The sequence below is a fragment of the Mya arenaria genome, chromosome 2, assembly GCF_026914265.1.
Source record: "Mya arenaria isolate MELC-2E11 chromosome 2, ASM2691426v1".
NCBI classification, from domain to species: Eukaryota; Metazoa; Mollusca; class Bivalvia; order Myida; family Myidae; genus Mya; species Mya arenaria.
The window spans coordinates 66,129,904-66,201,992 of NC_069123.1; the positions used below are offsets into that span (position 1 = coordinate 66,129,904).

The 72,089-nt window shown below is 38.0% G+C and overlaps 5 protein-coding genes and 1 long non-coding RNA gene across 12 annotated transcripts in view; 3 read left to right on the plus strand and 3 right to left on the minus strand.

Annotated features, from left to right (window-relative positions):
- LOC128221428 (uncharacterized) overlaps positions 1-160 on the plus strand; it is a 935-nt gene extending 775 nt beyond the window's left edge. Inside the window, exon 3 of the long non-coding RNA XR_008258986.1 lies at positions 26-160. This is a non-coding gene — a long non-coding RNA (uncharacterized LOC128221428). The remainder of the gene's footprint in view (positions 1-25) is intronic.
- A 6,477-nt stretch (positions 161-6,637) lies between these two features.
- Positions 6,638-8,643, plus strand: LOC128225087 (girdin-like). The gene is made up of 2 exons (XM_052935109.1): positions 6,638-6,753; positions 7,007-8,643. Exons 1-2 carry the CDS (start codon positions 6,744-6,746, stop codon positions 8,497-8,499), a joined length of 1,503 nt encoding a protein of 500 aa, XP_052791069.1. The 5' UTR covers positions 6,638-6,743; the 3' UTR covers positions 8,500-8,643.
- A 2,219-nt stretch (positions 8,644-10,862) lies between these two features.
- On the minus strand, positions 10,863-15,417 carry LOC128222306 (uncharacterized). Of its 2 annotated transcripts, none has more exons than XM_052931282.1 (2): positions 15,300-15,417; positions 10,863-13,497 (listed from the first exon to the last, which is right to left on the minus strand). In XM_052931282.1, exons 1-2 carry the CDS (start codon positions 15,380-15,382, stop codon positions 12,510-12,512), a joined length of 1,071 nt encoding a protein of 356 aa, XP_052787242.1. In that variant the 5' UTR covers positions 15,383-15,417; the 3' UTR covers positions 10,863-12,509. The 2 variants fall into 2 exon arrangements, with proteins under 2 accessions (XP_052787242.1, XP_052787252.1); XM_052931292.1 differs by lacking the exon at positions 10,863-13,497 and adding an exon at positions 13,912-15,137 and having other exon boundaries at positions 15,300-15,399.
- Positions 15,418-15,527: 110 nt separating this feature from the next.
- Positions 15,528-18,265, plus strand: LOC128208112 (nipped-B-like protein B). 2 transcript variants are annotated; one of them, XM_052911460.1, is made up of 2 exons: positions 15,528-15,583; positions 15,962-18,265. In XM_052911460.1, exon 2 carries the CDS (start codon positions 15,994-15,996, stop codon positions 17,980-17,982), a length of 1,989 nt encoding a protein of 662 aa, XP_052767420.1. In that variant the 5' UTR covers positions 15,528-15,583; positions 15,962-15,993; the 3' UTR covers positions 17,983-18,265. The 2 variants fall into 2 exon arrangements, with proteins under 2 accessions (XP_052767420.1, XP_052767427.1); XM_052911467.1 differs by lacking the exon at positions 15,528-15,583 and adding an exon at positions 15,644-15,662.
- Positions 18,266-18,325: 60 nt separating this feature from the next.
- Positions 18,326-42,544, minus strand: LOC128208085 (phospholipid-transporting ATPase ABCA3-like). 4 transcript variants are annotated; one of them, XM_052911439.1, is made up of 20 exons: positions 42,490-42,544; positions 37,444-37,835; positions 36,863-37,171; positions 36,146-36,405; positions 33,492-33,726; positions 33,146-33,319; positions 32,044-32,225; positions 29,634-29,771; positions 26,374-26,503; positions 24,949-25,103; positions 24,529-24,684; positions 24,029-24,239; positions 23,615-23,864; positions 23,006-23,118; positions 21,768-22,865; positions 21,415-21,639; positions 20,628-21,151; positions 20,271-20,452; positions 19,975-20,145; positions 18,326-19,743 (listed from the first exon to the last, which is right to left on the minus strand). In XM_052911439.1, the coding sequence occupies exons 2-20, from the start codon at positions 37,739-37,741 to the stop codon at positions 19,302-19,304; spliced, it is 5,253 nt and encodes a 1,750-aa protein (XP_052767399.1). In that variant the 5' UTR covers positions 37,742-37,835; positions 42,490-42,544; the 3' UTR covers positions 18,326-19,301. The 4 variants fall into 4 exon arrangements, with proteins under 4 accessions (XP_052767399.1, XP_052767401.1, XP_052767391.1 ...); XM_052911441.1 differs by having other exon boundaries at positions 42,479-42,509; XM_052911431.1 differs by lacking the exon at positions 42,490-42,544 and adding an exon at positions 38,839-39,003.
- Positions 42,545-54,762: 12,218 nt separating this feature from the next.
- LOC128216951 (protein Tob1-like) overlaps positions 54,763-72,089 on the minus strand; it is a 23,089-nt gene continuing 5,762 nt past the window's right edge. For both annotated transcript variants that reach the window (XM_052923718.1, XM_052923709.1), the window contains exon 2: positions 54,763-61,331. In XM_052923718.1, coding sequence (XP_052779678.1) covers positions 59,601-61,034 — 1,434 coding nt within the window. In that variant the 5' untranslated portion in view covers positions 61,035-61,331 and the 3' untranslated portion in view covers positions 54,763-59,600. The remainder of the gene's footprint in view (positions 61,332-72,089) is intronic.

Below are 72,089 nucleotides of genomic sequence, written 5' to 3' on the forward strand. Positions count from 1 at the left end.
GTTAATAGACGCCCTTTTGTTTCAGGCTTCGGGAGGTGGACTGCAGGATATCTGATCTGACAAATCACTAATGTGTTCTACCATGTTCTCGTACAACGTTTTTGTTCTTGTTTTTTTTTGTTCCATTGTTATTATGAAAATAAAGTGATCTCTATTACAACACATTGTCCATTGATGTATACTTCATTGACGTTCTAATCAGAACGACTGACCTTTATTTTTATGGAGGAAATTTATTGTTTAAGTTATCGAAACTTTTATTTTTAGTTTTTTTTATAAGTTGAATAAAAAACGTTGAATAAAAAACGCATCTTGATTTGTGACTAAATTTGTGTTTAATGCAGTTCAGCATCATTATTCACTAAAGTTTATCGTACAATATGCAGCCACCCTTCATTATATGCAGTTCATTATCAATATACACTTAAGGTTTTCGTACAATATTGGTACCTTTTAGTTTTTGTTAATGCAGTTCAATAACAGTTTGCATTGATCATATATGGATACTCTTTATATGATGCAAATTAACATCAATGTATACTGAGGATTATCAATGTCAGCATATGCTTAAAATCCCAGTACCGCTTAGGATAAAGTTATTTGAGAAATAATAAAAGTGCATATATAACTGTGATAAATTCTCAGATGGGAAATACCAAGGAATTCCCTACCTCGACCACTGACTCACTTCATGCTAATAAGGTAGATAAGTAGGTGGCGCATATTGCTTTGCGAACAGTACATGTGCCGTTTCCGCACTCTTTTTGCGGCTTTAAGCTGTTGGAATAACTAAAAAAATACTGAAAATTTTCAAATCAAATTTTACGTGATGAATTAAGCTCCTGTTTCTAAAAAACAGATATGATGCAAGCATTTTCAAATGAAAAATTATCAATGTTATTAAGTGAAAAATGTATTAAGCAACATATTTCGGCATTTAAAAAGTCACGTGATATGCAAATTCGGTAATGACGTTGGGCGCGCTAGATTTATTTTATACTTTCGGTTTTGTTGCATGTTGTTATTGCGATAATTACATGTTTTATCATCCTGTCAAAATATTAAGGGAAGTCATTTGGAAATACCTACAAAAATAAATGCACATCATACTGGAAAAATAAGCTCATCATAAAATAGTTCAATACTAGTTATTACACTTAAGCCCGTCGAACAATATATGGGAACCAAATGTTTGATGCAGTTTAATATCAGTACACACTTATGCGTATTTTGCATTATATGGGTACCACGAAATGGCATAAATATAGCTTACATCGTCCCATCCACAATTTAGTGAAGACAAATTTCGCCACTTTGGTTACCGATCAAGCCCCCGAGTTTTATCACACAAGAACACACATCGCGAAATTTGTGTACCATGCTATGAAACTTAAGCAGATAAATTAAAAACTTTAGCTGCATCTTAGAAATAATCATCTGTACAGTCAACATATTTGGTTTAAATATATTTTGTGTTTTCATTGATACTTTATATACAGTACGTATAGACTAATTTACTAAGCATATTAGCACATAATATATAATTTACACATGTATCTGTCACAATTTACAGTATCATTATCATAATTAAGTATTGTATTCATTTAACATATTTGAATATATGTACATATGTGTTTGTCTTTGCCATAAAATGGTTGTTTTGTAAATGGCAAAAGGCAAATTATGTCGATTCCCAATAAACTTTGAAACTTTGAAATAACAGATTATCATAGGTTTCCTCAAATTTCTGAACTTCATTTCAATCAATGAGGTGGTTTAAACAACTAAGAGATTTGAACAAGAATATTTGTAAATAAACATCATTTTAATGACGAACATATCTGTACTGTATTAATTTGATATTTAACTTTGGTCTTATGTTACATTACTGTGTGCGCATATGAGAAATTATTCATTTTACATGTTTTATATGTAATATGAAAACATTGTTCACAACGCATGCGAGAAAAACAATAGGTTCCCGTACTAAATAGAACCTACATCCATTTGTTTTATTTTACATAACTGCTTTTGTTCCGAAGAATTCAATATAGAGCATTCAATCATGAATGAGGAGCAACTGTAAACTTTTCAGAAAGGGTTTGTTTATTGACTGATGGTTTTAAATTTTAAAAGTATAGAAGTATAGAAAACCATTAACTACGAATGGATTAGCCACTACCAACTGTTTGTTTGAGGCGTATCAATAGTAGAAGGCTAACTCAGATCAGAAATGAGTGTGAGAACGCAACAAAAAACATTTCTCGCATCATGGAATTGATATATACATTATAGTAAGATATATTATATTCAAATCGGAATCATTTTAAAAGCGAATGCACAATGTCTATTAATGAAAGCGATTTATTAAAATTGGAAAATCAGGTTACAGAAATGCAGGACTCTGTCCATGGTAGTGTTACGGGTAATGAAGAAACTGTTCTAAACGGAATAACTGATAAAGAAGCAGAAGATAAGTTTATTGAGTGGTATGAAAATGTGTGTGATGAACGAACCAGGATTTTATCTGAACAGGAGGAGTATAAAGAGCGAATCAAAGAATTCCAAGAAAATGAACACGGTTATCAAAGGCGAATTCGTGACCTTGAATCTAGCAATAGTGAACTGCTTAAAGCATTTGAAGAGGTTCAATCCGAAATTAAAGTACTTAGGAAAAAATTTGAGCCGAGCAGTGAAAACGGAGACAAAATTTTCTCTGAGTCATATCAATCACTGTTGAACGAAAACGCTAAATTGAAAGACGCGGCGAAAGCCGACGAATCAAGAATATCCATTCTCGGAAATGAAGTTTCATTGTTGAGGAACTATGTGAAAACGTTTGAAGAAATTCAAGAGAAAACTGAAATAAAGACCAAGGTTGTGACAAAGTCAAGACGCGGGCTAGTTGTAATAACAGAGTGTGAGCGCCTCAATATGGTAGAAAGTGAAAACAGGCAGCTCAAGTTCTGCAACGAAGAGCTTGAATTAGAAAGTCAGAAAATGAAAAGAAATATTGAATGCTTAGAAAAGAAATTAGAAACTGAAACCGCTGTTAAAAAGCCAGTACTTGCAAAGTCAAAACGTAAAATAGTTGTAAACAAAAACCACGTTCCAACATTTTTACCAAAGTTGTCTCCGAGGTTTTCGATGACATCAAGCACAACCTACGACGAAGACAGCGTATCTGCTCTTTCGACATCGGGACGAGCTTCCTGGCCTGGTTTGACATTTGGACTTACCTATGGGGATATACATTCCAGACAGTCTATGCATCGATATATGTCGAGTGATAACTCAACTAAAACTTCATCAAACTATGACAGTTTAAGGAAATATTTAGTCTGAAGAAAAGTATGCCTCATAACATCAGTGGACGTTGACCTAGTGTATTGTTGTTTCGAATGGTTAGTCAACAGGTTACCACTTGTTCTCTTTGGATTACAACACCGCTTTCTGATCAGTGCATGGTTTTACAATTCGTCTAAATACTTAGAAATCACAAATGCTCTACTTTGCACTATTGAAGATGTATATTATCACGGTCACTATTTTGATGTCCAGATGCAGGAGTATATTTTGTATCAAATATGTAAACATTTTGAAAGTAAGGTTTTTGAAATGATCAAGGGTAAAACGTAGTGTTTTATTGAGTTATTTTCATCTAAAAAAAACGTGTCTAATGAACGTTTTGGTCCACTGTCAACGCCCAATGTATGTTCCTTTAACACGAGATGGTCAATTGTAGGGGGTCACTATAAAGCCCGCTCTATCATTTTATTTGGTCAAACAATTGAACGTGCAAAATTGCGTATAGAGTGAACGATAAATTAAACATTGGTAAATTTCTAAAGCTCAAACAGGGATTGGATACTTACGAACAATATTCGACAGCAAGTGTAGGACATGTTTCCTACTGCCGAGATGCGCAGGTAACTAAATAAATAAAGTATTTGTAAAATCTTCAAAGATGCAGTTGTCAAATAAGTGAATATATACATGTCACCAGTGAGTGTGTATTTAAGTATATTTAAATAAAAAGTTGCCAACATTAAGTGATACCACTAGTAGTGATATCCGTTATGGAAAATCCCACATTATGGTTTGGATATATACCTCGTCATCATATTTAAAGGTTTCAAAAAGAAGAAATAGTTGAAGCACAGCGAAAGATACTGAGGTTATATACGATTGATTTAGCGCAAGTGTATAATCACAATCATAAGGGGTAAAGTGACTGTTTTATACCATTCAATAAATAGCGAACAATTTGAGTACAACGCGCTGTGCACTAACCGTACTGTAGTTATAGATCGGTAACGCCCATTCTACTTGCTACATTTCCGTTATGAGAGATAATGTGTTGACGAGAAAAACAAAAACACTTTCAAATATAGTACAAGAACAACAAAAAAGAAATTATTGTAAACTGATAACGTGGTCCTCAAATGTAATACCAATGCACATCAATATTCCAATGTGTCTTCTTGTTGTGTACATATGTATGCAGTATCCTAATTGTCAATTGCCATTATTTTGCGAGCTCCTGCATAATAGGAGTACCCCTGTTGGTCTCCAAAGAAACCGTTTAGTCACAATCTAAATCATCACCATTTGTCATCATTTATATAATAACATGGCAAGAGTGAATACCGACGGACCGAGTGAACTTACATCGGTTGTAACCAAACATACCTAACAATTATTACGAACGGTTCATGCAGGCAAATCCCGTCAGTAATGCTTTTTACTGTATGTGATCCGGCTGTTTCGTCCTTGCAGGTCATATGCGCTGTCCATCGGTACTCTGATATAACAACATAACAACTGAGACCAAAAAACAACATCTCAATTGCATTTATACAAACGACACTGAAAGACGCTAAAGAATCAACATATTCCATCCCATTAAGTTTGTTATATGCATAAAAGAATACTTTAATTGAATATTACGATACGCATATATTCAATTAAAGTATTCTTGCCACAAGTATGTGATGTGTATGACAAAGAAGAAATTCGTTCAATATTCTTGTTCAAACAGACATTGGTTCACTTAATTTGAAGTCGACATAACGTTATTCGGTAACATTTTGATTATCAATCCACTTATTAACGATTTGTCCCATCCCGGGGCAAAACGGGGACTCAAGACTTCGGTTAGTTCCAGACGTTTTGAATCTTTTCGACAGAGCCGCTGAATCCGTCACACGGGATCTAAGCATGACCGGGTGCTCTACCTCCGAACAGAGACAACCATCCCAGCAATGGGTCTTAACCTCTTGGGTCTTAATATGGTTGACAGTTGTGCCAACAAAAATTGTGTCACACACAATCGACCGGTAATCCATGAGCACGCGTCCGGTATCAGCATACGTAAAAAAACAAGTACATATTGTTGGGTTTATTTTATTTCTCTGCATTTACATCTGATCAGCATCCGCGAAAGTCACTCATTTTGATTCGGACCAAAAGCAGACAGGTTTTGGCTTGAAAAACATAGAAACAGTTGCCCAATTTGTGTTTGCAAGAAAAAACATTTTCATGTTGCAAACTATTCGGAAATCTGTCTTTGATCATTTTTCACTGTACAAGTTCGATTTTCTTCAATAATTTATAGATATAGACTATTATTTCCCTTTTGAAATGCGGATGCGGACAGTGTGCACACGGAATACCGGTCTCGCGGTGTTTCTGAAGCCGCATAGAAATGTTCCTGGCATTAATCAAAATTTGGAGAAAAAAATCCAGTAACAAAAAAACTCTCGTTGCCATGACAACCGATAGAAAAACATACTTGAAACTCTCCTCGCCCGATTTCAAAATAATTTCACAGCTATTATCATTGTTTACTCTTCACCATTATTGATTAGTTGAAGATATGGTCGCAAGAACGCGTGGCTCGTGATACATAGATTTATATTCGAACAGCCTTTAATTGTTTGACCCTACTGTTCAAATTAAAAACAATTAATCTCACAGGTATGTTCCTGTCAATGTTCTCTACACAATGTGCTTAATGATTCCCAATCAAATCTCTGTTTTTCATGGCAACGGAAAGTCAGACCTTAAAATCATCTGCTGTGAAACTATTAGTCGGATTTCAAAATCGTTTCTCAGAAGTGATCGATGCGTAACCCTCAACAAAGATTTCTAAAAGTGAGTTGATTCATTCAACAAAATGTCGCATGGGCTCGTGACCTAATTTAGCATTGATGTATATATGAAAATGGTTGGTTTTCACTCGGAAAATCATTCGAAAATCTTATCTGAATTGATCAAAAAATTAATGCATACAATTATTAATAGCAATCATTCATTCATTCATTATTTTTTCATTTTTTTTGCATTTAATCAGTCAATAATTTTTATTTATTTTTTACCATTTATTTACTAAATAAATCGGTCAGTTAGATATCAAGACTTTTATTTTGGCCAAAGCTAAATGTTTGGCGACTTTTGTGTTAAAGCGATTTAATTTCAGTTTACTTTTAACATTGACATTATTAGAAAATCAACAAGGCATAACGATTTCATTTCAAAAGCATTGTTGAAATGTTTAAAGTTACCGCATTGATTTGTTAAATCTGAATGTAAAAGTTCCATTGTATATTAAAACAAAGGTTTAAAAGACCCTTATGTCAAAACGAAACACGAGCAGTTTCCGATTGCCAGCAATGCCATTACCTTAATACTTCGGAATACTTAGCAATAGCATTCATAATTGTTTTGCAGGATCGAACTATATGTTAAAAGGTGAGCGTTTTCTGTTTGCATTTGCATTCACTATTATCATGGATGTATTGCATTGGTATTATTGATGCCAAGATTCTCTTAAATATGTTTACATATAATTTAAAATAAAAACAAAACTTTTCCTGAAATTCCGCCATGACGCATTAGCTGTTTTATTTACTATAATGAGAATGTTTTCCAGATATGTTCTGTTTGCACTAAAAAGGCCATAAATAACTTAAAGTAACTAAATACATTATGTGTATGTTTACAGAAACTATGAGCTACGAGAAAACAAAAGTCAAGGATCTATATCAGGGCAGCAGTTTCGACAAAGCAGCTTACAATGCATATGAAGCCGTTAAAGCAGAGAGAGATTCATTAAAGGAATCTGAGACACTTTACAAGCGAAAAGTCCTCGCTGTAGAGGAAGACGCTGAAAATTTGTTAAAGTCATACCAAGGCATCTATGCCGAAAACAAGGTCTTGCGAAGCAAAATAGAGCATGGACCAGACGCGTCAAGAATCAAAACGTTTCGGGGCGAGATAAAGCGTTTGGAAGAAAAGGTTACAAGCGTCCGCAGCGAGAATGCAATGCTTACCGACGAGATTGCGAGACTCCAAAAGCAGTTAAGCCAGAATTTAGAAGAAAAGAAAAGAATCGAAGATGCATTCAAAATGGAAAGAGGTTTGCATGAAGATAAAACAAGTAATATAGAAAAGGAAAAGAATGCATTGGAAGAAAGAAATGAAAAGCTTGAAAGGAGTTGTAAGGAGTACGAATTTAGAATTAAACATTACGAGGAAGAGTCTGATGGTTTACTTCACAGATACAAGGAGCTTAAACGAGACAACTTGAAAATGGAAACAAAATTCAAAAAGCAAAAGGACCTTATTGAGGAAGAAGTAAGAGACCTAAAGGAAACTTCAAAAGATATGGCGAAGGAAATAATACAGCTCAAATCAAAACTTGCACGTCTTCAATCCGAATACCAATCTGTTAAGCTTGATTATGAAGCAGCACGAAAACAAATTGAATACCAGAATAAAGAGCTTGAGGTACATAAAACGCAGTCGTCTGTTCTCAAAAGGAATGCAAAGATGACGAATAGGGAGTTCGACACAATCAAAGAAGAATTGAAAACCTATGAAGAAATGTTGGAAGACGAACGTAAATTCGGCTTTGAAACAGTATTCGTCGAAGTAAAGGATCAGAAGAGGAAAGAACGAAAACTTTTGAAAAGAATTGGCGATTTAGAACTACAGAGGGAAGAATTGCAGCGTGAAAACCAATCGTTGGAACAAGGAACGAACGAATGCCGAAGAAGAATGGAATCATCTATATCTGAGTATCAGGCATTGGCCTTCGCTAATTCAAACCTCAAAAGGAGGGTTGAAGTGCTTGAAAATTCTAATTTGGAATTAGACAGACGTAGCAAGTTCATGTTTGATGCCAATAAAAAGGGATTAGTGGTAACTATGGGCAATGAAACCCTGAAGAATGTACAGAAAGAGAAGAGTAATTTATTGGCAAAAGTACGATTCTTGGAAACTGAAAACCGGCGGCTCAGTCGAAGAATTAAAGAGTTGGAGAACGAAAATGATTTCGAGGAAACTACTACAGTGTATTCCTTCAGAACGTCAAAAGGGAAAAGAGACAATATCATTCACGCAGACATGCCTTCCTTAAATGGAGCTGACTTTGTTAAGTCATCATATCGAAAAACAATGAAAGCTTCTTCAAAATCGTTTCCTTCTTCATATTAGGTAGAATATATCAGCAGAAAACGTTCATTATCTTTATCACAATCATTATCATAAGCAGCAACAGCAGTAACAGCAGCAGCAACAATAGAATCATCACCGCCGCCACCACCATCATCATCAGCAGCAGCATCAGCATCAGCATCATCATTATCGTTGTCGTCATCTTCGTTTATTTTCTATATAAAATAAATCCATTTATCACATTCAATTTCTATGTTTGTTGATTTAGTTTTATAGCAGTTTAGCGGCGAATATAAGGCTCATTTTCTTTTCCTTATAATGACCATTTAGAACTAAAAAGAACATGAAATATTAAAAGGTAAAAATGTTACGATCGGTAAATCTAGCTTTTTTCCACTCATTGACATGTAAAACACGACATGATCCTTACTAAACATTAACACAATGAACAGTGAAAACTCAAAGGAAAGTCGAAGTAGCCATACCATCATCAAATATCCTGTTAACAGACACAATGCGAATGCTTAGTTGACAAACGAGACACACAACGTACAAAACAACACGGTCAGAACCACACACAAATCAGTAAATGTACATTCCTGTCATTTCAATATGACAATGGTATCTTAAAGATATAATCACTGTACAAAAAGTTACATTTACATTTTATCTATGTGTAGTACTGCGTGGTGCTATCTGATTACGTGTGTGTAACCAAACATAGTTAGATCAAGCAGTTCTATGGGAAATTAATGGAAGGTCTGTGTTTCAATTTGAATTGAACGCGTTGCTTGCAATATATTTGTTAAACTGATAAATACAACAACATCTTTCGAAATAAACTGTATTATTACATAACTTACGCCGCAGGAGTGTTATATAATGTGTTTCTATGCAATTGCAACATAGCATTACATGGAATTCAACAATATGTGTACAGGCTACGCCTCCTCGTCACGGTGAACCTTCATGGAAGCTTTTTTGAAAATCTTATAATGCATGTTCAAGATACAGCTCGAACAAGGAACATTTCGACATTTGACCTCTAAACGTGCCCTTGATCTGGGTTGTGCAGACCTGGATATTATGCGTGACATGCCACCTCGTCAAGGTGAACCTTCATAGAAAGATTTTATGAAAATCTTATAATACATAGTCAATAAACAATCCAGACGAGAATCATTTCAACCTTTGACCTTCAACCTTAACCGTGATCTTTGAGGTACTGACCTGGGTCTTGTGCGCGACACGCCACCTCATCAGATTTATGACAAGTTTTTTGAAAATACCATAAGATATGGCGAAGATACAGCCCTGACAAGAATCAGTTTAACATTTGACTGTAAAACTTGACCTTGACCTTTAAGGTACAGTTTTGGTTCTTGCGACATACCATCTTATCATGATAAAACTTTGAGGTGGGTTTTTTTTGAAAATCATATTGTGCATGGTCAAGATACAGCCCGGACAAAGTTGACTGCGGACGGTCGGATCCACGCACGCACATAAACGTAACCGAAATTTTGACAACCTTGTCTCGCTCACCACAAGCGGCCGCGACAAAAATAATGCCAGGCTTGACTTCGTTTACGTTGATTTATGCACATTGCCAAAGACTTATCTTTTCACAGATGACCAGTGCAAAGTGTTTTATTCAGCCTAATATCGGTTGAAAAGGTTCAGAAGAAAAAAGGTTGCCCAAAACTGACTAAAACTTTTGCGTTAACCAACATGAAACGGTATCCTTTTGACTTTGAGCCTGACGAACTTTAATGTGTTCTACAGGGTGCTTTTATGACAGATACATCCAAGCAACAGGATGTCATATATTTGTTTGTATGGGCATTTAGGCAGCATTTCTTTCTTTGCTACCAAATTAGAAATCAACCTCTGTACCATCTAATACATTTTGTTTATATATTTGCTTTGGCCTATTCACAAACATACTTGGTCTCATTTTGCATTTTTACTGAAAAGGGATGTGGCATGCCATGTAAGCGCATTGAATAACTCATCAATACCGTTTAATATTGCACAAGATGATTTATACAGTTTACAATGCTATGATGTTTCGTTGGTTCGGCTTTTATGCATGTATACACGGCGATGGCATTCCGGCTAAAGTTAGCGTTTCTGTCTGCAACATGTGTCAAAAGCCAATCGAACGTCGCCATTTTTAGATGCTTACCCGCGTGATTCTCCAATTAGTTCAATATTTGATCATCACGCGAGAAAATCTAACCAGGCATTTACCCAAAATGACCCACTTTTAAAATTATCTGATTTTGTTATTTAGAAACCAAGTCTGACAAATATGTCTCACAATGGCAAACCATCAAGATAATACTTCATAATAGGAGATAAACGTGCTCAGTTGAACTAGAAATCGACAGTCACTTTTATTGAATTTTATTTTCAAAATTCTCTTTCAAGTAAATGAAAAAAAACAATACCAGGCAAACATAACATGTCCACAGTGTTTACATAACATCAACATAAAACATTGTAACAATGCTGCCATGTTTTCCTATATAATTGTTGATATGTGAATTGCCAGTCACTATCTCTTAATCTATGCAATTTATATTTTTCAAATGAGTTTTGTTTTCCTTTGTGTACGGACTGAAGCTGAGGTTAGAACATTTATTTGACTGGAGCAGTGTGGGGTACTTGTCGTGCAATAATAATAAGATGTAATATAGTAAAAGCAAACTAACGCACGCGGTATAAGCATACCAACACATACATTTTTTCTTTGCAACATTACACATATGTTACTACAGCAACAAAAATGCTTTATTTAGATAACATAGACTTAATAATTGGCGCCATTCAACAGGAAGTAAACAAAAGTTGCTGTCACTGTGGCAAGTTTGAACTCACTACCAAAACGCTCACAGTTATTGATATAGGATTTCAAAATAGTTTTTTTAACATCGATCAATAACTATTGTTTGAATGTTTGAGTTGTATTTGTTTGTATGTTTCTACTGCGCACAGTTTCATTTGTTTGGCATTGTTCATTGAGGCATGCTGTGTTCAACGCAAATTTGACCACTCTTGAGTTAACTTAAGGAATGGTTTTGTAAATTACCTCAGGAGGTTGTCAACTGTCGAATCACCTTCAATTATTAAATCTTTCAAAAGGGTGGTGGTGTAAATTTATTAATACTCGCACTCGGGCAAGGATTAGAGTGTTTGTGATTTATTTTCCAGGTAAAGACTTTTGAGTTTTCAGTTAAATAGGCAATCTCATACTGTAACATAAACTAGAGGGGCATGACACTGTGTAGGAAACATATAACACATACGTTTGAAGAGTAAGAAATTACTTGAATGTGATTATACAGCTTGGTAGTGGCTGGCCTAGACGCCTTATGATTGGAAGCGGGTTTAAAATAACACGGTTATGGCAGTAACCATTAGTATTGTATTTACGTCCTTAAATGATGAGCACATGCTAGAGATCAATGACCTCTTTACCCCATTGTTAAAGGGAATAGACACCAGATGATACAATTGCAAAAAAAAATGTCAATTTTTTCACAAAATATCTATGTGTACATCGCATTGAATCTTACTAAGGTATCCCATCGCTACATATGTGTCTTTCGCAGTATTTGAGTATTTTTTCCAATTCAATATTTACTGGGTTTGTCTACCAGGTACATCCCAGTTAATTAAAAGAGAAGCGTCGGTATATGTACCTGTACTAATCATGTTACAGTCACAAGCTTAAAAGTATATGCACACTATAGATTGGGAAACCATTATGCGCTATTTTTAAAAAGTTAAACACTCGTTAAATAATGTAAAATGATGTATTATCGGCCTCATGTTGTCGTTTTGATAGCTCTAGACTTGTTTTGTGGAAATAAGGTATTTGCCGATTTTAGGGTCATCTGGTGTCTAGCCCCTTTAAGTTTTGCACATATGCTACTGACAACGAGGTTCCTAGTGTGTATACATACATATATTGTTATTCAATTCATTTATTCTTGACAGCAGCTACGAACTATTAAAACAATGCATGCTATATAGATCCCGTATTACCAGTGATTAATATCTGTATCCGGAAGACCATTCCTATAGTCGAAATAGTATCCATGATCATGATATCTATTGACTTCAGTGTCCACTTCCTTAGAATCTCCGTGTTTTGTTTTAGAAATGTGGCTTTCTTTTTTGCAATCTATTTTAGCTTTTCCTTGATCTAAGAACTTTCGACGTGTTTTTGTCCCAGGCTTGCTTTCAGCCAAAGAAACACTGTTTTGCTTTCTTGGAGCTCTTGTTGCAGCTTGAACTAATAGTTTTAGCTCTGCTTTCAGCCCTTTATTTTCGTCTTTAAGATCTTTTATTTGCTTGTTCAGCGCGTCGAGAACTTTATCTTTACTTGTTATCTTCTTGTACTTTTCAAGTCTTGTTTTCGTTGCCTGAATATCATGTTCAAGTTTCGCTATTTTCTTTTTAGCGTCTACTACTTCTTGTTCAAACCGAATAATGCGCTTTTTATAGCCAGCCTCGGCCTCTCGTAAAGTTTTGCGATCATCAAATATCCTCCTGTATGATTCTGCAAAGGGTTCACCGCCTGTATCCAATTTATTTCGTAGTTTTGCGTTTTCTTCATATAGTCCTCCAAATTCACCCAACACCTTTCGTGTTTCCAGCTCAAGTTCTTTAATCTGATTGGTGTGCGCAACATTTATTTCCCTAAGTCTAGTAAGGTCCTCAATCATTCCTTTGTATTCAGGAATCGGTATAATCTTTACTTCAGGGTTGTCACCAACAGACGCGTTACTCGACATTGCTGCGTATTTCTGTTCCAACTGAAGCTTCTGTGCTGCATCTATGGGCTTCATTCCTGCATTGAGGACTTTTTCGGTTTTCGCCATCCAAGATTCTTCTTCATCATTCGTTTCGGTACTGGCGGTTTCACTTGACTTTAATTTTGATTGCGCATATTTGCTGTGTGGATGTGTTCTGATCCCAGCCTGTGGTTTCTTTATTCGGGTATGTGGTACTTTTGTGCCGCTCATTCTGAATCGAGATAAAATGGACAAAGTATGATTTAAACAGAAAATGCACATGTACGTCAATTGGCTATGTACAAAACAGGTATACCTTCACATTTATAATATATTCATCGAAATCAATACTTACTTTTAAACATGTGTCCCTTTTATCTTAGATCTGTTGAATTTTAACCGTTTTTTAATATTATAAACGGCTTTACAAGGGTTAATCATTTTGTATTTGCCATCCTCATTATGAAGCGTAACCTGTTGGCAAATAACAGGATAAACCCATGTAATGTCGTTATATTTTTCTATTAATACGTTCTTGAACCGGCACACCTTTACCTAAATATATACAGTATACAATTTAATAATTTGAAAAACACGAGTAAACTTTCAAAAAAACGGTATTTAATTAAAACAGCAAGAACGAACATCAGTTTGTTGTTTTATTCATTTATGATTGGAAAAGTAAATAACGCACAGAACTGTCATATATCAACCACTTGTACTGTGCAATACAGGTGTACACACGTTGGTAACAGATGATGGTAAATATAATGTTGGTCACAAATGAAAGTAAATATAACAATACTAATACCAACATGTTCCAATGAAGCACTAGTCCAAAGAATAGTTAAAATTTTAATATGGAGGTTTGCTAACGTCACCAACAAATCCCCTGTCATCTGTTCACTACCAGTCATAAAGGTCTGCATCTGGTAGGTAATATTCATATTCAAAGTGACGGACAGGGGTTTTATTTCTCCTTGAAATTCCATCCACACTGCCATGACCAGACGGTTTTGTTTTCATTGGTTGTCGGGTAAACGTTGCTTTCTTTTGAGTATAAGAAACTTTTGAAGGTTCATCTCTGCGTGGAGATTGGCGACTCTGATCTTGTGTCTTCTTTGAAAGTGTGTTGAGCGGCTTGTCCCCCTTAAGCTCAGATACATCATCCTTCAATTTCTGATTCTCTATTTTTAAGTCTTGTATTTGTGTATTTAAAATATCAATTATCTTTTCGTGTCCAGGTTTGTCCTTATATTTTAAAAGTTTTGCTTTTATTAATTTCAGATCACTTTCAAGCGTTTCAATTTCTTTATAATATTCTATCAGTTCTTGTTCAAATCTGCGGATTCTCTTCTTATACCCTATTTCGGAGTCCCGCAAAATCTTTCGATCGCCAAAGACACGCGAGTACGGCTCTGCAATAGGCTCATTTCCAGTGTCCAGCTTTTTCCTCAACAGTGCATTCTCCTCGTACAACGCTCCAAATTCTTGCATAACCTTGTTCGACTCTTGTTCAAGTTCATTGATTCGATTACTCTGAACAAAGTTTAGTTCATTCAGCTTCATAAGCTCGTCTTTAATTCCATCATATTCAGACTTAGGAAGAATCTTTATTTGTAAGCTGTCATTATTTACAATCATCGGTCTCGACTTTCGTTGAAGTTTAGGCACATTGGAAATATTTACCGACTCCGGTTTTTCGCTTAATACGGTTTTAACTAAATTCTTGACACTCTTGGTGTTCTTGGTCTTTTCTCTCTGGGATGTTGCGTCTGCGATCTTTGTGAAAGGCGGTTGTTTCTTCTTTGGCCTATTTGCAACGAAAATATTCGGTTTTCCAGGAGTAGTTGTAGCTGCGCTACTCATGCTCTGTATATAATTGTTAGATATTTCAATATTTTCCCGTCAAAGCATGTTCTCAAATATTTAATGTACTGATTTACAAATAATTTAAAGTTGTGAAATATTTTTATATACGCGCTTATCATCAAATATATCATGTTGAAGTGATAAAGTAAGAAACAACCTTACCTTAATACTCGAGATAAGATGCCTTCGATCTGTGAATTTAAACGGCTTGAATTGAAATGGAACACCACATTTTTAATAAACATTTTCAAATGAAAGCTTATTCATTGACTCGGTTAAGCGGGTAATCTTAACTACTAGTAATCAACGAATTCGTCTTTTTCTCATTGCTATTGTCTTTTAAGAAAGAAGTCAAAAGGCGTGTAAACATTAACGATACACTGACTAAATTTCGATTATGCGCCGATACTCAATTCCCACATGAAGGAAATAGGTGGGATATAGAGGTATGTACCTAAAACGTTCTTAAAAATATTAATTGAAAATGAGTTCTGTAATAGGCGTGTGTCAAAAACGTTTAAACTGGTAAATTTACCACTACACCATTATAAATTTAAATGTTATCGAAATAAAGCGATTCATGGTATTTTGTATGCAAATATGTTCACATGTTCATTGATGAGTTTTTCCATAGGCATGATACTTTAACCCTTTTAAACCAACATTTCATTTCAAGAATGTTATACATCCAATGTAATATTAAATGCCTTAGTGTTCACATGCAATTAAACGATTGAATTCATTTATACAACATATCTGATAACAGATAAACCCATAAATAATATACAATTTACATAATCCATAATTGATGCGTTTATTTCCAGACTAATGCATTGGCATCATATTACGAAAGAAAATGAGTTTCTTTAAATCTTCGGGTAAATCTAAGCAACAGAAGGAGCAGATTGACATCCTGGTGCAGGAGACGGAAGATTTAAAAAAGAGCGAGGATCTGTTAAAACAGAAAGCACAGGAGGCGGAAGAAAACTCCATGGAGCTTACACAGACCGTCCAAAGGCTGAAAATAGAAAACACAGAACTGAAAAACAAATTAGACACAGAAGAGCCATATGAAAAGATTTTCAATGAAAGACAGGATCTCATTGAACAAAACAGCGAAAAGATGCTAAAAATAAAACAGCTAGATGCAGAGCAAAAACAGTTGAAAAATGATTTAGAAACATCCAGACAAGAAATTACAACAATTTTCAAAGAAAAGGAAGATGCCGTGAAACAAATGGCAGAAGAGAAAACTAAACTAGAGGAATTAACTTCAGACAGAGAAGAACTTGAAAACCGAATAGAAGAACTTGAAAATAAAAATAGGGAGTTCGAAGATGAAATTATAAAAGTGAAACAGGAAATGAGATCACTTGGTGGTGAGAAGGAAGAAATCGAACGCTTGGCAGCAGCGGAGAAAACTAGTCATTCAAAACAAAGCATGGCATATATTGAAGAACTGAGAAAAGAACTTTCAGAAAGTAAAGCGAAAATCGAATCAATGCTGCTTGAAAGTGAAGCCTTAAAGTCAGAGAATGAAGCTCTTTTTCGAGCAAATGAATCAAAAAAGGAGGAAATAACAGAGATACAAAAGGACGTAAGCGGTATTAAAACTGAGCTTAATCTAGAAAAACTTCGATATCAGAAACTGAAAAAGGAATGGGACGATGAAAAGAAAAAAACGGAATTTGTATTAGTTAGTAAACGAAGTAAACAGAAGAAGACATTGGAAACGTTCAAGGAAGAAAACGACTCAGAAGATGAGCATGTTGTAAGCGTAGTTGAAGCCGCAAAGGCTGAAAGAGAAGAACTAAAAGGAAAAGAAAGAGAACTAAAAAGGCGAGTAAGTCAACTGCAAACAGACAAAGAAGAGCTGTTTCGTTCTGGGACAACACTTTTTGCCGAAAATAAAAGCATAAAAGCTAAGTATGAAAACGTTATGAGTGAACGTACCACACTTTTGCAGGTAGAGGCTGCATTAAAACGTAAAGTTCGGGCACAAGAAGAAGAAATAAAAGACTTAAAGAAAACTGTGGATGATCTTTACTATCAAAATGTTGCTATTAGGAGTAACGAGGAGAAAGACAAGAAAGGCGCCTATGTTGTAGTTATGGGAAATGAAATGATTAAGGAGTTAGAACGAGAGAAAAGTGCGCTTCATAGAAGAGTGAAGTATTTAGAACGAGAAAACAACGAGATAGAAGGTCGTGTTATTGAGCTTGAACGCAGATCAAAGGAATTGGTAGATTACTCACGAACACATGACAGAGAATCATCGTTTGCCGAAATACGTCATAGAAAAGATTCTGGAAATGATTCGACAAGAGGTAGGCACAAATATAAGGACCATCGAAACATTGAACGGAATAGAGATCGCGAAAGAGATGGTTATTCAGACCGTGAAAAATACAGCGACAGAGAAAGATATTCAGGGAAAGACAAACGAGATGACAGGGATCGGGATCGGTATTCCGAACGTGATCGAGACCACAGTTCAGGCCGAGATAGGCAATCGAAAAAAGACAAAGACCGCGATTTAGAAGACCGAATAAGCAGACTTTTGGACAAGAGACCGCCTTCAACCAAAGTCTATCACGAGTACAGAGAAAGAAGACCGTCCGTGATAGCCCCATCGAAGAGCCCCGACTTTTACAAGAGTAATGCACCACCATTCAACTATCCCGGGTCCCGGCAACTAAGCATTGGGCCAGTGAGTATAAGGTCACATCAGAGTCATGGGTCACGAATATCTCTCCCCCAGATCGACAGCAGATCACAGTCACCAAGAGCGCACTCACCGAGGGAACATCACGCCAGGAAAGTGTCGCCTGTGAGGCGTTTATGATTTATGTTCTAGGAAATCTTCATGGAACGCCCTTTACAAATGACAAGTTTACTTTTTTACGACATCATTTATTTCTTTATTGATGCATTGAATCTTTGTATATATATTTCACACCTGACACTATTTCTGTCATGCATTTCAGCGGTGTATGCCATTCTTGTTTCCGTTGTTTTATGTTACGCTGTCATTTTTATACGAAAATGTTTGCTTTTTGATTTTTAAAATTCCGCGAATTAAATTTGGTCAGTTTATGAAAATTAGTGTAATATTTCGGATTACGTCTACATTCGAACTAAAAAGTGTGACCAAATTTGGTAAAGATTGGAGAAAAGGTACAGACAGCTAGATAGATACTTTTTATTCGTCCATAAATGAAGAGATTTTTGTAGATATAAATAAATAAACACAATATATACAACATCGTTTGAATCCTGAAAGGTGTATCACTGAGTTCCATGTTTTTAAGACAATGTGATCATTAAAAATATAAATATCATAAAACATCACGTTAAAACGTTAAGTGTGATATATCTCACATGATATAATATAAGACTAGCTTAAAATAAAATAGAATTATTTTGTACACCTTAATAAAACATTTTAGTATTAAAATAGCATGGTATGAAAGTAAAAAAAAACAGAATAAAATCTATCCATTAAAATTAATTTCAAAATTATTGAATAACAGAAAAAAATAGAAATGGTATGGACAACATAAAGACAGGTGTTTTGTTCTGTATTCCAGGCCCCCAAGTCCTCTAACAACCTTAAGTCCCTTATAACAGTGCCACGCTCAGCACATAACATTTTGTCTTTATGCAAATTGTGTAATAATCTTCTTTTAGAGATATTTGAAGATCTTAAATGACGTTTTTTATATAATCACAATAAGCCAGTCTTTGTTTTTGCCATGCAGATGTAAGTAACTTGCTAATTAAGATACAAACTCGTAGAAATTACGATTGTTCGACAAGTTGGTGCCAGGTTTATCGATCAATAAGCGTAACAAGTTTATAAACTGACATACAGGTACACACATACTGTTTAAATGATCAAAATCAAATACCTAAATAGATATTATACGATTTTTATCAAAAGCAATTCATCGAAAAAAGTGATTTCTTTATATTAACAAAACGACGAGATTCGAGACATTAAAATACAATTTGCAGGGAGTTCTCATATTAGTGCCTCATCTAAATGACAATGTTAAACTTGTGACTATTAGGGTCCTTTTTTCAAAATACGAGTATTTATTTATTCACATTAGAATTGGCCGGTACTAGAATTCATATCCAAGATCAGGATCTACACGTGTTTTAACATATTCTACTGCAAAAACAAAATCTTTTACAACAACCATCTTGTAACTCAACGGGTGGTTGTTGTGTTCGAGCAAAGTTGATAAAGACTTGTTCTAGGGTAGTCTGGCTGACAGAATAGTCCTCTATATTGTACGTAGTTTTGGCCCTCTCCATTGTTCCGAATATGTGCGCTAGGGTCATGGACGTGTCTGTTATATGGTAATGAACCATTCCATGGTCTACATCTTTCAACACGCAGTTAGGAAAGTGGTCCTCGATAAACGTTTGCAGCGCAGTTGTTTCCGGAATATGACCACCCTCAGTGGACCCGACAGTAGCAAACAATATGTAGCCTTCGCTGAATTTATTCTTCAGATGTTGTGGGCTCCCAAGGCATTTGAAATGGCCATTGACCATAACCGCTAGCCGTGTGCATAACGCCTCGCACTCCTCCATGCTATAATATAAACAAAATATGTAAAAATATTCACATTTATGCTCATTTTATGTCATCTACATAACATCGTCTAGAACCTGTTTAATTACGCATGTTCCTATATGTTCTACTTAACAGAAACTTTAATTGCCTAGTCTGGTGATAATTTTCGTGGAACTTAAAGTATTGCAAGTTGTTTTTTTAAATATTCGAAATAGTAATTAACCTAGTACAACCATACTTATATTATACCTATGTGAAGTAAGAACAAGTGTTCTGCCTGAAGCACGAATGTTACACAGTGTGTCCCACAGATGGCGACGGGCATTAGGATCCATACCAGTTGTAGGCTCGTCCAGAAATATAACCGGTGGATTGCCGATCAGGGCAATAGCCGTGCTCAGTTTCCTTTTGTTGCCCCCGCTGATAATAGAGCCGTATTATTTTAGACATACTATTAGTTTATAAAAATCTATTAATTGTCACGGTATATAAAACAGAAACAGACAGTTACATGATGTGGTATACAATTGAAACAAAACCATTACCTGTATGTCTGAACATGCTTATCTGCATACTCTTCTAAAAGCAATGCCGAAAGGAGATCGTTAACCATCGGCGGTATTTCGGCGATTCCACGGAGCCGTGCAAACATGAACAAAGTCTCTCGACCAGTCATCTGATCGATGAGGGCGTCAAACTGGGGGCAGTAGCCAACGTACTTTCTCACCTGAAAATCATAGGGCATGAGATCTGCACTGAAGCAATTTCAATATTGCATTATCCTGTGGACTGTGTCATGCAATAAGACAAGTTGATGTTGCTGTGTAATTGTGTTTTATAAGTCTTATTTGGCAGGAGATGCAAACTATATGAGAGCAAATAAACTGAACTCGGCGACTTACTTCGGCAATCTGTGAACTGACACTCTTTCCATTCAAAAATGCTGTTCCAGATGTGATACTTTCATCTCCAGTAAGCATTTTGAATGTGCTTGTTTTTCCTGCACCGTTCACACCAAGCAATCCAAAGCATTCGCCTTGTGGAATTCCAAGACTTATACGGTTTACAGCAATGTTCCTGTCATAACATTTTGAAAGTTCTGATAGAAGGATTTTATCCGTTTGAAGGAGTGATGTGGGGTGGTTATTTGCAATTCTACTTCGTTCGCGCGCAACATCATCATCCTCTTGTACTCGACCAGTACGCTCTAGTTCAATAATTTCAATTTCTTGAGAAGCTGCAAGAGATTTTCGTATAATCTGTACGAGGCTGTGAAATATTTCCGATTCTAGACACAACAACACTGTTGTGTAAAAGACGAATTGCATTGAGAGGAAAAAGAGCATTCTCCCTATTCCGTTGGGTTCCCAGCCAAGAGGATTAGAGTTGTAATATAGACAACCATCTTCGCCACAGTTACCTGTGCCTGAAACAGAAAATGAAACAACATTTGCAACCATTCGCAGTAATATTTGAAATACGTATACTCACCTTTAACATATGATGCAGTCCAAATACATTATACCGCAACAACGACTTGTCGCATCATTTACACATTTCACTGTCAAGTTACCAACAAAACAAGAGTAAAATGTGTTGTTTGATAGATTTAAAATGAAGTTGAAAAGGTTGTTCATGTAAAAAGAAAGCATAACTTAGTTGCGCTGATTGGCTCTCTGTATTACTTACTCTGACAGCAAGGATTCGGAAGTTCGTTGCAAAATTCTTTCAAGACAGGACAGACTTTATTATAAATTAGTCCGACCTTGTAGTTACTGTAATAGTCCTCTAGTCCTTGTCCAAGACAGAAATTAGGAAGAAGAACCAAAAAGATCCACTCGAGAACTTTGGACAGGTCTTGGAGACCAAGTTGTGGTATACTGAGAATGGCAACCGCAAGTATTGTCGCAACCCCTGAAAAAATAAAAAAAATAAATAGTTTGTGTTCAGCGTGTTATTAACTAATTCTCATTAAAAAAATAACTTCCAATATTTAAAAGCCGACATTTCTTCATAATATTTATAAAAACGTGATGATTTACCTGTCAACATGTTGAACATGGTCAGCCAGACGTATCCGGAGGCAGGCACAGTGAACAAAAACGAGCACAGGTACATGAATGGAAGCATTGCTAATCCATATAAAAGAAAAAGTAGAGCTATGTCTGCTAAGTTGTCATGGGCAACGTATGCATCCACATTGAAAGCCCTGATGGTGATAAGAAGACAAATGGCCATCATGAGATAGTTTATAATATCCCAACAAAAAGTTGCTGACCAAAACACAAATACATTAACACCGCTGCTCAATTGCAAATGTTTTGCCTTCGTTGAACGTTCTTTGATTAGAAATAGCGCAAAGCTGCTTGCCAAGAACGCCATTCCAAACACGATATTGAATGCGACGGTAAATCCTGTAGTTTCAGATTGCGTTTCATCTCTAACCTTGTCATCCGTCGTTCTAGGTAGCGGATGATTTGTCACTGATAGTGATAAAGAAGAGTCATTGAATAAATATTGTAGCAATGATTCTGCAACCATTCCCAGGGATATGGCAGGCGTGTGGAACGCATGATTGTTAAAATAAGCGGTTATGTTCAATTTCGTATCAGAAGACCCGTCAATGCTGTTTATGCTCGCTCCTACCAAGTATCTTAAATTGTAAATTCCTAGACCATTTCTCGCAGTTTTCAACAGGTATTTTGTGATGTCTGAATCATTTGAAAAATGTTTTTGGTTATTAACAAACTCCACAGACGTTGTATGGCTGTCATTAAACTGTCCTGAGTAAAATTGCCCGAGCTCGTTGTTAAGTGAATACTTCGTATCCATTACAGAATACACCACAACATTATCTCCTAAAGAGTCTATTGTGAGAGAAAGGGGTGGTGAATCGTGTGGTCCTGGGAATGTTTTGATAACTACTAGACCGATGATAGCGAAAGACAGTGGCACTGACAGTTGCGTTCCCGTCACAATAAGGTTTCTGGCTGTATGTATGGCCCGTTTTAAAAACATGGCGTAGAATTGTTGAAGTAAAAGATGAAGGCCGGTGTTTCTTTGAACACTTTGTGTGAAACTTGGAGTGCGGTGAAAAGGGTTGATCCGGTCTGGGTTTGTCAATAGAGGAGTTCTCTCATCTGAAATGCATATTAACAAACGTAACTAATTATTTTTAGGTAAAGGAAATGAAAGGTTATCTGCTGTTATAGTTTTTAGTTAGCAAAACTTTGTACTCTAGTTTTCATTTGTACAATTAGAGAATTACAACTAAGCTTACTGATCGGTTCGGATTGTCTTTCGAGAAAAGAAAAATTGGTCAGGTCTTGTTTATGAGTACGGTTGAGTAGAGGCACATTTTCTTCGTCGACAGAGATATGGCTGTTGCAGACCCTGTAATGGAAGTTGCTACAGTTATTACCTGCTGATTCATTGTTAATTATCAAGTGAGATGGAGTGCTGATCTGGGAATGCCGCCGCGGCTTCATCGGATCTGTGTGTAAGCTGCTTTTCCCTACTCTAAAAATAGAACCATCATGCAATATGCGAAATTAATACGACTAGTGATATGTTGTTATGCTCCTTTCCATTGATTCCATCTACAAGTTTTTCACAAGGACAGCCTTTATTAAGTATTATATACAATTGAAACTACCCTGACAGTCACCAAGCAGTGGCCGTCACCTTGCGTAAGCTTCAGTTTCACTCCCATCTAAAAACCATCTATAATGCCCAACTATCCGCGACCAGTATATTTCACCTACTACTTCATTTTTACTGACTCCATTAGGCAAACAAGCTAAGAACTATTATTCATCCGTTGACAAATATTGTCGTATATTCCCGAAACACGTTTGTATTAATCTTTGAATATCGCTATTCAAATCACCTCAGAAACACCTCTTCCATTGTAGTAACAGCGATTCCATAACTCTGTATCCCCAATCCAGAAAGGTTGCGATCAAATTCAAGAAACATCTTTTCAAACTCAGACGACCGCTGACTTGGCAAAATGTACGACAATTCAGCAGCGACGTTGTTTTCTAACTCTGCCTCCGGAACGTAATGTTTTATTCTCTGTGTTATTATACCCACATCGCAATGTTCTGCTTTAACGATGGTCATATGATAACCGGCACCTGCAAAATACAATTGATACATTTTAACGCCTGCTTATTTAAATCATCAAAAGAAAATATCTCGACATGTACTAATGTGTGTGTGTCTGAAAAACAACAATAAGTTGAACTAGAACTACGAACACATACCTTTATCTAACAAAAATGTGTGTAAAATCACATACCATATTTGTTCTTTAGGAAGGTCGAAGATCCACAGCATTTGACGACGCCGTCCGCCATGATGGATATCCGGTCGCCGAGGTGGTCAGCCTCGTCCATAAAGTGTGTGGACAGCAGCATGGTGCGGCCCCTTTTGTTTTGTTGTAACACCGTCCACAGCTGACGCCGGGCCTCCGGATCCATACCGGAAGAGGGCTCGTCAAGGATCACCACCTTCAGAAAATCATGTAAGTGGGTTCACTTCGCTTATTAAATTGAATGGTTTGGTTAAAACTGTACTTCGTACAAAACCAAGTTATGTTCATTATGAGAATATAGTACATATATATTATTTCGTTCGGTCACATTTGGTTTACTCTTTAGTTTTAAAGACCAGTTGCTGACCCTCTAAATTCATTAGCAATATGCTAATAAGATGTAGCAATAATCAACATGTTCAAATGCTCACTTTGTGTATGCATGGAAGTCTAACAAATGTCTACTTATACAGCTAAGTACCAACCTTGGAGCCCCCGATCAGTGCAATGCCAACTGATAGTTTTCTCTTCATGCCACCAGAGAGAGTGCTCGATTTTGCATGGCGTTTGCTTGTCAGATTGATAACGTCTAACATGGCGGTTACCTCTCCGCCAACAACATCATCAGGCACACCTTTCAGCTGTTCAGTAAAATGAAATATCAATATCACTTCAAGAATTAGTGTGACTTGTACACCACAGGAACTTCATCATAAAATATGATGTCCCTAGGAAACAATTACAAACAAAACTGAATGTTTTGGAAGACGGCCGTAGTAATATTTTGTCAATAAAACGGCATCGTTATTCGAATTGGTTACATATTTTTGCATGATTTAAATACTCCCAAATTGAACTTTAAGGATAACGTTGTGTACAATTAACGATATACTATTTATCTCAACCTTAGAGAAGAAGATGAGATGCTCCTCCACTGTGAGGGAGTCAAACAGAACATCGTGTTGTGGGCAGAGACCCAGACTGGAGCGGACGCTGGCAATGTCCTCGCGGATGTCGAACCCGTTCACGCGGGCCGTGCCGCTCGTCGTGGGGATTAAACCTGGCGTTTGAATAATGGTACTTTCTTAGTTATAAAAACGTATTTCCTAATTGCATTGTAAAACCAATAATCCCGTAAAATCGATTTAAACATAACATTGTTAGGCACTTATCCTGAGTTACAGAGTAGCATTCTGCAACCCATCGTTTACAACTGGTTTATTCTTAGATTGGTTAATACTAACGTAATCGTTTCCAATAAATATAACTAATCAATCATATCATTTAAATGTGCAAAATAACACAAGGTTAACACGAGAGCAACGCATTAAAGTTTAATACAATTGATTGCTTTAACTAGATGGAATGTTAAAAAAGTGTTATTTTTGGCCTATCAAAAGTGTACTTGTCTAGAGTCTCCTTTTTGCAATGTATAGTTTACCTCCAAAAAGCGTCTAAAATAAAAACAAAGACATTTAAAAAAAAAACCATTTGAAACAATTAGAATGGCCTTATATATGAGCTGTTAAAAACATTTAAGTGCAGGGGCGAATCTTGTTTTGGTACGATCAGGATAGGGTACAAATGTCACATTCAGCTTTGCTGTTGTTTACTTGTCTTTGGTTAAATAAATTTTAATATGCTGACATCTTAAAACAGAATGACATTTAAAATCTCTATCCTTCATGAAAAACTCACTAATACTTAAAAAATAGTTAACATGGGACGTTTCGATAATTGGATGATAGACGACCCAATTATGTGATTAGGAGATTACCGATTATAAATGGCTAAATTAATTAAATTTGTAACAACATCGGCATCAAAGATCAACATTTAGAGCTACAACTTCGATGTCTCAGACAAGGAATAATGTGTCATAATGAACAGCAATTAGCACCCTGATTATAAGCGTGAATTACCGTTAATCCGACCTGCTGTGATGACGGTCGTGTGCCTTAGCACGCACTGATCTGTGACAGATTAGGAAACGGCGACATTGACCAATGAAATACTTTTAGGGCGTAACTTTGTGATCAACAACGATCTGAATGGCCAGAAGGGCACAAGAGGGCGGGAAAAATATGACAGGGCGCGTAAAAAGGGGCAACAGGGCGGTGTCAAAAAAGGGCAGGGCGGGCCGCCCTTCCATTCCGCTTTAGCTAAAACACTACAATTGGCTGCTGGTGGTTTTCGTAATTGAGTATAAAACTTATGTTTATTAAGGACAGGTACTTGCGTTTCCTAGCACTTTAGGGTGAAGTGTCCAAGACTACTTTACGGTATATTTACCAGGGTAAAATGTTCCAGACAGGTGAAGGTATATTTACCTGTGAGCATGGACATTGTGGTGGTTTTGCCGGCCCCGTTGTGTCCCAGCAGGGCTGTGATCTGGCCCTCGTACATGTCCAGCGTCATTCCACTCACAGCCACCTTCTTGTTCTCACCGCGCTTAAACTCCTTTGCAAAAAGGCAAAGATGGCTGTTTGTTATACTCTTTATTTAAACACACTGGTCTTATTAAAACGCACAAAGATTTATTTCAGATGTCGTGTGAGTCTGTCATCCTATGTAAAAGTATTCTTGAATGAAGGGTTGCAATGCATCAACGATTTCATACCTGTCAATTCAATACCTTAGTGAAATAACAATAGCTGTCGTAAGAGTTCGACTACGCCGCGTTAACTTAAAATGAATACAATAATGATGTGTTTGGTGCCTGTCAAAAGCAATAATGACTGGCAGAAAACATTCAGTTTAAACTGCTTTCTTCTATTTTTGTAACAGTGACTTTGATGCTTGGGGCCCCAAACACATTCCCATAAAGTCCTCCATAAACTCTTCCTACATATCAAGTTTGGTCACAGTATGTCAACCATAACTAATCTTAATCGGTACCGAACAGTAATCTATTTTTACTTTTTGTAACAGTGACCTTGATCTGTCAAGGTCACACGAGACATTTAAAGGCCAGAGTACACATGCTCGTGTCCGCGATATAACTTACTTATGCATTAATGGATTACCATATTACTTGGTACAAATGTTGTCCTTATTGAGACGATGTGCAGTGACCTTGACCCGAGTCCATACCTCAAAGGTCAAGGTCACACGAGACATTTAAGGGTCAGAAAACACATGCTCGTGTCCGCGCTATAACTTAATTATGCATCGATGGATAACCATATTACTTGGTTGAAATGTTGTCCTCATTCAGACGATGTGCAGTGACCTTGAACCGGGTCCATACCTCAAAAGTCAAGGTCACATATGAGATTTTAAGGTCATAGTTCACAGCTTGTGTCCGGGCTTTTTACATTTAGCAGTGTAGGTATGTCAATTCTTACTGGATTTTTTGACCAAATACATTACATGTACTTTAAGCAACAATAACTGAATTGATCCAAGAACTCGAACCAATTGCAATTTGTGCCAGTAATCCATCATTACGTTTTGGGTCCATATTATGACAAGCTAAATAGAGGATAAGATATAAATGTTAATTGAAAGTGTTAAACAAGTTGCACAGATTGATACTTAGCGCACTCTACCAAGCATTATCATTATGTGCAACAAGCTTAATATTTAAAAAAAAACGGACACAAATTTGATAATATATTTATAACATGTGTTTTCTCTTCAAAAGCAGTAAAACAATATTATGACGTCACCACAATATATATATATATATATATATATATATATATATATATATATATATATATATATATATATATATATATGTATCACTTTACCGAAAATACTTCAGACTTGCTATTTCATAGATATATAAATCAAGGACTCATTTTCCTTCCTATTTTTAGCCAAAATAACCTTGACATTGATCTTACCTACACTACAAACAATATGAAAAACTTAAACATATGTCCTTTTATAATATGTTCACATATCCAAGAATATTTAGGTTACCGATCAAATAACTTGTATTTCCTATATTCCCACTCTTGACCAGTCGTTGTGTACAATTTTGGTCAGATTCAGCGAGAAAAACAAAATATACTAAATATACTAAAAAACAACGGCGGGGGATAAAGCCGTCCTTTGGACAGGCACATTTTTATATTCTCAACCAGGTTTTCATAAAGGAAAAATAAGTTATTAGAATGACTTGCGTCATTGTTCGGGCGGGCTAGTTCGGGCAGCGTCAATGTCACCTTATGAATCGAAAATAGTTTTAGCTAGGATTGACATACAGTGACCAATCTTAGTATATATAATTTATTGAAGACATTTCATGAGAATGCGTTTCAGGTCCCTAGGATTAAGGTCAAGGTCAAATTTACTATTAATAGAAAATGATTGGTATTGAATTTCTTAAGTATGGGTCGACATATTGTGACCAAACTTGGTATATAGGAAGAGTTCATAGAGACCTTTTATGAGATTGTGTTTTGGGCTCCGATAGTTATGGTCTAGGTCAAGGCCACTGTTGCTTAAAATAGAAATATGGTTGGTACTGAATGTTTTAAGTAAGGGTTGACATGGTGTGACCAAACTTAGTACATAGGACAAGTTTTTGGAGATCTTTCATCGGATTGCCTTTTGGAACCCTATAGCCTATTATAGCGCGGACACGAGCATGTGTACTCTGGCCTTTAAATGTCTCGTGTGACCTTGACCTTTGATGTATGGACCCGGGTCAAGGTCACTGCACATCGTCTCATTGAGGCAACATTTATACCAAGTAATATGGTAATCCATCAATGCATAAGTAATTTATAGCGCGGACACGAAATGTAACAGCCAGACGGACGGACAGACAGACAGACGAAGTGCATTCCTATAATCCCCTCCCCACTCCGTGGCGGGGGATTAATAAAAAAAATCAAGGGCCATAATTTGTATTAAGGGTTAAAATGGAGTTATGTGACCTTATTGTAAGATGGTCGTTATTAATTGTGCGAATTATTAAGTCAATTGAATAAAGGGTATAAAAGTTTTTTATTAAAATCCCAACTTTCCCTAAAACTTAAACCTTAGTTCTTAAGTCAATCAGGGGACATGATTTGTATTTAGGACAATTTGGAGTTATGTAACCGCATTGTGCGATGGTCCTGAACAAATGTGTGAAGTATTAAGTCAATTGAATGATTGGTATAGAAGATATTAATAAGTATCCCAAGATGCCCTAAAACTTCAACCTTTGTTCCATAGACAAACAGGGGCCATATTTTTTATAAAGGATAATTTGAATTATCTAACCTCATTATGTGATGGCCTGAACATCTGTATTAGTATTAAGTGAATTGAATGAAGGGTATTGAAGTGATAAGTGAAAATCCCAACTTGCCCTATAAGTTTAACCAGACGCCTATACCGACCCCGACGCCGGAGCGAGTAGTAAAACCCTTCTTATTCTTCTAATAGTTGAGCTAAAAAGTTGCGGGGAACTGACGGTTGTGACCCCCCCCCCCCCCCTTGTTATGAATTTTCTGGATCCGCCACTGGAATGACGTTACATAAGTCGTTTTGAATACTGCATCACATAATATAAGGATAAAATGAAATAATTAAACTTTTTGAAAAAATCTAAAAAATCTTTAAAAACTTTAAAAACTCAATAGACTACCTTTCTAAGGTTTCTGATCTGTATGCCAGCTCTCAAACCCGAGGGGTCTTTCTCGAAGAACTCGGATATTTGGCCGATAGAAATGTTCTTGTCATCAGTGACGTAGTCATCTGGTTTTGTGCCACACCAATATGAACACTGAGTGATGAAAAATAATACAGTTCTAACAAAACTATACGGCTGTGTTTCCTTTGCAAAATAATCAACAAGTTATGTTCGTTTGTTTTGAAAAAAAACTTCATTTGAACATTATATGCACTTTCCTTTCTCATGTCGGACAATACATGTGTGTGTGTATATATATATATATATATATATGTATAAGAAATATCGTATATTTTTTAAAGCACTGGTCGACAGCGGCAGCAGTGAATCGTAGACACCGTTGCCCAGAAATGTATAAGAAATCACATGTTTCCACGGGCATTCGTATATGCGTTACAAAGCCTACTCTGTCAGTTTATTTATAGATTTACACTGTTTGGCAGACTGATAAACATGGACGAGCTTAAGAAAGATTTGCATGGCATAAATATTCAGTGGCCCGTTTCCGTAATAGATGAGGCAAGAGCTCGTTCAACATTGTGAATCAAATCTAGCCAACATCTAAATTGGTAGGAGAATCAAAGAAACACAAATCTACATGAAGGGGAAGACACTACTGCCGGTCGCAACCTACCATAAAGGGTAAGACACTATTGTCGGTCGCAACCTACCATAAAGGGGAAGACACTATTGTCGGTCGCAACCTACCATAAAGGGGTAGGCACTACTGGCAGTCGCAACCTACCATAAAGGGGAAGACACTACTGTCGGTCGCAACCCACCATAAAGGGTAAGACACTTTTGTCGGTCGCAACCTACCATAAAGGGGAAGACACTATTGTCGGTCGCAACATACCATAAAGGATAAGACACTACTGTCAGTCGCAACATACCATAAAGGAGAATACACTATTGTCGGTCGCAACATACCATAAAAGGGGAAGACACTACTGTCAGTCGCAGCATACCATTAAGGGGAAGACACTACTGGCAGTCGCAACCTACCATAAAGGGCAAGCCACTACTGTCGGTCGCAACCTACCATAAAGGGGAAGACACTACTGTCGGTCGCAACCTACCATAAAGGGGAAGACACTACTGTCGGTCGCAACCCACCATAAAGGGGAAGACACTACTGGAAGGCGCAACCTACCATAAAGGGGAAGACACTACTGTCGGTCGCAACCCACCATAAAGGGTAAGACACTATTGTCGGTCGCAACCTACCATAAAGGGGAAGACACTACTGTCGGTCGCAACCCACCATAAAGGGTAAGACACTATTGTCGGTCGCAACCTACCATAAAGGAGAATACACTATTGTCGGTCGCAACATACCATAAAGGGGAAGACACTACTGTCAGTCGCAGCATACCATTAAGGGGAAGACACTACTGTCAGTCGCAACCTACCATAAAGGGGAAGACACTACTGTCGGTCGCAACCTACCATAAAGGGGAAGACACTACTGTCGGTCGCAACCTACCATAAAGGGGAAGACACTATTGTCGGTCGCAACCCACCAGTAAGGGGAAAATACTACTGAAAGTCGCAACCTACCATAAAGGGGAAGACACTATTGTCGGTCGCAACCCACCATAAAGGGTAAGACACTATTGTCGGTCGCAACCTACCATAAAGGGGAAGACACTATTGTCGGTCGCAACATACCATAAAGGGGAAGACACTACTGTCAGTCGCAGCATACCATTAAGGGGAAGACACTACTGCCAGTCGCAACCTACCATTAAGGGGAAGACACTACTGGCAGTCGCAACCTACCATAAAGGGGAACACACTACTGCTAGTCGCAACCTGCCGGTCGCAAACTACCATAAAGAGTAAGACACTACTGCCAGTCGCAACCTACCATAAAGGGGAAGACACTACTGGCAGTCGCAACCCACCATAAAGGGGAAGACACTACTGTCGGTCGCAACCTACCATAAAGGGTAAGACACTACTGCCGGTCGCAACCTACCATAAAGGGGAACACACTACTGCTAGTCGCAACCTGCCGGTCGCAATCTACCATAAAGAGTAAGTCACTACTGCCAGTCGCAACCTACCATAAAGGGGAAGACACTACTGGCAGTCTCAACCTACCATAAAGTGTTAGACACTAATGCCGGTCGCAATCTACCATTAAAGGGAAGACACTACTGGCAGTCGCAACCCACCATAAAGGGTAAGACACTACTGTCGGTCGCAACCTACCATAAAGGGGAAGACACTACTGCCAGCCGCAACCGACCATAAAGGGGAAGACACTACTGGCAGGCGCACCCTACCGTGAAGGGGGAGTCACTACTGTCAGTCGCAACCTACCGTGAAGGGGAAGTCACTAATGCAAGACGCAACTTACCGTGACGGGAAAGTACCACTTAAGGGGTACGCCGAACTCGCCCGGGAACACTGCCTCCACGTACCACGTGACAAACGCGTACAGCACGGTATCCACGAGCAACATGGCAATCACGTTAAACATGGAGAAGTCGTCGTCCACCGACACGCCGTGCATTATGTTGCTCCACTGTACACCGACACCTTGACATAATGTTCACAAATTGATGTTTGTTTTAAAAAAAGCTCTGATAATGACGATAATAAAATACATGATCAGTGTATATACATGAGAAAAAAACATACATAGAGAACAACGACAAACGAACGATGCACACTCAAATGTGTGTTTTTTTTATTAAAGTCCTGTCTCCAGTAAAATTATGGGACGTGTGTGTCAAGATAAGCATTTCTCCCACCTCAGATAAGTAGATCCAATAATTCAACCATGCTAGAAATTCTTATCTTGCCCACGGGCGAAGATAAAATGCCCGTATGGAACTCCTTTTTAATGGTCACCACATTGAAGTTACATCCCTTGTTGAAGACAGTCGTCTGTAGCATCATAGAAACCTTGTCTTGTGGCAATATTTAGAATGCTAATTAACTATTTCTCGCTTCAAATGTCACCATAAAAAAGTTTTCACGCACCTTTCATGAAATAATGCTCCACTCTCATCAGTACTATTTAAAGACCGCTTTGACTATTTACATAATCTGAATCAATGCGCGCATATCCATGACAACCACGAGTTATCAAATATCCATACGCATTATTTTCACTACGCACAAAAGAGTTCCAGCAAAAAAATACATTACTTAATTTTGTTTAACTGAGGTGGGAGAAAAAGCATCTGCCATAGCCGCTCGTGTAAGATAGGTTCATCCCGACCCTCGCGCAGGGTGTTTTGCGGAAACTCGGTAAACCTCGTTTCCGCAAAATACCCTTCGCTCGGGTCGGGATGAACCTATCTTACACTCTCTGCCATGGAAGATACTTATATGATTACTCATCCAATACAACAAAATGGCACTTTAGCCAAATGTAGCAATATAAATAGAGGACACATTTAACAAAGAATCTTTAAAACGGAAGTATTTCTCGAACCTCGCAGTACCCCTACCTGTTCCTTCAAACATGCCGATAATTTGGCCGCCATACGCCATTGCCACATTGGGTATAAGGGAGGAGATTATTTTCTGTCCCCAGGTAAACGTTGCATAACGAGGCTGGATAAAGAAGTAGGGAATGTACGTGACGAAGAACAGAATCCCTCCAGCTGCAGCTCCAGAGTTCGCTGAAATAACGCGTGTCTTTTGGGGTATGCAACTTAGAGTACCTCCAATGTTATATGAATATATAAAGACACACAACGCATTGTAAACATGTGTCGTAGTAATCGCCACAAAATGCCATAATCTTTACTGATATTCAAACAATGTCGCTTCTTCTACGAAATTGTATCTTACCTTTATTGAAGAAGACACTGGCCGCAAAACAGGATGAAATGACACAGTTGGCGTAGACAAACAGGAAGAGGAAGACGATGGATGGATGAATCTTGCCGATGACGGGGCCCTTGCTGGTGTTGATACACAGGAACAGGGTCATGACCCCCACGGTGATCAGCAAGAAGAGCAGGTACTTGACGTACCAGGCCGCCCAGTGCAGCCAGTTGTTCAGGCCCATCATCTTCATCGACTCCTGCGGAGGGAAACCATGGTGTCTAATTTGCACATTTTATCGTTGAGCATTGGTTATGACACTTGATTTGATACTCCATGCTCTCGGTGTTGTTTGGAGTGTAAAAATTTCAAAAAGCACAGAATATATTGTTTTAGAAACTGTCAAACTATTTAGAGGATACACTCGTGTACACACAAAAAAGTCAAGAAGTAATACTACAAGCAGAAAGGCGTAACATAGTACCTGTAGGTTCATGCATATAAGGGCCAGTTTATTTTTTAAATGACCATAGGTCTGTTTAAAAGAACTCAATTGTGCACATCCAAAACAAAACAAAAGCCATCACAGAACATGATAAATGTTCCCGGTCAAATCATTGCCGTAAACCCGTCACACCACAAAGCATCTAACAGGACAACAAAAGTGGGGGTCTGAACAAGCTTAGTTATGATTTAACAAGCTAAACACAGTTATGACTTAACAACCTTATCTCAGTTATGATTTAACACGCTAAACACAGTTATGACTTAACAACCTTATCTCAGTTATAATTTAACACGCTAAACATAGTTATGACTTAACAACCTTATCTCAGTTATGATTTAACACGCTAAACACAGTTATGACTTAACAACCTTATCTCAGTTATGATTTAACAAGCTAAACATAGTTATGACTTAACAACCTTATCTCAGTTATGATTTAACACGCTAAACACAGTTATGACTTAACAACCTTATCTCAGTTATGATTTAACAAGCTAAACATAGTTATGACTTAACAACCTTATCTCAGTTATGATTTAACACGCTAAACACAGTTATGACTTAACAACCTTATCTCAGTTATGATTTAACACGCTAAACACAGTTATTACTTAACAACCTTATCTCAGTTATGATTTAACACGATAAACACAGTTATTACTTAACAACCTTATCTCAGTTATGATTTAACACGCTAAACACAGTTATGACTTAACAACCTTATCTCAGTTATGATTTAACACGCTAAACATAGTTATGACTTAACAAGCTAAACATAGTAATGACTTAACAAGCTAAACATAGTAATGACTTAACAAGCTAAACATAGTTATGACTTAACAAGCTAAACATAGTTATGACTTAACAAGCTAAACATAGTTATGACTTAACAAGCTAAACATAGTAATGACTTAACAAGCTAAACATAGTTATGACTTAACAAGCTAAACATAGTAATGACTTAACAAGCTAAACATAGTTATGACTTAACAAGCTAAACATAGTAATGACTTAACAAGCTAAACATAGTAATGACTTAACAAGCTAAACATAGTAATGACTTAACAAGCTAAACATAGTAATGACTTAACAAGCTAAACATAGTAATGACTTAACAAGCTAAACATAGTAATGACTTAACAAGCTAAACATAGTTATGACTTAACAAGCTAAACATAGTAATGACTTAACAAGCTAAACATAGTAATGACTTAACAAGCTAAACATAGTTATGACTTAACAAGCTAAACATAGTAATGACTTAACAAGCTAAACATAGTAATGACTTAACAAGCTAAACATAGTAATGACTTAACAAGCTAAACATAGTAATGACTTAACAAGCTAAACATAGTTATGACTTAACAAGCTTTACTTAGTTATTCTATCTTTTCATCCATTCATAATCTGCACATAAAATTATTATCAGAGAGATCAATTCACAACATGCTCAACAATAAGTCCTTTAGTCATTATGAATTGATTCTTAAAAATCCTTCAACAATGAACTCCAAGTGTGACTTTGACCATGCGCTACAGTTTGATTAAATTTCAAGCAAAAAAACACAACAAAGTCCGAGAGAAAAAGGGTATTGCAATGAAATTCATACTGTATAACATTGACCTCAAAGCGTGACCATGATGTTTGAGATAAAAGCACGCACTTTATGCGCGACATACCTTTCCATGGTTCTCTAATGTTCTGTGAAGTTTGTGACACGAATTATTGCTATGAAATAAATATGTTTAAAGGTGACAACTAAATGTGACATTGACCTTTGAGATAAGAGCATGAATGTTATGCTGCGACAAACCTTCTCATGGCGCACTACAATTCTGTGAAGTTTGGTTTAATTCCCACAAACAGTTAAAAAGTAATGGCTGAGACACGAATTATTACTATGAAATCCGTATAAGCACGAATTTTATGAGCGATAAACCGTCCGATGGTGCTCTATTATTCTGTGAAGTTTAAATGGTTTCCTATCAATACCTAATAAATTAATATAAAATAATTGCTGGGACAAGAAAGTAATGGTTGGACACACGGACACACAGACATACGGACAGCCACAGGGACGGGCAGGTGTGTATAGAACAACCCATCTGCCGCCTAGGAACCTAAAACTGTGATATTTGTTAAAACAAGACACAATAAAATTGTCTCAAACCTTCAATTTTCGTTCCTTCTCATGGACGACGTCTTTAACAATGTTGAGTGCCACCAAAACAAAACTTAGCATAAGAATAAGTGGAAACTGGCTCTGTATGACGATAATGAAGTTGTCGTCGTTAAAACGGGGGTAGGGATGCCGCCTCAGTGATAGGTCTATGTGTTCCACAATGCCCGCGTGTACGGGCGTTCCGTATTCCTTCAGGATACCGTAATTTACTGCGTTCTGTAGAGCCAAGAAGCCTTCTCGAGCATAACCTTTTAAGGTAAAGGATACTATATCGGAATACATGTGTTCATTGTGTTGTTGTTGTTACTTAATTCCCGGAGTATGGTGTCATTTTATTTTACAAGTGGTGATTCTTTTATGTCCAAATAATAAAATGAGGGAAAACGTGCGACAAATGACAAATTTAAGTCTAAATAACTGCAGTGTAATAGTTAAATGACATGAGCGTAACGAAAGAGCCCTTCTTAGTCGTTCAAATTTTACTTCAGGTCATCATACAGGCTTAGAATACATCCTCATTGGGAATGTTTCATCAGTGGCAGTAGACAGGCCTTTTTATAACACCCGAGACAGTTGAAATCTTTAATGATTTTAGCCTAGCATATATTGATTGCCCTTTTCACATTTTCTTGGCTGAAAGTGTAGGTTGTATTCTTAGGTACAAATTGTTGTTATATATACATAGAACTTTTACAGGACTGTTACCTGGTGTCCCTCCACATGTCTTGGTTGGTTCTCTAGGCCCCACGTGCTGAAAGAGCGGGAAGATGAAGTCCGTGTTCCAGGAGGTGTCCCCGCGGTAAGGGTTCAGGTGAGAACTCTTCTTCCCCGCGTTCCGTGGGCTCGACTGAAATCGCAGCTTGTATGCGATATCACGTGGCAGCCGAGTGCCGTTGTCATGGAAGCGGTTTGTGAATACGACGCCGGCTAGATAGAATTTCAGGTTTTTTGTTGTCGAGTTTTCAAACATCATAAAATCGACCAATTTCTCTTCGTTTTCGAAACCCTTTACATCTACAAAGGAATGATTGCACGTCTGTTTTATTAGTGGCAGTTCACATGTTTGAACATCGGGTCAAAACAGCAGCATCAACAAACAAACTTCTTTTGAAAACGTTTACGACAAATCATATTTAGAAACATATTTACAATTTAGTTTGAACTTTAAACCAACATACTTATACAGTGTGTACATTTGAAAACACTGAATCAGGATCCGACCCAGAAGTTCTATATAAAATTACATCCGTCGAATGACGATATAGTTTAAAGAAGGACTGTCTAACCCGAGATCCTGGTGTGTTCTCCGGTGACGTGTTTCATGATGCGGCGGGTGAGGTTGTTGTCAGGTGCGAAGGCGACCTGGTGCATGTGAATTTCTTTTGGCAAGTGCTGCCAGTGCCCGCAAGCCGCCCATTCCTTCTCGTCCATCATCTCTCCCGTCACGCGTAGTCGAATAAAAACGAGAATAAGCGCGAAGAAGGCAGGAAGTCCGATCTCAAACACCGTGGTTACCACCTTCCGCTTCTGTATGAGGAAGTTTTTCCATAACAGAAGCTTGAACTGTCGCCATTTCTGTACCATCTTGAGGTAGTATGTATTCTGACCTAAGATCGCTTTTGGTTTTATGCTTATCGCATTTTAGAACTGCAGGCTACGACTGTGATGAGCATTTATTCTGAAATGATAAAACATTTTGCTTTTTTTTTTAAATATGAAAGCAAGAGGTGACGCCCATAACAGGTTAATTATTCACATCGGAATATGAGAAATTAAAATAAAGATCCTTATAACAAAAACAATTCCCTTATACAGATCAACGGATGGGAGAGCTATGTGTGATATTGAGATTTAAAATTTCACATGTACGTGAAGTTAGCGGCCTAGCGGCGTTAAGTTGGCGGCCTAGCGGCGTTAAGTTGGCGGCCTAGCGGCCTGGCGGCCTAACGGATGGTAGAGCGATGTGTGATATTGAGATTTAAAATTTCACAAGTACGTGAAGTTAACGGCCTAGCGGCGTGAAGTTGGCGGCCTAACGGATGACAGAGCGATGTGCGATATTGAGAATTATAATTTCTCCCACTGAAAGTCTTGTTAGAATTTTTTTTCCGTGAGTTGACGCGTGATCATTTGGCATGTGTTGTTTTCCCAAATGATCACGCGTAATCACAAAGCGACCCTCGTATCAACGATAATATCGTACGATCTCTTTTCCAAGTTGTTATCTTGTTTATTTTGAAACAGAATGGGAGACACGTTATACGAGAATAAAAGTTTCATCTCATTGAGTTACTTAAACACAATTGTTAACTACTTGATCTTATTGTATCTGGTCATACACTCTTGACAGCGTAAGTGTATAGAAACAGAAACAGCACAGAATTCTTTTTAACTCCCTTAAGATAAAATGATACACCAGTTCCTTGAAACATTACATAGTTCCAAAATAAGGTTTCTTGAATCTAATATGGTTATATATATATATACAAGTAATACATGTTTGATAATTATACTAAATTAAAGTGTGTATATAATATTTATCTATAGCTGTCAATTATAAGTTTAGATAGTACATACATGTATTCTCAGGCACCTGTGCCATATCGATTTTTGAAAGTACACATGTACATGAAGTCAATTTTATGAACGATTTTTGAGATATGACTAAAATCACAACTTGCCACAAGATATGTAAATCGACGCAGACGCCAACGCCATGCGAATTTAAAAGCTCCCCGTATAACATTATTCAAAATGTCGAGCTAAAATCTAAACAGCTTATTGTGTTTTATATGTCCGCATCTATTAAATTTTCAAATCCATTTAAAAAAAATACTAATCAGTTTACTAATGAAACCGAAACTAACATCATGTGTCTACATGCTGGGTACGTCCTGCTTTAAGGAGTTCAGTCACATGCTGATTGTTTCAATATCCTGAGTCATGAAAACCACACTGGGTTGAACTGCACATCATTTTAAGATTAACCACTACAATTATAAATTTATAATTGTTTTCACATCTATATTTCATTATAAGTTTGTCCCTGAAACAAAACGAAAATATAAGAATAAAAACTGGAAATTAAATAGTGAACTTGCATGCATGCACTAAATATGGCACACGACTGTACTTGAAAATACAGATTATCAGATAATTCCTGGCACCAATTTCTGAACTTTCTTAATTCTTGTAACAGGTGTAAGCTACATGTAAGCTTACTATTATTTTTCTATAATTTGCGATATATTTACTCCTTTAAGATTTTTTAGACTTTAAATAATAATTATCTTTATAAAAAAGTTTATTTTCAATACAATCTATTCAAAATATGTGACGAAAACTATGAACAATCATATTTGGATCAAATAAACTGTATTGTGTAGCTCATTTTCTTTCGTATTGAAATTAAACCAGCCCAGTAGGTGGTATTAGGCATACTAATTTGTGTACTAGTTGATGTTTATGTATATGGTCTTCCCCTTTCAAACACAACAGTATTTTCACTCAGTGTGCATGTAAGTTGTTGCTGTCAGTTCCTTTCTACACTTAGGCAGTTTAATATAAAACAAGAGCCGTCGTAAGACAGCGCGCTCGACTACGCCGCTTTGACTTAGAATACAATAACGATGTAATAATACCAAGTTTGGTCTCTTTATGTCAAACATAACTAAAATTATTCGATACATAAGGTGACTTTGATGCTGCCCTCCCACCAGCCCACCCAAACAATGACGCAAGTCATTCAAATAACTTGATTTCCCATTATGAAAATGAGGTTAAGAATATACAAATATGCCTTTCAAAGGAAATTAAAAAAAAAAAAAAAAAAAAAATCAAGGGCCATAATTTGTATTTAGGCTTAAAACGGAGTTACGTTTCTTGTTGTAAGATGGACGTAAATAATTTTGAATTTTATTAAGTGCATTTAATGAACGGTATAGAAGATTTTTTTATTAAAATCCCAACTTGCCCTTAACTTTTACTTGCCTAAAACTTTAACCTAAGTCAATCAGGGGCCATAACTTGTATTAAGGATATGGAGTTATGTAACCTCATTGGGTGATGGTCCTGAACAATTGTTTGAAGTATTAAGTCAATCGAATGAAGGGTATAGAAGATATTAAACAATATCCCAACCTGCCCTAAAACTTTAACCTAAGTTCCATTGTCAATCAGGGGCCATAATTTGTATAAAAGATAATATGGAGTTATCTAACCTCATTATGTGATGGCTCTGAACATCTCTGTGAAGTATTAAGTCAATTGAATGAATGGTATTGGAGTTTTAAGTGAAAATCCCAACTTGCCCTAAAACTTTAACCTGCCCTAAAACTTTAACCTAAGTCAATCAGGGGCCATAACTTGTATTTAGGATAATATGGAGTTATGTAACCTCATTGTGGGATGGTCCTGAACAACTTCGTGAAGTATTAAGACAATTGAACAAAGGATATAGAAGTTATTAATAAATATTCCAACTTGCCCTAAAACTTTAACCCAAGTTCCATAGTCAATCAGCGGCCATAATCTGTGTAAAGAATAATATGGAGTTATCTAACCTCATCATGTGATGGCCCTGAACAACTGTGTGAAGTATTAAGTCAATTGAATGTAGGGTATTGGACTTATAAGTGAAAATCCCTAAAATTTTAACCGGACGCCGACGCCGACGCTGGGGCGAGTAGTATAGCCCACCTATTCTTCGAATAGTCGAGCTAAAAAGGTTTAAAAATGTGTGATCATAGAGTTTCATAATGCAAGCTTCCTTGTACTAATTTGGGGGAAAAGCAAAGAAAACATTATTACAAATAATCCTTTTATATTTGTATTACTAAGTAATAAATTTCTGCTACAAGCCATCATTCCTGTCACATGCTTGATTTAAGTCTATTAAGGCACAAATAGATTCCTCTTTCTATCATCAAAATACTGAGTTCAGTGGTTAGGTACAAACATATTATCCGCAGTTGAAAACCCATAAGTAATTTGTCTGACACGGGCACCTTTAAATAACAGACTGTTTAGTTTCATTACATATGTAGTGTAAGTATTTAAGGTATATTAAATATAAACAATGAACAAAGTTATTTAGCTGTGTATTGAATTGAAGATCTTGGTTGGTTTTGAGTTCATTTGTATTGAATTCTCGAATTTAAACTAAAGTATGTTGATAATTCATGTTATAAGTAACTTAAACATTAAAATATGCTATCTCACTTAATAAATGGACAATGCTCATCGTATTTTCACCGACGCTACAGGGCAAACTATGTATGGAATATACTGCTAAAACTGAGTGTTTAAATGTAAGTCTTTACTCCAAAAAAACACTTAATTATTAATCAATCTTCAACTTAACTCTCTCAATAATCATATTGATTTTTTTTTAAATAAATTGGACATGTTTTTGCTTATTTTTGTTCCAAATACTCTTAACTTCGCCAAAAATAGCTTTAATAATAACCTTTACAAAAGCTTAATAACTTTTATCTTAATATCGACTAAATTCAAAAATAATATATTTCATTTTTTTTATTCCGATTTAAAGCAAATAAGTTTATCAATCTTGTTTACCAAACATTGGCAACCCAATCTGTTGCTTGAAGCCCTAAGTTATTTCAATACCTAGGGACCGGATGAGAACGAATAATACCATGAGTGACCAGGGAATAGTATCTTCCCTGAAATTTATATAAAACTGCTTTATTAATTCTGAATTGACACGGATTCTCTACCACTGTCGTCAGTGAAACGCGGATGCTGGGCATAAGGGCATGACATAAAGGACCAATTGACAGACACTACAGCCCAGACTGGCCCTCAGCCTAAAATGAAATGCCATATGGTCTAGATCAGTGGTTCCAACAAGGCATAGCTACATGTAGATTTGTGGATCCAATATAGTCCACCTAAATGGCCGTCAACCAGTCTTTTGACTATTTTTAGACTATGGCAGACTGGTTACAGGGATACACATGAAATGTCAAAATAATAAAAAAGTATCCCTGATCGCTCATTATTGTAGCTAGGATCCAATACAGCTCAGTAAGCAGGACCATAACTTCATAAGGGCTAGATCAAGTCACAAATTTATTATGAACAATGCAATATAAACATATGTACCTGATACTATTTGGTATACATGACTAGTAGCTACTACTAGTATGGTGAGTATCACGTACGCATTTAACGTTTAATGTACACTGTAAGGCCAGTTACAGTAATCGTTACACAGCGAGTGTGCAATCAATAATCGATTCAGTTAAAAAAATAGATTGACAAAAAATCCATTTAATATAATTGTACTTAAACAATTACTTGCTCTTTACCATTCAGCCTTTGTCCAAAACCACCACTAACATGATCAGCTGACTGACCCATTATGCACCGGATGTAAACAAATATATTTAATTTTATTTTCACATTGTTATCATCCTGTTTTCATCCTCATCATCGTCGTCGTCGTCATCATCATCATCATCATCATCATCATCATCAACGTCATTATCATCATCATCATCATCATCATCATCATCATCATCATCATCATCTGATGATGATGATGATGATGATGATGATACTACTACTACTACTGCTACTACTTCTGCTGCTGCTACTCTTGCTGCTGCTGCTGCTTGTCTATTACTACTACTACTACTACTAGGCTACTACAACTACCACTACCACTACCACTTCTATGGGCCACTTTCCTGACTTCCATTACCACTACCACTACAAAAACTATACTACTACTACTGCTACTAATACTACTACTACTACCACTACCACTACTAAAAAGTACTTTTATGCTTTCTGCTACTGATACTGCTACCGCCAGTGAATGTTGATGCCTGGTGTCCCTAAACTATGTTGGTAATTACTGACTACATAATTATATATATGAAATAAATCATAGAAAGGACATCCTGTGTGGTAAAGAAATTAAAGTTTTTATATTTGCTCTTTATATGAACTGAAATCGGACGTAAAGTAACAAATTTTGAGGAAATTTAATCAAGGGAGGGACTCTTTCTCATTGCCGTAGGTTCAGATGTCCATCCTTCTTATTTTGGCGCCATTCTCACTTGTTCTGTTAAACTTAGTTTTAATCCGGTTCGGACGTTTGCTTTTTGAAGGCCAATTAAACGTTAAATTATGTTAAGTTTTGTTTTTATGTAGAAATTTTACGTTTTCTTTTTCTGTACACATATGACACCAAAATAATATGATGTCACCAGCAGCCATTTGTATAAAACATTTTGGTGCAATTCAAATCATTTATTTCAAAAAGCATTAAGATAATCTGCGGACAGCTTATCCAAGGTCTATGCAATTGCTGGAGGCATCTAAAATTCACATATTTTAGTCCGAGTCCTCGACTGGTCAATATATAGTACAATGAACCTGGTGTCCGCCTTTGTTTGTGTTCTCCTGTTGTTGCCATCTACTTTTTTTGATTGCATTTTCACAATTACATGTACTTTTCAAATGATTCCCTGATTCAATTCTTTGAAAGTGCCATTATTCAGACTTCTATATATCCTCTGAGATTATGTTTTGAATGTTAGAGTTAAAAGTGATTTCATATGTTTTAAGTAAATATTTAAAAAACAAACATTTAAAAAATGATATCTTTACGAAATAAATTCTTATAAACAATCAAATAGAAGATGCTGCGAGGCCAGCAATCGCAATCGGAACGCATCGGCCAATTTCCATCGAAAACAGGCTCGGAAGAATATGTCACTTAAAACAACGTTGCAAGTAGATCGCGTAGGAATTTTAATTTAGTACTGCAGCCTAATAATTTTACTTTAAAGAATCTTAATTATTGCAATAATACATTTCACTGGTAATCAATTTGAAGTTAGTATTACAAATTACATGTTAAACACTGCAATTAATTAACGATTTAATCTCGACGGAAAATTGTCGAGGTGCTACCATTACATCAATCGCGTTTATCAGTATGAGAAGGTATAATCTACCAAAATATATGCAAAAACCTCTTTACACCGCCAAGCAGGATTTCTCGACTTCGGCTGCCCGACTATTTGATTAATCTTTAATTTTATCTCGACATATTAAATCTTAAAATAACTGACGTATAAAAGTTGTAAACGATATCGTTTGGAGAAATATTCCGACTCACACTCCTTAGTACCCCGACTTAATCCAAAGACGACACACAATTTTTAAAGGTGTGTGCGTGCGTTCGTTCGTTCGTTTGTGCGCGCGCGTGCGTGCGTGCGTGCGTGTGTGCGTGTGTGTGTGTGAGAATAGATTATTTGGTAAGAAGAGTGGGAAATGTGTTTTGAATGATTTGATCACTTGGCATGGCAATTGACCGTTATTGAAGAAAACATCCTTATTAAGTTTCATAACGACTTGATATAAGTGCGGCCTACAGACAAGGGTTTCCTACGAAACATCTTTTATAATGAAGTGCATGTTTTAACTTTCTGAGAAAAGTGACGGCGTAGCCTGACCCAGTTGTCGTTTTTTTGCATAGTTTTCTAGTCATTTCGCTGTACAAAATATATTCTGCGACTAATCATTCTATTGAATATAAACAGGCGAACATTGAATAATACTCAACTCCCATTGGTCAACAAATAAGTGAAAACACTTAACTGTTAACTTTGATTTAGTGACCGGATTCACATTGCTGGCCTATAAGTCGTGTTACATTGTCAATGGGAAACATGTGATCTCAATTTTTTAACAACTTTTACTGATAGTGAACAGTTTTGCTAGACAATGCTTTATAATTGATTATAACGTAGAGCCGTTATTATTATTATTATTATTATTATTATTATTATTATTATTATTATTATTATTATTATTACTACTACTACTACTACTACTACTACTACTACTACTACTACTACTACTACTACTACTACTACTACTACTACTACTACTACTACTACTACTACTACTACTACTACTACTATTATTAATATTATTATTATTATTATTATTATTATTATTATTATTATTATTATTATTATTATTATTATTACTATTATTATTACTATTATTATTATTACAGCATATAAGATATTCATGCTACTTCTACTACGATTATAAACTAACAGTGCCACAAATACTTGTACTATGTACGAGTTAAGCCAATAATGTCAGTTTTCTGATCTAATTTCAAAGTTTGAATTAGTCTTTTGTTTAAAACCGTTACTGCTTGATGAAGCAAAGCTACGTCTTTAATCATACGCGTCTCTGATATATACTAGTATATTAATGCCGCATCTTGAGTGAAAATAAATGATTTCCCCCATGGCGGCTCGGCATCCTGTCACAGAACTTCACTACCGGAAGGAGTGTAGGTACGTGCAGCGGCGTTTCTTGCTCTACAGTCGCCCTCTATTTAGGTTGTTCCGGCGCTGTGTATGTGGACACGCAAGAGACACCACGGAGTTGCAGTACGACAGGACAGCTTCTCAACCGGAAACGGCTCCCGGGTGCGAACTGCATTACGACCGTAGGTGTGGTTTTACACAGGAACTCCACCATAGCGGAGTGTTTGTTCTCTTTCGGAACTGCAAGTGTTTTGTGGATGTTTGAACTCCCTAAAGTTTGTCAAAATTGTACATGTATTCGTGACATTACTCTGATTTGTGAAAATATCGACTGCGGCAATATTTTATGTGGAATTGAAGAAACGTACTTGAAGCTTAAATAACTCGTATGCACAGCCGAGCGTCTATGTGATAATTTCTTCCCTTTATACGCGGATTTACATTTAACAGTCGAGGTCTTTCCTTTGTCAAAAGCCACGACATTAACGAGGCCGCTGTGGAAAATTTAATATTGGCATACTCGGACGACTGTTTAAATATCTATAAGAGACTTAGTACATATATTTACTGTGACAAGATCACCTGCATGTGCAGCCGTAACTAAAGCAACCCTATTGCTCTTGCCAAGTTATCAACAGACGGGTGCTGGCATTCGCTTGTTACGTCATGTTTTGGTGCTTGTTCGAAACAATTCCTGTGGTATGACCGATACATATGCGAAATCATTATAAAAATAGTCTCAAAAGTGTTGCTTCGTCTATTCGACATGTCTTTCAATCAAATGAACTTCTAGCAGAAAAAAGTAAAGGAAAACAAAAACTGTTTTTTGGAAAGTGTTGCGGACCCATGCAAGCATATAACGGATTGTCGCAGTGTCCTCTCCAGGAATACGTCCTGGTCAATATGTCAAATTGTCAAACCGTGGCTACTCATGGTCATTTGGTCAGATATTCGTAACTAGTCGTGGGTATGGTTCAGTTTCCCTGGATTTAATAATGGGTATTGGTTCTGAAACCTTTGGCTTTTCGTTTGCATTGGTTAAGAAAGTATATATTCTTGGGCATTGAATCCAAAATCCCTGGATAGTCGTTGTCATCTTTTCAGAAACCCGCGTCAAGTCACGGACATTTGCTCAGAAACCTAAGCCGATTCACGGGCATTGGTTTAGAAATCTAGACAAGTCGTGGGCATTGATTCAGAAGTCAGTGGATAGTAGCGAGCATTGGTTCAGAAATCAGTGGATAGTAGCGAGCATTGGTTCATGCTACTTCTACTACGATTATAAACTAACAGTGCCACAAATACTTGTACTATGTACGAGTTAAGCCAATAATGTCAGTTTTCTGATCTAATTTCAAAGTTTGAATTAGTCTTTTGTTTAAAACCGTTACTGCTTGATGAAGCAAAGCTACGTCTTTAATCATACGCGTCTCTGATATATACTAGTATATTAATGCCGCATCTTGAGTGAAAATAAATGATTTCCCCCATGGCGGCTCGGCATCCTGTCACAGAACTTCACTACCGGAAGGAGTGTAGGTACGTGCAGCGGCGTTTCTTGCTCTACAGTCGCCCTCTATTTAGGTTGTTCCGGCGCTGTGTATGTGGACACGCAAGAGACACCACGGAGTTGCAGTACGACAGGACAGCTTCTCAACCGGAAACGGCTCCCGGGTGCGAACTGCATTACGACCGTAGGTGTGGTTTTACACAGGAACTCCACCATAGCGGAGTGTTTGTTCTCTTTCGGAACTGCAAGTGTTTTGTGGATGTTTGAACTCCCTAAAGTTTGTCAAAATTGTACATGTATTCGTGACATTACTCTGATTTGTGAAAATATCGACTGCGGCAATATTTTATGTGGAATTGAAGAAACGTACATGAAGCTTAAATAACTCGTATGCACAGCCGAGCGTCTATGTGATAATTTCTTCCCTTTATACGCGGATTTACATTTAACAGTCGAGGTCTTTCCTTTGTCAAAAGCCACGACATTAACGAGGCCGCTGTGGAAAATTTAATATTGGCATACTCGGACGACTGTTTAAATATCTATAAGAGACTTAGTACATATATTTACTGTGACAAGATCACCTGCATGTGCAGCCGTAACTAAAGCAACCCTATTGCTCTTGCCAAGTTATCAACAGACGGGTGCTGGCATTCGCTTGTTACGTCATGTTTTGGTGCTTGTTCGAAACAATTCCTGTGGTATGACCGATACATATGCGAAATCATTATAAAAATAGTCTCAAAAGTGTTGCTTCGTCTATTCGACATGTCTTTCAATCAAATGAACTTCTAGCAGAAAAAAGTAAAGGAAAACAAAAACTGTTTTTTGGAAAGTGTTGCGGACCCATGCAAGCATATAACGGATTGTCGCAGTGTCCTCTCCATGAATACGTCCTGGGTCAATATGTCAAATTGTCAAACCGTGGCTACTCATGGTCATTTGGTCAGATATTCGTAACTAGTCGTGGGTATGGTTCAGTTTCCCTGGATTTAATAATGGGTATTGGTTCTGAAACCTTTGGCTTTTCGTTTGCATTGGTTAAGAAAGTATATATTCTTGGGCATTGAATCCAAAATCCCTGGATAGTCGTTGTCATCTTTTCAGAAACCCGCGTCAAGTCACGGACATTTGCTCAGAAACCTAAGCCGATTCACGGGCATTGGTTTAGAAATCTAGACAAGTCGTGGGCATTGATTCAGAAGTCAGTGGATAGTAGCGAGCATTGGTTCAGAAATCAGTGGATAGTAGCGAGCATTGGTTCATGCTACTTCTACTACGATTATAAACTAACAGTGCCACAAATACTTGTACTATGTACGAGTTAAGCCAATAATGTCAGTTTTCTGATCTAATTTCAAAGTTTGAATTAGTCTTTTGTTTAAAACCGTTACTGCTTGATGAAGCAAAGCTACGTCTTTAATCATACGCGTCTCTGATATATACTAGTATATTAATGCCGCATCTTGAGTGAAAATAAATGATTTCCCCCATGGCGGCTCGGCATCCTGTCACAGAACTTCACTACCGGAAGGAGTGTAGGTACGTGCAGCGGCGTTTCTTGCTCTACAGTCGCCCTCTATTTAGGTTGTTCCGGCGCTGTGTATGTGGACACGCAAGAGACACCACGGAGTTGCAGTACGACAGGACAGCTTCTCAACCGGAAACGGCTCCCGGGTGCGAACTGCATTACGACCGTAGGTGTGGTTTTACACAGGAACTCCACCATAGCGGAGTGTTTGTTCTCTTTCGGAACTGCAAGTGTTTTGTGGATGTTTGAACTCCCTAAAGTTTGTCAAAATTGTACATGTATTCGTGACATTACTCTGATTTGTGAAAATATCGACTGCGGCAATATTTTATGTGGAATTGAAGAAACGTACTTGAAGCTTAAATAACTCGTATGCACAGCCGAGCGTCTATGTGATAATTTCTTCCCTTTATACGCGGATTTACATTTAACAGTCGAGGTCTTTCCTTTGTCAAAAGCCACGACATTAACGAGGCCGCTGTGGAAAATTTAATATTGGCATACTCGGACGACTGTTTAAATATCTATAAGAGACTTAGTACATATATTTACTGTGACAAGATCACCTGCATGTGCAGCCGTAACTAAAGCAACCCTATTGCTCTTGCCAAGTTATCAACAGACGGGTGCTGGCATTCGCTTGTTACGTCATGTTTTGGTGCTTGTTCGAAACAATTCCTGTGGTATGACCGATACATATGCGAAATCATTATAAAAATAGTCTCAAAAGTGTTGCTTCGTCTATTCGACATGTCTTTCAATCAAATGAACTTCTAGCAGAAAAAAGTAAAGGAAAACAAAAACTGTTTTTTTGGAAAGTGTTGCGGACCCATGCAAGCATATAACGGATTGTCGCAGTGTCCTCTCCATGAATACGTCCTGGGTCAATATGTCAAATTGTCAAACCGTGGCTACTCATGGTCATTTGGTCAGATATTCGTAACTAGTCGTGGGTATGGTTCAGTTTCCCTGGATTTAATAATGGGTATTGGTTCTGAAACCTTTGGCTTTTCGTTTGCATTGGTTAAGAAAGTATATATTCTTGGGCATTGAATCCAAAATCCCTGGATAGTCGTTGTCATCTTTTCAGAAACCCGCGTCAAGTCACGGACATTTGCTCAGAAACCTAAGCCGATTCACGGGCATTGGTTTAGAAATCTAGACAAGTCGTGGGCATTGATTCAGAAGTCAGTGGATAGTAGCGAGCATTGGTTCAGAAATCAGTGGATAGTAGCGAGCATTGGTTCAGAAATCAGTGGATAGTAGCGAGCATTGATTCAGAAGTCAGTGGATAGTAGCGAGCATTGGTTCAGAAATCAGTGGATAGTAGCGAGCATTGGTTCAGAAATCAGTGGATAGTAGCGAGCATTGGTTCAGAAATCCGTAGGTAGTCATGGGCATTGGTTCAGTTAATTGTGGCTAATCGTTGACAATGGCCAGTAGCCCGTGGCTAGTATTTGGCATTGGTTCAGAAACCCGTGGCTAGTCGTGGGGACTCTTGTGTATTTGTGGGTATTGGTTCAGAAACCCGGAGCTAATCGTGGGAATTGGTTTGGTAACTTGTGGCTAATCATGGGAATTGGTTTGGTAACCAAGTAGTCGAGGGCATTGGTTCACTAACCCGTGGCTAAATGTGGGCATTGGTTCAGTATCCCGTGGCTAGTCGTGAACATTGGTTCAGTAATCCGTGGCTAGAAGTGGGCATTGGTTCAGTAACCCGTGGCTAGTTGTGGGCATTGGTCCAGTTAACCGTGACATTTTGTTAACATTGGGTTGGTAATCCGAGGCTAGTCGTGGACATTGGTTCAGTAATCCGTGGCCAGTGGTGGCTAGTCTTGTGTATTGGTTCAGTAACCCGTGGCCTATCGTGTCATTGGTTCAGTAACCCGTGGCAAGTTGTGGGCATTGGTTCTGTAACCCATGGCTAGTCGTGGGCATTGGTTCAGTAATCCGTGGCCAGTCGTGGGCATTGGTTCAGTAACCCGTGGCTAGTCGTGGGCATTGGTTCAGTAATCCGTGGCCAGTCGTGGGCATTGGTTCAATAACCCGTGGCTAGTTGTGTGCATTGGTTCAGTAACCCGTGGCTAGTTGTGGGCATTGGTTCAGCAACCCGTGGCTAGTTGTGTGCATTGGTTCAGTAACACGTGGCTTGGCGTGGGCATTGGTTCAGTAACCCGTGGCTAGTCGTGGGCATTGGTTCAGTAACGCGTGGCTAGTCGTGGGCATTGGTTCAATAACCCGTGGTTCAGTAACCCGTGTCTAGTCGTGGGCATTGGTTCAGTAACCCGTGGCTAGTCATAGGCATTGGTTCAATTATCCGTGTCTTATCTTTGGCATTGGTTCAATAATCCGTGGCTAGTCGTGGACATTGGTTTAGTAACCCGTGGCTAGTCGTCGACATTGGTTCAGTAAGCCCGTGGCTAGTCATGGGCTTTGGTTCAGTAACTCTGGCTAGTCGTGGGCATTGATTCAGTAACCCGTTGCTTATCCTAGCATTGTTTCAGTAACCCGTGGCCAGTCGTGAGCATTGGTTCACCAACCCGTGGCTAGTTGCAGGCATTGGTTCAACAACCCGTGGCTAGTCGTGGGCATTGGTTCAGTAACCCGTGGCTAGTCGTGGGCATTGGTTCAGTAACCCGTGGCTTATCGTGGCATTGGTTCATTAACCCGTGGCTAGCTGTGGGCATTGGTTCAGTAATCCTAGGCCAGTCGTGCGCATTGGTTCAGTAACCCGTGGCTTATCGTAGCATTGGTTCAGTAACCAGTGGCTAGTCGTGGGCATTGGTTCAGTACCCGTGGCTAGTTGTGGGCATTGGTTCTGTAACCCGTGGCTTGTTGTGGGCATTGGTTCAGTAACCCGTGGCTAGTCGTGGGCATTGGTTCAGTTACCGTTGGCTAGTCGTGGGCATGGTTCTTTAACCCGTGGCTAGTCGTGGGCATTGGTTCAGTAACCCGTGGCTAGTCGAGGGCATTGGTTCAGAAACCCTTGGCTAGTCGTGGACATTGGTTCAGTAACCAGTGGCTAGTCGTGGGCATTGGTTCAGTAACCCGTGGCTAGTCGTGGACATTGGTTCAGTAACCCGTGGCTAGTCGTGGGCATTGGTTCAGTAACCAGTGGCTAGTCGTGGGCATTGGTTCAGTAACCAGTTGCTAGTCGTGGGCATTGGTTCAGTAACCAGTTGCTAGTCGTGGGCATTGGTTCAGTAACGCGTGGCTAGTCGTGGGCATTGGTTCAATAACCCGTGGTTCAGTAACCCTTGTCTAGTCGTGGGCATTGGTTCAGTAACCCGTGGCTAGTCATAGGCATTGGTTCAATTATCCGTGTCTTGTCTTTGGCATTGGTTCAATAATCCGTGGCTAGTCGTGGACATTGGTTTAGTAACCCGTGGCTAGTCGTCGACATTGGTTCAGTAAGCCCGTGGCTAGTCATGGGCTTTGGTTCAGTAACTCTGGCTAGTCGTGGGCATTGATTCAGTAACCCGTTGCTTATCCTAGCATTGTTTCAGTAACCCGTGGCCAGTCGTGAGCATTGGTTCACCAACCCGTGGCTAGTTGCAGGCATTGGTTCAACAACCCGTGGCTAGTCGTGGGCATTGGTTCAGTAACCCGTGGCTAGTCGTGGGCATTGGTTCAGTAACCCGTGGCTTATCGTGGCATTGGTTCAGTAACCCGTGGCTAGCTGTGGGCATTGGTTCAGTAATCCTAGGCCAGTCGTGCGCATTGGTTCAGTAACCCGTGGCTTATCGTAGCATTGGTTCACTAACCAGTGGCTAGTCGTGGGCATTGGTTCAGTAACCAGTGGCTAGTTGTGGGCATTGGTTCTGTAACCCGTGGCTTGTTGTGGGCATTGGTTCAGTAACCCGTGGCTAGTCGTGGGCATTGGTTCAGTAACCCGTGGCTAGTCGAGGGCATTGGTTCAGTAACCCGTGGCTAGTCGAGGGCATTGGTTCAGTAACCCGTGGCTAGTCGTGGGCATGGTTCTTTAACCCGTGGCTAGTCGTGGGCATTGGTTCAGTAACCCGTGGCTAGTCGAGGGCATTGGTTCAATAACCCGTGGCTAGTCGTGGACATTGGTTCAGTAACCCGTGGCTAGTCGTGGGCATTGGTTCAGTAACCCGTGGCTAGTCGTGGGCATTGGTTCAGTAACGCGTGGCTAGTCGTGGGCATTGGTTCAATAACCCGTGGTTCAGTAACCCGTGTCTAGTCGTGGACATTGGTTCAGTAACCCGTGGCTAGTCGTCGACATTGGTTCAGTAACCAGTGGCTAGTCATGGGCTTTGGTTCATTAACTCTGGCTAGTCGTGGGCATTGATTCAGTAACCCGTTGCTTATCCTAGCATTGTTTCAGTAACCCGTGGCCAGTCGTGAGCATTGGTTCACCAACCCGTGGCTAGTTGTAGGCATTGGTTCAACAACCCGTGGCTAGTCGTGTGCATTGGTTCAGTAACCCGTGGCTAGTCGTGGGCATTGGTTCAGTAACCCGTGGCTTATCGTGGCATTGGTTCAGTAACCCGTGGCTAGCTGTGGGCATTGGTTCAGTAATCCTAGGCCAGTCATGCGCATTGGTTCAGTAACCCGTGGCTTATCGTGGCATTGGTTCAGTAACACGTGGCTAATCGTGGGCATTGGTTCAGTAACCAGTGGCTAGTTGTGGGCATTGGTTCTGTAACCCGTGGCTTGTTGTGGGCATTGGTTCAGTAACCAGTGGCTAGTCGTGGGCATTGGTTCAGTAACCCTTGGCTAGTCGTGGGCATTGGTTCAGTAACCCGTGGCTAGTCGTGGGCATTGGTTCAGTAACCCGTGGCTAGTCGAGGGCATTGGTTCAGAAACCCTTGGCTAGTCGTGGACATTGGTTCAGGAACCAGTGGCTAGTCGTGGGCATTGGTTCAGTAACCCGTGGCTAGTCGTGGACATTGGTTCAGTAACCCGTGGCTAGTCGTGGGCATTGGTTCAGTAACCAGTGGCTAGTCGTGGGCATTGGTTCAGTAAGCATTGGCTAGTCTTGGACATTGTTTCAGTAACCAGTGGCTAGTCGTGGGCATTTGTTCTGTAACCAGTGGCTAGTCGTGGACATTGGTTCAGTAACCAGTGGCTAGTCGTGGGCATTGGTTCAGTAACCCGTGGCTAGTCGTGAACATTGGTTCAGTAACCAGTGGCTAGTCGTGGGCATTGGTTCAGTAACGCGTGGCTAGTCATTGACATTGGTTCAGTAACCCGTGGCTAGTCGTGGGCATTGGTTCAGTAACCAGTGGCTAGTCGTGGGCATTGGTTCAGTAACCAGTGGCTAGTCGTGGACATTGGTTCAGTAACCCGTGGCTAGTCGTGAACATTGGTTCAGTAACCAGTGGCTAGTCGTGGGCATTGGTTCAGTAACGCGTGGCTAGTCATTGACATAGGTTCAGTAACCCGTGGCTAGTCGTGGGCATTGGTTCAGTAACCAGTTGCTAGTCGTGGGCATTGGTTCAGTAACCCTTGGTTAGTCGTGGACATTGGTTCAGTAACCCGTTGCTTATCGTAGCATTGTTTCAGTAACTCGTGGCCAGTCGTGAGCATTGGTTCAACAACCCGTGGCTAGTTGTGGGCATTGGTTCATTAACAGTGGCTAGTCGTGGGCATTGGTTCAATAACCCGTGGTTCAGTAACCCGTGGCCAGTCGTGAGCATTGGTTCAACAACCCGTGGCTAGTTGTGGGCATTGGTTCATTAACCAGTGGCTAGTCGTGCGCATTGGTTCAATAACCCGTGCTTCAGTAACCCGTGGCTAGTCGTGGACATTGTTTCAGCAACCCGTGGCTAGTCGTGGGCATTGGTTCAGTTACCCGTGGCAAGTCGTAAACATTAGTTCAGTAACCCGTGTCTAGTCGTGGGCATTGGTTCAATAACCCGTGGCTAGTCGTGGGCATTGGTTCAGCTTCCCGTGGCTAGTTGTGGATATTGGTTCAGCAACCCGTGGCTAGTCGTGGACATTGGTTCAGCAACCCGTGTCTAGTCGTGGGCATTGGTTCAGAACCCTTGGCTTATCGTGAAGTCTGTGACCCCCCCCCCCCCCCTCCCCCTTTCTCGGTTTTCTTAAGCCGCTGTTCTTCCACTCGGTTTTGGACGTGTAACAAAGCCATTTGTAACCAAACCCGTTTGTTTGTATAGCGAATACTATATATACCACACACTATACAAGCTATAGCATGCAGTCTAAATATTTGTCATTTCATTAATAATAAATACTAACACATCAATTCTAACAAAATTAAATTTTATTACAAACTTAGAAATATTTTCAATAATAAACAATAACAGAATTATATACTACTCGTATCTGTGTATTAAATATATACTTGTCTGATAACAATAGTACTTCATAACATATGTCGACTGTGTAACAATATTCAACAACTCAATTGAGACACCATACACATCAGGAGATGTTTGTAAATATACACTTATTACCATCTGGAATAATATTGACCCTTAAATTATAGCTGAAACAAACAACAACTAAGAACCAGCAAAGAAAATCTAAATTTGTATTTATTTATCACAATATTTCTTTCATTTGGAACAAGATGACAAGATGTTCCAGCAAAAAAAAAACATTCCTCTTTATTATTCTCGCTTCAAGCATGAAATATTCTCCTGTTTAATTTAATTCCTTCTATAAATGTGGTGACATTTCTTTCCATAAAATCCGACAAGCTGTTGACGACTGACGTTACCAAGGCGATCAATATTTCCAATTATTTATAATTTCGTACGTAGGCGATAAAAGACGCTTAGTTAGCAAAATTTGCCATGTTACAGGAGCGCGACTTTGTACTTTCGTTCTATCAATACTGTTGGACACAGGTGGCTCTTCGAACAATTCAAATCATGAAAAATAGTATTCAATAGTACCACGAGTTGCTACGATCTCGCTCCATGTGGCAATTTCTTTGATACAGTTCATTGGAAATGTTTTTTACGCCCAATAAGCTATTTTGACAGCGAGTTTCCCATTGAGAGTCTATCCAAAACTGCAAAATTAAGATTTCTTCAAACCTCACCCACCAAAATTAATTTAATTTACGTTAATGTTATTTCAGTTAGGCAAGAAGTAATTTACATTTTTATTGAAAACAAATCAATTCTCTGAAATGTTGACTTCACATGGAAAACAAATCCTATGAAACCAAGCTTCTAACTTGGAAATCTTAGTTTCAAAAGAAAATATTGAATCTGCCGACTCAATTGCGAGATCTTAAAATACATTTTCCTCCGAATTTCATCGAAAAATATTGACTAATAAAGAAGAAAATTACAACAAGCATTGTTCTACAGTATGTGAAACATACACTTATCTCTTCACCCGATTGTGACATCACTGAGCAGAGAGGTCGGTTATAAGAACGTCTTTCAAAAAAAGCTGAGTAAGCCATGGTTTAGCAAGTTTGGGCAACTTTGAACAAAAATAAGCTCTCTATTCACTGAATACTTTTTTTCAGATATGAAATGATCGAATTGAATGTGGAGACTTAAAAGCATTAGAAACAGTTCATTGTGTCACAAATAAATAACATGAAAAGGAAAACATTGCATTTTCCCAAGATATAAAAGTCTTCAAAATAACAAATCAATAGCCTTTTAGTGATAGTCGACTGGAGGAGCCGTATTTAGAATCGAGGAGACAGTTGTTCAAGTGAATCTAAAAGCGGAATAAAGGATGGTTAGATGTTATTACTTCAAAATCATGAAGGCAGAGGCCTTAAAGTGTCTCATTTCCTACGAAATATTAGATAATTACGAGAGAAACAGGAGAAAGAAATTAAAAATGAGACGCACAATGTAAACACTCGGCAATATTCTTTTTAAATAGCAAATTGTTGACGGACAAAAAAACGTGAGAAACTGAGAAAAATAGGGGAAACTTTGAACTCAGAATGTATTGAACAACTAGCGAAGTATAACTTCTGTAAATAAAAAAAATGCCGAGATAACAGCGCCTGGCATTAACTGCTGTAGCGTCAATCTCTAATGAACGGCTTGTACATATTACAAATCATGTGACATGCTGTGAAACAGAACATCTTTACAATCAAATACAACCCATGTTAGGATTTAGGTTTACTGGCGTCACGTCCATGGCATTATGTTATTTACTGCAGTCAAAAGACAACCCCTAGTACAGAATAAATGCCAGATCAATAAGCCTTGACATTTCTACAAGTTTCTATTTAAAACAGATGTTACCAGCACATAACATCGAATCAACGGAATGTTAAATTACAAAATGATCTTCGTTTTCCAGATATCATGGTTACATACTCAAAAACTTGACAAATTCTCAGAAATTACAGTGCTAGTAAGAACTAATAAACTTCTCACTCAAGCCAGCAATGGAAAGGTACCAGAACCACACATCATATATACACAATAAGTATCAAATATATTGTACAACATCGAATACAACTGAAAACTGATAGTTTGAGTCTACATTATTAATATTATCACTTAATTCGACGATCATTTGAATGTTATCAGTAAAAAAAACTCCCTTCAACAGAAATGAAAGACATTCCAGTAAAAACACAATCTTATATAAGCATGCATGTACGCACTTGTGTCATCAAATTTAAGTGTCTATATCACTGGTCAGCACGTCGGAATACCATGGACAAACAGACAGCAGAACATTCGTACTAATGAACAATTACTGGGGTGAAATCCGGACGTTTGATTGGTCGCCCGAGACACACCAAATAGCCGACAAGTTACGACTGAGAATTGATAATTGTGCATTACGAAGTTTCGCTTGTCTTTTTTCTCAGAGTATTTTCTTAAGAATAATCAAAATAATATAGCGACGATGACGTCAGCATAAAACAATTATAGAAGATTTATCTTAAAATACATTCAAGATCGTGCTGATATGCTCTATTTTATCTCTTATAGTTAAAAATGAGAAACTAATTGGTTATTGCATCAATCAAAGTAATGTCCATCATTATGTGTACTAACATGTGACATCTGTACCTGTATACAGCATGAACATAGTCTACCAATAAATATATAACAACAACGAAATGAAAAAATAATAAATACTCTATCCTACAAGCTGTACATTTCTCCACAACACATAGAAGTATAAACGTATATAAATATAATAAATATTTCACCATCACCCACATTTTAACAAATTTATGACATACGATTCTACAAAATATTATTGAATGATCTAAATATGAGGTATATATGTACATTATAATAAACGTGAGATTATAAATATGCTAAATGTAAAGTAGCATACGAATATACATGTGTACATTGAACTAAATAATGCTTAATGTCTATGTCAAAAGCTTTAGATTTTTAGCTACATGTCCTGGTAGTAGCTATATGTTCCTTCTCCTTAAACTTCCAATGCACTCGTGGACTCTGTCACAGTTTGTGTTCTGCTGTCAAAAATTTCTACATTTATCAGATTTCACGTTATTCTTCAAGTTGTGATTTGCTTCGACACAGGTATTTACACGAAGGAGTCTTTAAATAATTGATTGTACGCGTGCAGCTATTTATTGGCTTACCTAACTTTCCAGAATTCCCCTGTAACACCTTCACTGGGCCGAAATCAGACAGATGCATTTTTCATGAGCGGTTAAGAGGCACAAGCTAATGTAGTGTTTTCATGACTTCTGCTGTTTTAACGACTACGCCGATTGATTTCTTCATCAAACATGATTCTGACAGGAGATACTTAAAATACATAGAACATAGAACCAAGTTCTTTAAATGTACGATTTCCATCCTAATATATCGAGTAACTGTTGTTATAGATATGAAAGTGATGTGACAATCTTCAAACTCAAGGTAATCTTATACAACACACTATTGCAGTGACATTGACTACGATAACATGTGAAGTTAGAAGTCATAGCAAAAGTAAAGGAAATCATCTTAATCTAAAGTCCTATTCCGGTTCAAAATATCAAAACGCTTTACATGTGTCGATATACAGTATATATCTTCCTCTATATCACCTGTACCATATTGTAATCAAAGCTATATATCAAACATGATTATGGAAAGGAAACCCAAAATCAATGTTTTAATTAAGACTGACAGCAGCTGTTGATGTGCCAAAAACTATTACTACTAAACTCCTACAGTAAAAATGATAAATCATACCAATGTGAATGATTTTACACGCACAATAATAAAATGTACAGAAACCTATACAAAGTAAGCATTGATACAAAGCCTATAGCTATGAAATATTAAAAACATGAGTATGAATTGGAATGAAAGGTACTGCAATGAATTTATGTAAAACAGATTCACCCGCCCCCGACTCTGGCAAAGCCTAACCCTGAACGACTGTTAACACGTGCGTGATAAATGCATTGTACGTGCAGAATGTATCCATCACAAGGTTTATATTAAACAAAGCATAGGTTCCAGATTAACCAAAAAAATAACTTACAGTGCAAATGGAAATGTTATTTCTTTAAGAGTTCATATTTACATTGTTGAGTTTAAATATCATAAACAATTATTTCAAAAATTCAAAATAAACAGATGCCAGTGGCCAGGACTTCAGCAAATCATTCGTTGATAATACTGTGCTTCCAGCCATATGGCGATAACAGACAAACATAATTTAATTTAACAATCTTATTCTCAAAATAATATCTTTAGGCCATTTGTAAATAATTTTGAGAAATATTTCATTTCACACCAGTCGATTGTTCACCCCGAGGGTTAACAATGATCAAAAATACATGGCCAATAGTATATTAAATGAACTGATATGTCATATGTCACGTTACGCGAAAAAAATATTAAAGAAAATGGTATTTCCTAAAACACCATTTCTTTAATCCTCAGAGGGAAATCAGTGACCGGTTACCGTAACATGATTCAACAGTTACCCATCGAATGTACATGTAAGCACTGTACACCCCGGTACGGCAGTGTTTGGCTGGCACTGTACATATACCCTGGTACGGCAGCGTTTGGCTGGCACTGTACATACACCCTGGTACGGCAGCGTTTGGCTGGCACTGTAACAATTCCAGGTGATGGTACGGTGGCTGGCACTGTAACAAGTCTAATTGGCCAGGAGAAGGTGATGGTACTGGCTCGAGGGTGAGAATCCTCCGGTGTTCAACCCAAGACCATCAAATAGGGCAAGCTGGTTCTCGGGCGAAATCTGAACTGGAGAACCAAGCGTCGACGGCATGTTGTTATTGTTGTTGTTGTTTATGTTGTTATTGTTGTTAGTCTGTGTCCCAGTCGGAGGACTGGACGACTGTGGACTGCCCATAGATGGAAACATCGGGGATTGGCTGGGCGAAACTGGCGAAAACCCATTACCAACCGGCACCTGCCCGGGCGACTGAAGGGGTGAGGGGCCGGAGAACATGTCGTGGAGAGTACCTGACACATGCTGAGGTGACTGTCCATTGTAACTCAGGAACTGGGGCTCACCCGGAATGTTTAGACGATTATGTTGTTGCTGCTGCTGCTGCTGCTGCTGAAAAAGCAACTGTTGTTGTTGCTGAAGATGAAAACTGAGTTGCTGCTGTTGTAGCAGTTGTTGTTGTTGCTGCTGGAACTGTTGTTGCAGCTGCTGCTGATGCTGGTTCTGGATGAACCGTTGTTTTTGGTCAATGATGAACTCCACGCGGGGGTCCCGTGGTGATAGAGACCGTGAGCGTGGAGGGGTTGTGAGTCCTGGGTATTGCAGGTTGCTTGGAACAACCTTCTGATGGAAGAAGTTTCCGAACTCGGTAGGGGAGAGACGCGTAGGCCGCTTCGCATTCGATTTCAGCTTTGTAGACCCAAATTTGGTCTGCGCAAATGATGCCGTAGTAAACATGGGTATATGTTGGCGTTTTGGCGTAGCAGAAGGAGCTGATAATGTATCATTGCACACAGACGAAGGGAACATGGCGGCCCCGGATGGGGACGTGGATTGGCTGCCACCCCAAGACACCGAGGATACCGGGGAGAGCGGGGAGAGACCGCCGGACCGTGGAGACAAGTTCAAGCTCCCAAGTGAGGTTGACAATCTATCAATGGGCTCGAACGACTGAGCGTCGGGGTTAAAGCTCTGAGCTTCGGGGTTAAACCCTCTGATATTTGTAGCCTGCACTTCACTATCTTCACACTCGTTATTTTCCTCATTGCTCTTATCACTGTACAATATTTTAATTTGTCCCTTTTCCCCTATTCTGTACGAGACCTCATTTGGGTCAATCCAGAGGGTGAGATCACCGGGAATGTACTCTTTCATTTCCTCCATGTCCAGTCCTACACTGCAAGCCGCTGCGCCAATCACCGGGTCTATTTCATCACCGCTAACCTTTACACAACGAAACCCGGAACCCTTCACAGGCTGCTTTGGGTACCAGTGGCCCTCAAACTTTTTATTTAGCCCCTTCTCTAGTTCAACTCCGAACAAATCCACTCTGCGACGGGGCAGTTTATTGTACAAGTAAGAAATCACAAAATTCAACGCGATATTCACTTCAACATGCATTTTCCTCCAAGTTTGAATTACCAATGTTTCTCTATTGTCAGTATTATCCGATATAACACTCCTATCCAGAACGATGACGTTCACAAACTGATATTGGCCTATAGTTTCCTACGTTATATCGCTCGTCTATTACGAGATTCACTGTTGTTTTCTACATCTGTAGAGAATCGATTCTGGTGTCAGGTGCTTGTACTATTTCCCCTCCCTCGTATGTACGCGCGCAATAACGGCTATTTATAGGCGCAATGACGTTAGAACTTGTCCTTGTAGAGATTTCCTATGAAAGTCGCCTTCAGTCTGAAATGAGGAAGAAATAGTTTTTGAGAGAAAAACAATAATAAGCTTGTGAGGTCTCGAAGGAATGGGCATTACTGCAGTTTATTCACGTTATAAATCCCGTTTAGAAGAATGTTACAAGATTATAAAATGCCAAAGATAAACAATAAACCTTAAACTAATTTTCTTATTGCGAAAACCTTCCCTTTATGTTTGAATGGAATTAAAACTTGTAGCATAACGTGTTATAAGAAACGGCAAAATATAGGTTGAGGCATAAACGGTTTGTTTTAATTCTAATGCATTTATTTTACTTTGTTTAACTCAATTGACATCTTTGATAAAAACAATTATGATTTGTCTATAGATGAAAATGTAGCACCAATTTTGCACTGTTTTAACTGGGGGAATTTATAGCCACGTAGCTTTTAATTGAAAATAACAAATTATAAAGGCTACTATTTTTCATCTGTACACAAATCATGATCATGTTTTTGTTTTGACATGAATAAAACATAATAGTGCATTAAAATTAAACAATTTTGATAGCATTTAACTATGGTGTGCCCCGTTAATTGTTCATGCAAACTTTACACGTACGTATATTATAAGTGACAAGCTGACACAGTTCACAATAGATTACAGCAACTGGGAGATTCTAAAATATAGCGACATATTACTGATAGGCAAACCGTTATGGAATTACTGCCAGACACTAGATTCGCTAATCATATGGCTTCCGTGTAATATTAGTCCGGATTATTTTCCTGTCAGCTTATTACCATTGGTGTGACAAGGTTGTTAAATCATGAATATTATATGCTCTCTGACAGGGAAAACAGACTCCCTGATTCCACAAAGAGCATAGTATTTCTCGGAAAACAGTGTGTTTTGGGTGTGTGTTTTTGTGAGAATGTTGTTAATAAACATACATATATGATTTCATAGTCACATTGCTAGATGTTGTACTTTTAACTAGGAAATATTCCTGTTTTCACAGAGAGCACGTTATTTCCTAACACTGTTTTGTAACTTACAAAGTGTTGCAGATATGATAATGTATCATTCATTTTGCGGTCTGCCAATGATCCTCGCGATTATCATAGATGTCATATCTTTTTTTCTGTTTCTAAATCACTTTAAGCACACGGGTTTGCTCAAACGTTTTAACTACAAGAACTATTCCTTTTTTAAGCGATGATTATTAATTTTGATGAACGCTCACATATACATAGCTCATAGAATAACGCACAGTCCGCTTCCTGGGTAAAAACTAATAAAATTATTGGTGTTGAACTTTGTTTTTTCAGAGGCGATAAAGATTCCCGCTGTGAATTCGAACCCACGACATCTTGGACATATCTATTCAGCAACAAAAATATGGTTACCAACTATCACTCATACGATGATACCATTTTTTTTTCCAAATATATAGGCTCAAAAGAAGAAACAATTATGTTGTTTTTGTTGTAAAGCCTCAGTGAATTATTGTGAAGTATGCGGTTAATGTCCCTCCGAGCTGTTCCTTAATGACAACCAATCGTTCGTTCAACAGCTGATTGGGTCTTACTTTGACTATGAATCTATCGATTTGGTTCCAGAAACCCTGAGACTGTGTTGGGTTCCTATACTGACGGTAAAAAATTATTATTTAAAGAGACTCGCTTATGTTTGAGCACAAAATTGATTTTTTTCCGGTAATACATCTGAAAACACTTATAGAATAACTACTTTACTCTACGATACCGAAATTGCCGAAGAAAATACATTCACAACAAAATCTCGCACCATCAAGGACGCATGCAGAAACATAAGGATATCTAAAATTTTAAGCCTTTGCTAAATCGTCTAAATTACGCTATCAAAATCGTTTACTTTAGAGACAATATTTGAGCATATACATATCAAGTTATCAACATTTGTTTAAGCCGTCAGTATCTTGGTTATAACACTCTTAATGATTTGCCACACTTTATTTCGTCATACAAAAAAGTGCATTTACAAGAACAAGAGCGAGTCCCTTTAACTACACATACGTTCCTTACTTTAACTTGTTACACAACAGTGTAACCAGCTTGACAAGGTTTGCCTTCGTTAAGTTCTTGGTTTCTGTTCAAACAATTCGTTAGCCTCCCCCCCCCCCCCCCCCCCCCCCCCCCCCCCCGAGATGAAAACAGTCGTAGCTAAACGTATCTATGATAGATCAAACACAAATATTTGTTATTACGAATACAAGTGTTATATATTCATCAAAACACAAATGTATAGACAAATGTGTGTGTGTGTGTGCGCGCGCGCGTGCGTGCGTGCGCGCGTATCTGGCTATTTGACCACAGACGTGAAATAGCCAATGACTAACAATTTCTTAAAGGCATAAAAGAAACATTTTCACAGCTCTGCAAAAGCTGCTAATAAATAACTCAAAGTTTGTTACATTATACTAGTATACTTTACTGTGAACACTGGCCCACTGAATGCTGTTGAATACATGTAAATACATACAAACATAATGATAATAGAGTCACATTTTACATTGGCTACTTAGTTTACAAAGTGCATGTGCCAGGCCTTACTAAAGAACAGAGACATCAAACGGTGTGTTTTAAAATAAATTTATATAACAGAAAAGTTTACCATTATAAAAAACACAGCAAATCAGTGTTGATTGCTATCTCTGTATATATCCTTTAAAGTGGACCAAGCTGTGTCCTTTGTGTACGTCAAACCAATAATCATTTCGTATGTTCTTACAGTTCTCCACAAATATTCACGTGCAGATAAAGCCCCCCAAAAAACGTTTCCTGTTCAAAGTAAACAATCCTGAGCCGGTGAACAATAACAATGCATTCCGTTCAAAGCATTCAAAAGGAAACGTGAGTATTACTTTCCGTATCTTCATTTTACATAAATCGCATATATCTGATTCATAATACACGTTAAAGTCATAAATACGAATATATATATATATATGATATAGCTACATAAAACACATACCCTCATTACATCTCTTCATAATAAAGCCCATACATCTTCAAAAGCAGAACACCATAACATTAGAAACATATTTAGTTTTTCTTGTTTCGTGGTACAATTGACAGCTACTTGGAGAATATACTTCGTCCTTTGCCAAGAATGCATGCCGAGTATTTGCAAATGTAATGTATGTTTGAAATATTCAATACTCTCATGTTTGTCCACGACAAATGGTCTATTTATTTCTTTAGAAATGTGTTTAAACATATACAAGACAACTGGTTCATCCATATTTACATATTCTGAGTCTGTCAATGATAAAGGTTCGTCTTTGATTTCAATGTACTTGCCGTTGCTTCAAAGCTGCACTCTCGAGTAACGGTTTAAGCCATCAAACATTAAATTTGGATTGGAAATATGAAGATCTGCGATCTGATCTTTTGTCAGCAGTCTTTCATCACTGGTTAGCAGATATTTACGCAAAAATGTTCTAATTTCAAGACAAAAAATAAAAAAGTTGGAAAAACGGTAAATCTATGAGAGTGCAGCTTTAAAGTATTCGATATGAATTTATGTGAAGTTTGCTTATGCCTGGTGACCCCATATAATTTTGGCGATAACTTTATTAATTACCATTTCGGTTATTTAGGTTACATATTATGAGTCATAATGAAAGGCATAAGCAATACCCTTTCAAACGGTACCGTAATTTTATTGGGCCAAAATGCATCAAAATGTAACAATACGGCCAATATGGCATGATAAAGCGAATAATTTTTTTGAATATCTGACATCTCGAAGGGACCGGGTTTCCTACTCTCTTTGTGGCCACGTAGATATTAATCAAATAGTCAATATGTTTCATCTCTGCCTAACTCGCCTTCTTCGTTGTTTTATAATTTAAGTCAAACGAGTTAAACCTGAAAATGGATTAAAATTAAAAACATATTTTTGCATCAACCTATTATGTGCGCCTTTAAACCAATACCTTGAATTTTAAGTTAGAGTGGCTATTGACATGCAAATTAAATCAATTTATATCGTATACGCTTAGTAGCAAAAGCATGACACTGACTATATCACTTGGTCACTTTGTATTTGCAATTTGTGTTGTAATCAGTAGTAAAGAAAACCTCAGTAAAATTAAAACACATTTGCAATGTATGGTCGTGTTTTCTCGATTGTAAGTAGCTTTAACGTCGCAGAATACGAAGTTAACAACCAAAACAACTACAGGATAGACCTACTTTCTAAGATCGACCCGAACACTTAGATTTAGGTTGGAGTTCATGTACAAGAAATGCCTCAACGGGCCCGAAACAAGGACATTCTTCATAAAACTGCTATAATGCCAATCCTTGTTTATGAAATCAAAAAAGACACATGCACAAACAAGTATTTCAGAGTCGTCTGTAATGGAGCAAATTGACAAGTATCTGACAATGACTTGTGAATTGCTGTTCAACTGAATTGTGAATTGCTGTTGTTTTTTCTTCACATGCGACCATACTATAACACGCCTCCGTAATGCATGGACTTTTGCGTATGTTCCAACAGTCGGCTTACCGGTTTTATTTCGCAAAACTTGTTTGAATTGTGAATATCAACTCACAGTGTTTGCATGTAATAAAGAAAGTTCTGACTTCGTTCTCGGTTTAGAACTTGCTAACCTTCTACCTAATGTTCAACAAACCAACTGTTGTACCACAGACCTGGGTTTTATCTGTAAAACCTGAAGCTTATACTTTGAACAGGGAATAAATCTGTAAATTGTGACAAGTTTATTCCCAAAACCAGGAACGGATCCAGAAATTGACGTAAGAGGGGGTATAACCTAGAGGCGAAACCCTTTTTTTCTCGCCCCCTTTCTCAAACCGAAATTATTTGGTTTAAAGTAAGAACTCACCAAGAAAGCAATAACGACATATAGTCCAACTTTGTGTATTTTGGGCCTATGATATGTCCTTTTTTTTCCTATATTCAAATAAAAAATAAACTTGGACGATTTAAGGGTTGCCCCCACCAACCCTTGGATCCGCTTGTGTAGCCGGGTATTTATCTGTAAATAATAACAAGCTTATACTTAAACCGGACTATTTTGTATTTTTAGACTTGTTTCCCTTTGACCCGAGCAAATTATTTCTTTAAAACATGATGTAAATCTTAAAGCTGTACTCTCACAGATTTACCGTCTTTACAACTTTTTTTTATTTTCTGTCTTGGAATGAGCATAATTTTGCGTAAATATTTGCAAACCAATGATGAAAGACTGCTGACAAAAAATCAGATCGTAGATTTTCATATATCCGTTCGAAAATTAATGTTTTATGGCTTAAACCGTTACTAACGGTTTAAGAAAAAAGCATAAAACATCAATATTTGAACTTAAATATAAAAATCTGCGGTCTGATTTTTTGTCAGCAGTTTTATATAACTGGTTTCGTTCCAAGACGAAAAATAAAAAAAAGTTGTCAAAACGTTAAATCTGTGAGAGTGCAGCTTTAAACCCGGACACGTTGCGCACTTTATACCTTAACAGGGCAATAACTTCTATCGAATATGTAATCACCTCATCAATCATTAAACAAAACTTGCAACTTGCATTAAACAGGACTGGCACTGTTTCATCACATTTATTAATTGGTACAATTAACCTTTGATATGCATTTCGATTAACTAGGAGCTTACAGTTTTAATTAGCTAATGATGCATCAGTATAGGGTGATAATAAAATGATGATGATGATGATAATGATGATTATGATGATGATGACGACGACGACGATGATGATGATGATGATGATGATGATGATGATGATGATGATGATGATGGTGGTGGTGGTGGTGGTGGTGGTGGCGACGACGACGACGGCGACGACGACGACGATAATGATGATGAAGATGATGATGATGATGATGATGATGATGATGATGATGATGATGATGATGATGATGATGATGATGATGATGATGTATGATCTAAAATTAAGTGTAGATCGAACAACATATACACGGTAGACAGCTGCAATCGAATGGCTAAGCTGCTGCTTGCGTAATAAAGATGCAACAACTGGCAATCGTGCCGTGTTATTTTCTATCCAGCTTCGAATAAATCTGTTGCCACTGACGTAAAATGGATCAATGATACCGCCCAATAATAACCGATTTTGTGGAATATGTTCACTGCCGTTTTTGTCATGATATCCTGTAGTTTCTGTCTCATAGCAAAGAGTGGGAGTTGATGGAAGAGTGGGAATTATAAATGGCTTGTAAGTTAAAAGGTTTACTTTGCAAATTCTCCACAGACGGAAATGATAAAATGGACATAGCGTATAAAACAAAAAATGCCTCGTCATATCTAACACATTCCATCGCTTGTTTTTATTATTTTGAGACCTGTCATGCGGCCACTGCCTTCACCAACGTTAACTGTTATTGCCTTAATTTCAATATATTGTTCCAATTGAAGCCTTGACTTTCAAGTGCACCATCATGATACGTGATAAATCACCAACAATATGGCACTAATTCATACACGATTCAATTGCCACTATAAAAAGTATATATTGTTTAACTATCGCACTCATTTTTGTTTCCTCGTAAGGCCTATGCGTATCGTAAAACTACAAACAAATATGTGATACTATAAGGATAATATGAACAATAATTATAATTGTACACATAATTTCATCAACTTAAAAAAATCTGAATCAGTAATATATATTATCTCAAGATACAGCACTTAAAGTAAGTTGAACAAGAGCATATTTGCAACATACATAACATAACGATAATATAGATCAATCTGAATCTACGAAGCAGCTAAACGCCGCTCTTACTCGCAAATAAGCAGTATCACAATTAATGCGATTGTTTTAATTTACCGAAAAGGATTAATTAATATTGAAAACAATAGTTCTTAAGAAGGATTTCGTGTTTAAGTAAATGATATTTGGCCATAAATAAGTACAATGTAAGCAGTTAAAGATTCATCACTCAAAACTTATGATTGTTTACTGATTATATTTAAGTATCATTTTTTTTTTCAACAGACATGAAGCGTTTTAATTTTATCATTGCGGGCCAGGTTTGCATAATCTATTTCTTAGATGTTCATAAGAATTACAGCAAAGCAGAGAATGGTATTCATATTCTACAATGTTCGGTGTAAACACGATTACAAATCCTGTTTTCCTCGTACTACATCTAAACAGTAAGATGAAAGTCCAAAAAAAGATCGTCTCTTTCCATCTGTTTAGTTTTTAGCCTGTAGACCACATGCCGCATGCCTACAAACTTACGATATTTTCAGATCTTCTTTTTAACATGCATGTCTAAAGAATTAATGCGTCGTAGTTACGCGTTGTACATAATGGGCCGTATGGTGATAGCGGTTTATAATAGTACAAAATAAAAGACCACTTTGTTTAAATACGTTCATATGATTGCATTGTTAATGTGTATTCGAAAGCAAGCCGAATCATCTAAAATAAATATTGGTGAGGAACCAGGGGAAATAGATACTATTATTGATAATTACGCAGAAAATGGATATGTGCTGACTGAAAGACCCTGCCTAAATTCACTTACTACAACCAGTCAAAACGTACACAGCCTATATCAGATTTCATTTATTGAACTATACTTGCAATAAACTTGCGAGTTGAAAGCAATATCTATATATCCTAGTTCACATATAGGCCTAATAGGTTTATCAGTTACTGTTACGGAACGAGCTAGGCTAAATGCATTAAAAACGTCAGTTTACATTACCTATTCTTAGGTAACGACATGCACTTATCGGCTACAGTATGAAGTCAATCAAAATATCTTTTGATTCCATTTTTTTGCCTGTGAACAGAAATGAAAAAATACATCACTCTTGTCGTGCCTACAGCCTTTCACACATTCAGTGGTTTCATTTATATTCGATAGGCAATTTGGAATACAAATCAGTTTTAAGCTTCAATAACAATTCCTTTTTGTTTAGTAAGATAAGAAATAACTGTAACAAGAAGCCCACTGACGCGAGTAGTGAAGCATTTCCTTTACTTATTAATTGAAATGATGTATTGAATGGTATATTTAACATAACGAGCGATGGTAAATGTCAAATGCATTTCGCAAGGCGCTTATCTTGCATCAAATGAGGGACGGTTATTGAAGCATACATACAAAACAATCGTATTTATATGACTTTCTTTAAATGGCACACCTAAGGCTAAAGTACGTCTATTAAAAGTATCTAAATGTACGTTTTTTGTTAACATTTTACAATTATACTTTCAGCTGGGTAATATTTTTTAACCATGACAAATAAAATAAAAGGGTGTTGTTTGTTTAACAGTCTTGGAAACACATAATTAAACCATTATTTCCATCGGATTTATTTTATTAATAACCAGTTGTTCTACGAACATTCAAAATCTCAGCAAATCCAGAAGCTAAGAATGGCTTTGCAGAATTCTTAAACTGTTTGCAAAATGCATGCAATTGTTGTTTCGTTGTGGTGAAAACGGTTCAAGTGTCATTAAAAAATGCACTTTCACGTTAGATAGGGAAATACTTGAAACATATTCTTGTCGAAAAGTAAACAGTGGAGACAACAGGAACAAACCATAAAAACCATGAATGCAATGATGACCTTGCCAGAAGTACCTGATCCTGATCCAAGATCCAACAGACATTCATTGACAGATACACAAGGAGAGATACATAGCATTACAAGACAACGAGCACAGTTAGCACAGACTTTAACATATCAAGTGCCAAAGCCAAGTAGCCCAATACTGAAGAAGAGCCTAACTAAAGGCACAAGGTTAAGGCCAACCGGACGCTAGATGAGCGACTTGCAAGCCAATGCCAATCGGACGCTAGATGAGCGACTTGCAAGGCCAAGGCCTATCGGACGCTAGATGAGCGACTTGCAAGGCCAAGGCCTATCGGACGCTAGATGAGCGACTTGCAAGGCCAAGGCCTATCGGACGCTAGATGAGCGACTTGCATGGCCAAGGCCTATCGGACGCTAGATGAGCGACTTGCATGGCCAAGGCCTATCGGACGCTAGATGAGCGACTTGCATGGCCAAGGCCTATCGGACGCTAGATGAGCGACTTGCATGGCCAAGGCCTATCGGACGCTAGATGAGCGACTTGCATGGCCAAGGCCTATCGGACGCTAGATGAGCGACTTGCAAGGCCAAGGCCTATCGGACGCTAGATGAGCGACTTGCAAGGCCAAGGCCTATCGGACGCAAGATGAGAGACTTGCAAGGCCAAGGTCTATCGGACGCAAGATGAGAGACTTGCAAGGCCAAGGCCTATCGGACGCTAGATGAGACACTTGCAAGGCCAAGGCCTATCGGACGCTAGATGAGACACTTGCAAGGCCAAGGCCTATCGGACGCTAGATGAGACACTTGCAAGGCCAAGGCCTATCGGACGCTAGATGAGAGACATCGGACGCTAGATGAGAGACTTGCATGGCCAAGGCCTATCGGACGCTAGATGAGCGACTTGCAAGTTCAAGGCCTATCGGACGCTAGATGAGCGACTTGCAAGTTCAAGGCCTATCGGACGCTAGATGAGAGACATGCATGGCCAAGGCCTATCGGACGCTAGATGAGCGACTTGCAAGTTCAAGGCCTATCGGACGCTAGATGAGATACTTGCAAGTTCAAGGCCTATTGGACGCTAGATGAGAGACTTGCATGGCCAAGGCCTATCGGACGCTAGATGAGCGACTTGCATGACCAAGGCCTATTGGACGCTAGATGAGCGACTTGCAAGTTCAAGGCCTATCGGACGCTAGATGAGAGACTTGCATGGCCAAGGCCTATCGGACGCTATATGAGCGACTTGCATGACCAAGGCCTATTGGACGCTAGATGAGAGACTTGCAAGTTCAAGGCCTATTGGACGCTAGATGAGAGACTTGCACCGTACAAAACAGCGACAACATACCGCATACAAAATGTGTTACCGCTTGGAAATAGTCCCTTTTGTATGCTCACACCATTATTTATTGTAATAAGGAGACATCACTTCCTTTTTACGCGTTATCAAACTACATCTCGCGAAGATAATAGTGTTGAACCAATATAATTGAACAAGAAATCACTCTTACGCCTTACACAGAATAAACCCGCAATATCATGAGCTCGAATAACGCGTCAAATAAGCTTGTTTTCTAAATAAGTATATTTGGCCATAGATTTTCTGACATTCATGGTCAAATTTCTCCCATATTCCCTAAGCAGAGAAAGACACTGGGAAAGTCTGACTTTTATTGACAATAATCAGCTCCAGAAATAGACTAGCTCGTCCTAGGCATTGTCGCCAATTCCACGGCTATAGGAGATTTATTAGATAAAGAGGACGTCAGTCGCTTTTCGTGGGCGGTGTTTTATGTGGCGCACTTTATGGACTGAGAAGGGAAATCGACGAATCAATGAAGTTGGAACCGCTGGTAAGCTTAAATAATATATTGCCCGCTTTGTGTAGCAAGCGGTGTTTGGATTCTGAAAGAAAATCAGGAAAATCCAGCACAAGGGACCATCTTACTGATAGAGTCTGTCTTTATGTCGTGTTTGATAGAAGTTCTTGTATTTCTGCCAAAATATATGATGAACTATGTCATCTGTTAGATCAATGTGAAACCTAATGGCAAAGCATTCACTATAATTTCATTTTCAAATATAATATTGAAAATGTGTCAATTATCAATTTTCATGCACTAGTTTGAACATTATGTGGTGTCAAACATGACATTAAATATCTGACCGATCCATCCTACATCTCCAAAAGTA

Excerpts from the sequence above, each read along its gene's own strand:
- LOC128222306 (XM_052931282.1), bottom strand. The coding sequence starts at position 15,382 with ATGTTTATTAAAAATGTGGTGTTCCATTTCAATTCAAGCCGTTTAAAT. Across the intron at positions 13,498-15,299 it reads ATCTTATCTCGAGTATTAAG|AATGAGCGGCACAAAAGTAC; the intron begins GTAAGGTTGTTT and ends ATCTCGATTCAG.
- LOC128208112 (XM_052911460.1), top strand. The coding sequence starts at position 15,994 with ATGAGTTTCTTTAAATCTTCGGGTAAATCTAAGCAACAGAAGGAGCAG.
- LOC128208085 (XM_052911439.1), bottom strand. The coding sequence starts at position 37,741 with ATGGTACAGAAATGGCGACAGTTCAAGCTTCTGTTATGGAAAAACTTC. Across the intron at positions 26,504-29,633 it reads AGATCAGAAACCTTAGAAAG|GAGTTTAAGCGCGGTGAGAA; the intron begins GTAGTCTATTGA and ends CTTTTTGCAAAG. Across the intron at positions 24,685-24,948 it reads ATCTCATCTTCTTCTCTAAG|CTGAAAGGTGTGCCTGATGA; the intron begins GTTGAGATAAAT and ends TTTACTGAACAG.